The sequence below is a fragment of the Micropterus salmoides genome, unplaced genomic scaffold (assembly GCF_014851395.1).
Source record: "Micropterus salmoides isolate LMB-PRFRI ecotype aquatic unplaced genomic scaffold, ASM1485139v1 Ms_hic_scaffold_13, whole genome shotgun sequence".
Taxonomy (NCBI): domain Eukaryota; kingdom Metazoa; phylum Chordata; class Actinopteri; order Centrarchiformes; family Centrarchidae; genus Micropterus; species Micropterus salmoides.
Window position 1 is genome coordinate 1,995,462 of NW_024040374.1, and position 71,839 is coordinate 2,067,300.

General features: G+C 39.6%; 3 protein-coding genes across 4 annotated transcripts; 1 reads left to right on the top strand and 2 right to left on the bottom strand.

The window, feature by feature from the left end:
* Positions 1-3,614: 3,614 nt before the first annotated feature.
* gpx7 (glutathione peroxidase 7) lies at positions 3,615-8,175 on the bottom strand. The gene is made up of 3 exons (XM_038715030.1): positions 7,958-8,175; positions 4,646-4,907; positions 3,615-4,080 (listed from the first exon to the last, which is right to left on the bottom strand). Exons 1-3 carry the CDS (start codon positions 8,087-8,089, stop codon positions 3,917-3,919), a joined length of 558 nt encoding a protein of 185 aa, XP_038570958.1. The 5' UTR covers positions 8,090-8,175; the 3' UTR covers positions 3,615-3,916.
* A 2,974-nt stretch (positions 8,176-11,149) lies between these two features.
* tut4 (terminal uridylyl transferase 4) lies at positions 11,150-31,291 on the top strand. 2 transcript variants are annotated; one of them, XM_038715031.1, is made up of 30 exons: positions 11,150-11,283; positions 14,003-14,568; positions 14,645-14,796; positions 15,935-16,051; positions 16,161-16,338; positions 16,576-16,664; positions 16,786-16,837; positions 17,179-17,248; positions 17,763-17,889; positions 18,173-18,292; positions 19,658-19,852; positions 19,996-20,170; positions 20,259-20,806; positions 21,450-21,600; positions 22,374-22,460; positions 22,842-22,945; positions 23,058-23,115; positions 23,217-23,320; positions 23,405-23,494; positions 24,102-24,215; positions 24,335-24,412; positions 24,587-24,764; positions 24,867-24,914; positions 25,670-25,752; positions 25,849-25,964; positions 27,492-27,646; positions 27,828-27,925; positions 28,912-29,479; positions 30,502-30,672; positions 30,763-31,291. In XM_038715031.1, the coding sequence occupies exons 2-30, from the start codon at positions 14,082-14,084 to the stop codon at positions 30,849-30,851; spliced, it is 4,602 nt and encodes a 1,533-aa protein (XP_038570959.1). In that variant the 5' UTR covers positions 11,150-11,283; positions 14,003-14,081; the 3' UTR covers positions 30,852-31,291. The 2 variants fall into 2 exon arrangements, with proteins under 2 accessions (XP_038570959.1, XP_038570960.1); XM_038715032.1 differs by having other exon boundaries at positions 28,912-29,092.
* A 976-nt stretch (positions 31,292-32,267) lies between these two features.
* LOC119901378 (uncharacterized protein C1orf87) lies at positions 32,268-38,562 on the bottom strand. The gene is made up of 7 exons (XM_038717006.1): positions 38,452-38,562; positions 38,156-38,282; positions 36,259-36,406; positions 35,699-35,818; positions 34,853-35,098; positions 33,873-33,939; positions 32,268-33,793 (listed from the first exon to the last, which is right to left on the bottom strand). Exons 2-7 carry the CDS (start codon positions 38,239-38,241, stop codon positions 33,783-33,785), a joined length of 678 nt encoding a protein of 225 aa, XP_038572934.1. The 5' UTR covers positions 38,242-38,282; positions 38,452-38,562; the 3' UTR covers positions 32,268-33,782.
* Between the last annotated feature and the right edge of the window lie 33,277 nt (positions 38,563-71,839).

The window sequence follows — 71,839 nt, forward strand, 5'->3', positions numbered from 1 at the left end:
TTCCAAAGGAAATGCAAAATTTCCTTTCATCAGAGAACATAACTTTGGACCACTCAGCAGCAGTCCAGTCCTTTTTGTCTTTAGCCCGGGCGAGACGCTTCTGACGCTGTGTCTTGTTCAAGAGTGGCTTGACACAAGGAATGCAACAGCTGAAACCCATGTCTTGCATACGTCTGTGCGTGGTTGTTCTTGAAGCACTGACTCCAGCTGCAGTCCACTCTTTGTGAATCTCCCCCACATTTGTGAATGGGTTTTGTTTCACAATCCTCTCCAGGGTGCGGTTATCCCTATTACTTGTACACTTTTTTCTACCACATCTTTTCCTTCCCTTCGCCTCTCTATTAATGTGCTTGAACATAGAGCTCTGTGAACAGCCAGCCTCTTTAGCAATGACCTTTTGTGTCTTGCCCTCCTTGTGCAAGGTGTCAGTGGTCGTCTTTTGGACAGCTGTCAAGTCAGCAGTCTTCCCCATGATTGTGTAGCCAACAGAACTAGACTGAGAGACCATTTAAAGGCCTTTGCAGGTGTTTTGAGTTAATTAGCTGATTAGAGTGTGGCACCAGGTGTCTTCAATATTGAACCGTTTCACAATATTCTAATTTTCTGAGATACTGATTTGGGGGTTTTCATTAGTTGTCAGTTATAATCATCAAAATTAAAAGGAATGAACACTTGAAATAAATCAGTCTGTGTGGAATGAATGTATACATTATACAAGTTTCACTTTTTGAATGGAATTACTGAAATAAATCAACTTTTTGATGATATTCTAATTATATGACCAGCACCTGTATATACATGTACATTATTCTGGGTCTGTGCTGTTAACGTAACAGAAGAGAATATTGTGTACATATAAATATATAAACTGACAACATAAAAATATACAACAACAAAGATCAACAATCAACAGCAAGTATGTGCGACTTGCCAGGTTTGAGCCCAACACAGAATGAAACGGTATTTACATGTGCAGACATTTGTATTATTTGAGGGGGGAGCGTCAGTGGGGGACCCGGACCTTGTTAATGAGGCTAGTTGCAGACGGGAAGAAACTGTTTTTGTGGCGAGAGGTTTTGGCCCTGATGGACCGCAGCCTCCTGCCAGAGGGGAGAGTCTGAAACAATTTGTGTCCGGGGTGGGAGGGGTCAGCTACAATCTTTCCTGCTCGCCTCAGAGTCCTGGAGGCGTACAGGTCCAGAAGAGATGGAAGATTGCAGCCAATCACCTTCTCTGCAGAGCGAATGATGCGCTGCAGCCTGCCCTTGTCCCTGGCAGTTGCAGCAGCGTACCAGATGGTGATGGAGGAGGTGAGGATGGACTCAATGATGGCGGTGTAGAAGTGCACCATCATTGTCTTTGGCAGAAAAGCTACGTAAGCTAAAAAAAAACAAAAAACAAAAATGTGCATGCACCAATCAGTAACTTTATCAACTTCTTGACACAGTTTCTTTTTGGCCAAGTTTTCTTTTCTCTTCCTTTAAACATGACAAAAGAGGAGAAAAGACCAATGCCTGAATATGTGTTGCCTCAGCAGGGATGATCTTACATGAGAAAAATTTATTATTATATTATTATTATAATTGATTAACAAGAGACCCAGATCTAAAGGCAACACAGACAGCTGTACTGACTTCAATTATATTTATATATTTTGAAATGTCACACGCTGCCTGAATTTTGTTTTTCCTTTTACATAAATGAAAATATTTTATAAATTTATAAATTGGTGCAGAAATGTTCATCAGAATGCAGGAAATAAAGTGTTTAAAGATCAAAATTTCCTGGGGGAGACACTGAAGCATAAGGTTGTTCATTAGTTTGCTTGGCACCAGAACACCTTAAGCCAAAGATCAGTTATCGACTTTGTGGTCAAATCATCAGACCTGCGTATGTATGTATTGGACACTCTCGAGTAAAGACAAGAGCAGATCTGTTAACTGGTGAGTTGGATCAGATGGCAGGGGAGAGAAATAAGGGCTTGGCTCAGGCTGTGCTCAGCTTGGAGGTAGTGGTGGGGGAGTGGGGGCTGTGAATGCTGGGGAAGCCTTACTCATATCCCTGGAAGAGGTCCCTGAGGCAAGCAAGCTCTTCTGCAGCAAGGCAGCAGGTGTGGATGAGATTTGCCCTGAGATGCTAACAGCTTTGGACAATGTTTGGCTGTCTTGGCTGACACAAATCTTAGCGTCTCTAGCGTTGCATGGAGTTTGGGGAGCCAGTAGCTCCTTTAAACTTTGGTTTTTGATCTGTTTCTCTTGGCTATTGCCAGCTGTCTGCGTAAGATGAGAGGCGGCGGACTGTCCAGAACTCAGCTGCCAGGCTTTTAACCAGAACAAAGAAATATGACCACATTACTCCTATTTTAGCTTCATTACACTGGCTCCCAGTATGTTTTAGAATTGAGTTTAAAATTCTATTGATCACTTTTAAAGCTCTTCATGGCCTCTCGCCTTGTTATATTTCTGACCTTTTAGTCCCATACGCACCAGCACGTACCTTGAGATCCTCGGGCAGAGGTCTGTTGTCTGTTCCAGAGTCTCGACTGAAAACTAAAGGAGACAGAGCGTTTGCTGTCAGGGCCCCGAGGCTCTGGAACAGCCTGCCCGAGGAAATCAGGTCGGCTGAGTCAGTGAACTCTTTTAAGTCCCTTCTTAAAACAAACTTTTATAGGAGAGCTTTTCCCGATCTTATTTGACTTTATTTATCCCTTTTATTTTATTGTATTTTACTAATTTTATATTAAATTACTAATTTTATATTAAATTTTCATGCTCTTATCTTTTTTGTATTATTCTTTACACTTGTTAAAGCACTTTGTAACTTGTTTTTGAAAAGTGCTCTACAAATAAGGATTATTATTATTATTATTATATGTGTAGGTAAATATGTATATACTGTATGTATTTTATTTATTTAATATTACCATATTTTAATACACATTTAATTATCTGTTAAGTTCCTTATAACCAAAGTGACAGGTGGATCCATATTCTCAGCATTAAGTCAAACTAATTTTCAGTGGGTGCTGGATAAGGTTGCCACTGGTCTCCTATTCTGTTTGTGACATTTACAGTATATAGAGGATCTGAAGGCGCAGCTGAGTAAAATGTCATATAATTATTAATCTTTTTCACCAAATCTTGTACTTTCCTAGCTGCCCTGTATTAAATGTCCCTGTCACTTTTTTACATATATTTAGATGTTGCTATGAACAAAATATTCTTTCAGTGGCTGTATGTTATTATTATAGCCACAGTGCCTGCTGACAGTAACACTACTTGTCAGTGGGCAGGAACAAACCACTGTGCAGCAAATGAGGGGGAAGAACATAATCTTTCAAAACTTTGGACTCATCCACGAGAGCTGTTAACCGCTTGTGAACCAAATACATTGACTAGACACTGATGGATAACAGTGGTTATATTTAAATTTTTGGAACAAAATTACAAAAACTCCCATCTGCAATTTATATAGTAAAATATCGAAAATTGGCATCCGTGTGTCGATACAGTATTGCCATGGCAAATATCACGATCCTATGCTGTATCGATTTTTTTCCCCCCACCCCTATTACTGACAGCCTTGCAGTGTAAAATAGACTAAATAGCAATGTATTGCTCTCATTACAGTAATGGTTTATTCCACAAATCAAAAAGAATAAAAAACCAAACACATAATCAGCATGACTTTTCAAATGGCTTACACCTGATATAAAATCTGAAATTTAACTGTTTCATCAGTGCCTTCAGTTAGCATGTACAACACAGCTTTCATTATCTGACTTGAATTGAATGATTTTTTCTTACATGGTCAGTTGCACGAGCAAAACACACGTATTCAGTTTATCTCTTTGGTTCAGGTACCAATAAATGTAAATATACTACAGAAAACTGCGTAGTAAAGAGTCTTAGGAGGGTTAAAGCTCTTCTTTCTTCTTTAGGATTATCTGCCGCACCATTTCAGCTATTTTGGGTCGGATTTCTTTGACAGAAACTTTTGGTCCCCATGCGTCCACCACTTTGCCATTTACATCAATTAGATACTTCCAGAAATTCCAATCAGGCTCCTTTCCTGAAGACTCTGCAGAGAATGAGAAGAAAAAGAAGTTAAAGCCTACACAATTTAAAAGCACTAAATCAAACAACAGTGTACATTTGGCCTCTTACCTAGAAACACATTCTTTCTTCCTAATGCTTTTCTATTCCTTCTTTTTGTTTTAAGGGTTGTACAAAACTGATGGTACGCAAAGGTATTAATGCCTTTTGTTATATTGGAATATATATATATAAAGTGTACAGTTTTAGGAAGTTTCACTTGTGGCAAACCCAACTTCCCCCAACAGAGTGGACCAGTACAAATACACTCTTCCCCTGTCTTTAACACTATAATATGTCTGTATTAGATTTCAGTATCAAATATACCATATGTAAAGTTCATATTCTGCTATTACTATTCATATGTAACACTTACAACCCTCCTTATAATGTGATCCACCAGGTTGCATTGTGTTTATCTGAAACCCAGATGTCTCATTTGCTTAATAAATGTAACTTGTTTTGGATAAAAACATCTGCTAAATGAGTAAATGTATGTGATATAACAACAAACGCACACCAGTTCACCAACAACATTACATCTCACTCACCAACAAGGTACTTGTAGACATTGTTGGTTCCAGTTCCGACAACAGCGATTTTACTGAACAGAGGGAAGGAGACTTGGTATACTCTGCGCACAAAGCTGTCAATCTCCTTGTCGCTGCCGGGCTCCTGCTGCCCAAACTGGTTGCAGGGGAAGGCCAGCACATTGAAGTGATACGGCCCGAAGTCCCGCTGGAGCTGCTGCAGGTCTTTGTAGTGTTCATCAGTGAAGCCACATTCACTGGCTACATTCACCACCAGGGACACCTAAAGCCACAGGACAGCACTGAAAACACTGCAGTAACCGTCCTGGCAGTCACCAAACAACAACCAGCAGCAACTGGGGAACTGTAAACAGCTGTTCACATCCCTGAAAGAGAGCCGATATGCAGAACATGCTCTGTGCACATTATCTGTTAGTTGTGTTAGCCTTAATGTAAAAGAAAAGGGCAGAATATATTGACTATTTTTTATTATTATTTAATTATTAATTGATAATAATATAAAATTGTTAAACAGTTTGTTGATACATTTTCTGCTTTTCGACTAATTTCAGCACTAGATCACATCTAAACTGTAATTCAGACAGAACCAGTTTTCATGTCTGATCAGATCGATGCTTTTGTTGTGTTTGTTGTGAAGTGGTCATGGCTGGACCTGTACAGATCCACGGCATAAAAACAGTTGAGCATGTCAGTGCAGGTAAATACATGTTACAGCTTCATGCTTCAGCTCAGTAAGCAAGAGTTTCTGCAAAGAACAGACAAGCTCATCACTGCAAAAGAAAGCACATGCATGCTTTGATCCAGAACTGGGACTACAGACTGACAAGGACCTAAGAAGGATCTTAACGGGGACATTAGGGAGGATCTAATTTTTTATTTTTTATTTTTGTGTTAAGTTGTGTAAGAGGGCATCCTGTAAGCTCTGTTTAAGAGGACTAATTAAGGGAAAATACACTGGAATAAGAAAACAAAAAAACAAAACAAACAAACAAACAAAAAAAATATATGTATATATACAGTTCCCTCCAAAAGTATTGGAACAGTGAGGTAAATTCCTTTGTTTTTGTTGTTCACTGAAGACATTTGGGTTTAAGATCAAAATATGAGTCTGAGACAAGAGTTCAGAATTTCAGCTCTCATTTCCTGGTATTCACATCTAGATGTGTTAAACAACTCAGGACATACCACGTTTTGTTTGAACCCCCCCATTTTTCAAGTGAGCAAAACTATTGGAACATGTGACTGCCAGATGTTTCTTGTTGCCCAGGTGTTGCCTTTTAGGCTGATGCCTTTTAGGCTGATTGTCCAAACATTAAATAGCTCTGCATGACTAGTCTAAGTTTTCATCCTTGGTTCAAACCTATAAAGACTGCATTTCCTGTTAAGGAGGATAAACCAACATGAAGACCAGAGAGCTGTCTATGGGAGAAAAGCAAGCCATTGTCAAGCTAAGACAAAAAGGAAAATTGACCAGAGCCATTGGACAAACATTGGGCACAGCAAGCACAACAATTTGGAATGTCCTGAAAAGGAAAGAAACTACTGGTGTACTGAGCAACAGACGCCCAACAGGTCGGCCAAGGAAAACAACAGTAGCTGATGACAGAAATATGGTGAGAGCTGTGAAGAAAACCCCCAAAACATCAGTAAGTGACATCAGCAACGACCTCCACAGTGCAGGGTGAAGGTATCACAATCCACTGTTGGAAGAAGACTCAGAGAGCAGAAATATAGAGGCCACATCACAAGATGCAAACCACTCATCAGCAGGAAGAATCGCAAGGACGGACTGAAATTTTACAAAGAAGTACAGAGATGAGCCGCAAAAGTTCTGGTACCCAATCTTATGGACTGATGAGACCAAGATTAATCTCTAGCAAAGTGATTGAAAGGCCAAAGTGTGGAAAAAGAAAGGAACTGCTTATGATCCGAAGCTCATCTGTGAAGCCTGGTGGAGGTAATGTCACGGCCTGGGCTGCACGGCTGCTTCTGGAACAGGCTCATTAATATTTATTGATGATGTAACTGATGATGGTAGCAGCAGAATGAATTCAGAAGAGGACAGAAACATTTTTGGGGAGGAAGTTTATCATGCAGCAGGACAATGACCCCAAAGCACACTGCCAACAAAACAAAGGACTTCATCAGGGGGAAAAAGTGGAAGGTTTTAGACTGGCCAAGTCAATCAGCTGAACTTAACCCAATAGAGCTGCGTTTCACCTCCTTAAGAGGAGACTGAAGGGAGAAACACCCAGAAACAAACAAGAACTGAAAGAAGCTGCACTAAAAACCTGGAATAGCTTCACAAATGAAGAATGCAACAGTTTGGTGATGTCGATGGGTCGCAGGCTTCAGGCAGTTATTGCAAGCAATTATTATGCCACCAAATATTAAATGTTATTTACTTTAAGATTATTTGTTCCTTTACTTTTGCTCACCTAAGAATGCTGTGGTCTGATACAAAGGGTGGTATGTCCTGAGTTGTTTAACACATCTAGATGTGAATACCAGGAAATAAAAGCTGAAATTCTGAACTCTCGTCTCAGACTCATCTTTTGATCTTAAACCCAAATGTCTTCAGTGAACAACAAAAACAAAGGAATTTACCTCACTGTTCCAATACTTTTGGAGGGGACTGTAGATGCAATATGTTTTATTACATACTATATATATAACTTATTTTACTTAAACAAGGACACAAGTTTATTTTAAAAAACGCCAGGCAGGAAAAAGTATGCTTTATAATATAAAGTAAATTTCCTACCACAGGTCAAACAAATAGCCTGCTGTGCTGCCCTCAAAATTTCAATGTTTCTTTATTCTGCTCTACTTTTTCTCATTGTTGAACAGAACTTGAACTGGCAATAAAGAACAGCAATGATAAGCAGAAAACTAAGTGCAAATAAATCCATGCATGTTCTGTCTCTTTTACTAACTCAGACAAGCTAAATAAAATCTTCATAAATCACAGGTAGTTACTGTTTCATCTTTTGTAGGCAGATTTAGGCTAATCCGATCTAGTGATCCCCACCTTGTCTGAATGAAAACTCTTAGGAAGCTTCTGCAGGCCTCTTGCCACGTAGGCTAGCGGGGCTACATGATGGGACATCCTGAGCAGGCTGCAGTCAAAGTGATCTGCAGCTATGTGATTACATCTACAAGCCACATGTAAAGTGGGAGAAGTAAAGACACAAAACATGTCCATGCAACATTCATTCATGCGGCCGGCTGACATGCAGAGAGACTGCTTTGGGTAATACACTAACATCACTGATACTGCTGTAATACTCAGCTGTTCAGAACCAGACTTACCGAACCCCGGTACTTTTCCAGGGACACTAACTTCCCCCTGCTGTTCACTACTTTAAAAGAATAAAAGTCTTTCTGTTTGCTCTCAGTGAAGCTGAATAAAGCTAATAACACGGTGAGCGCTCCGGGAAACATCTTTACAGTCAATCTGCCAACTCAACAGCGGGGAAACTTTGTTAAAGTCCTGCAGATCTCCTCCGTCCCGGCAGTCAAGTTACGGACAGACAGGAAGGACAAGACTTCAGGGACCGGCCGTCACCTACAAAATAAAAGCCGTGTTGACGGTTGCATAGTTTGCAATGATGTCATAAATCTCGTCTTGATAAATCAAAACTTTAAAGGTAAAAACATTTTTAGAGAGTTTAGTTAGTCGATATTATGAGATAATAAATATACAATGTATTAGTCTAAAATGAACAAGTCAGAATTGTGAGATAGTGAATCCAAGTTATGACCTATAAATAAAAAGTAAAAATCTGATGAACTCTGATTAAACAACTCCAAAATTTGACAAATTAAGTAAAAAGATGTGTGAATATTCCTCATTTTTGATACAATATACAAATTTATTTTATTTTCTTTAACTTTGGTTTATTGTTGAAATACAATTATAAAACACAATATTTTATTTTAATTCAGTTATCTAAATGTAGCCTGCATTTTTTCCTGTGTCATTGTTACTTATATGTTTTGAATTTTTGTCCCCACACATTTATGTTTTGTTATATTTATTTTTTTTATTTTGAGATAGTACTCAGAATCTTTGATTTTTAACTTGGTATGTCATAATTGTTTATCATTTCAGCTTTTAATCAGCTATATTATTTTTGTTTTGTAGTAAATTTTGTTCGCTATTGTATTTTATTTGTTAAGGATAATGACAATTGATTTACTTTTGTAAAACAGAAGTAGAGTTAGCCTATAGATGGTAGCCTAAGGCTTTTCATTTGTTGGACAATGACTGCATTTTTGGTAGTTTGCTGGACTTGATGTGTGTTCTTCTGCAGATGTCTCAAGCTTTTATTCTGAAAGCATGTTGGATAAAGAAGAACTGGAACAAAAACTTTTCCACTTCTCACTCTCTGCTCATTAGGCAAATGAGTCATGGCCACCATGGCCTACTTTTTTCTAGAAGAAAACAAATGAACACACGCCAAAAATAAAGAACAAAACCTGAACTTTTTTTCCCCACAAACTGAGTCTCATTTGTGTGGGAATTTAGATTATGTCACATTCCCAACCAGAGAGTAATTGCACACCTGAGACAAGGTATATTTTGGTTATATCTTATGTTCTGCAATGTAGTTTTGGTTTGAGTGAATGGCCTACATACTGTATGCCAAAATAGTAAATAACCTCATGAAATGGCAGAGTGTCATTTATTTTTTATTGAAATGCAATACCCAGTATGCAAATATATTATTAAATAGAATAGGCCTATGTCAGGATATGTAACTGTGAATCATTTTCAACACTAGCTATATCTTGATGTAGGCTACACAGTAATTTGACTGATGCTTTTTGGACCAAGACATCAACATCAGAGGCAGACATGTCCAATTAAAAAACAAGTCTACATCTGTTAGTTTATACATTTCCAGTCGTCAAGTTTACTCTTGAGCAGCGTGCAACAGGTACAGGCAACATAGAGATGACGGCCCTGAATTAGCCTCACTAAAACATTGAGAATGACCTTGCTGTTCACAAACCTTGGAAGTAACCTTCACATTATTTATGAATAAAATAAGGATAAAAACATGTCAAGTGAGTCTGTAACGAAAAAAAAAGCAAGTCAGAAAGAAAGAAAGAAAGGAAAACATTATTTCCATTAAAGCCCACTGATCGGAACTGAAAGAAAGAAAGAAAGAAAGAAAGAAAGAAAGGGCAATATTCATGCATTAAAGCACACTGAACTGAAAGAAGGAAGGAAAAAGAAAGAAGGAAAGAAAGACGGAAAGAAAGAAAGAAAGAAAGAAAGGGCAATATTCATGCATTAAAGCACCCTGAACTGAACTGAAAGAAGGAAGGAAAAAGAAAGATGGAAAGAAAGAAAGAAGCAAGAAAGAAAGAAAGACAGAAAGAAAGGAAGAAAGAAAGAAAGAAAGGGCAATATTCATGCTATTAAAGCAAACTGAACTGAACAGAAAGAAGGAAGGAAGAAAGAAAGACAGAAAGAAAGGAAGAAAGAAAGAAAGAAAGGGCAATATTCATGCATTAAAGCACCCTGAACTGAACTGAAAGAAGGAAGGAAGAAAGAAAGAAAGGAAGGAAGAAAGAAAGAAAGAAAGGGCAATATTCATGCATTAAAGCACCCTAAACTGAACTGAAAGAAGGAAGAAGGAAGAAAAAGGGAAGCGAAAAATAAAGAAAGAAAATCAGAAAAAGGAAGGAAGAAAGAAAGAAAGAAAGGGCAATATTCATGCATTAAAGCACACTGAACTGAAAGAAGGAAGGAAAAAGAAGAAGGAAAGAAAGACGGAAAGAAAGAAAGAAAGAAAGAAAGGGCAATATTCATGCATTAAAGCACCCTGAACTGAACTGAAAGAAGGAAGGAAAAAGAAAGATGGAAAGAAAGAAAGAAGCAAGAAAGAAAGAAAGACAGAAAGAAAGGAAGAAAGAAAGAAAGAAAGGGCAATATTCATGCTATTAAAGCAAACTGAACTGAACAGACAGAAGGAAGGAAGAAAGAAAGACAGAAAGAAAGGAAGAAAGAAAGAAAGGAAGGGCAATATTCATGCATTAAAGCACCCTGAATTGAACTGAAAGAAGGAAGGAAGAAAGAAAGAAAGAAAGAAAGAAAGAAAGAAAGAAAGGGCAATATTCATGCATTAAAGCACCCTAAACTGAACTGAAAGAAGGAAGAAGGAAGAAAAAGGGAAGCGAAAAATAAAGAAAGAAAGAAAATCAGAAAGAAGGAAGGAAGACAGAAAGAAAGAAAGAAAGAAAGAAAGAAAGAAAGAAAGAAGAAAGAAAGAAAGAAAGAAAGAAAGAAAGAAAGAAAGGGCAATATTCATGCTATTAAAGCAAACTTAACTGAACTGAAGAAAGAAAGACAGAAAGAAAGAAAGAAAGACGAAAAAAGAAAGAAAGAAAGAAAGAAAGAGGTTCAGGAATTCTGTAGTCACAGTATCCGAGCGGTATTTGAACGCAGCGCGTTACACGCCCCTCTCCGTCGTCACTGGCACTCCCACAATGCAGCGGGGTGATGTATTAACATGGCGTCAATGGTTGCTGTTTTGACCAGGGCCGTGGGATTTGAAAAACATTATGTAGAACAGCACCATGGAGACCGCTAAACAATAATCCGAAATCAACTTTAGAGCTCGAAAGTAAGTCACTACGCGCTCTTCTGTGTTGTGATGGTCGGAGTGGTTTTGTTCTGGTTTTAATGACTTGCTGCTGTGAGGCAACTGAGTGCCAGTGTTATTTATCTCCCGTTAGCTAGCTCAGCCGGACGACCCGGGCACAGCAGCTAACTGGAGTTAGCTGACGGAGACAGGCAAAGAGTACCCAGGAAGTCAACGAGAACCCTTCCTACAACACAGGAAACGCTTTTTGGTTTTAACTGCGAGCATTTCTTTTAGTCGATCTGTTTCGGGAAGTTGAGCTAAGTTAAGCTCAGGTGTTGTGTCGAAGTCTGCTTCCCCGTCAGTTTCGTTTTCCTCCTAAGTGAAACAAACATCAGCCCTAAACTTAAGTCCCCGCCACTCATGTCTGCGAAACAAAACCATTACCAAGCATTACCCAAAATAAATTCCTAACATCGACCATGGAGGGTAGCGGGACGGGGAATAGAGTTCGAAGGGGAAACAGACTTCGACACAACACCGGGGCTTAACTCTGTCCACATGAGATGTGTTTGTGCTGAGGGGGGCACTTAACGCCGCTGCCCTTTTAACTAGTTAACACCTAGATTCACAGAAGCGCTTCTGTCCAGTAATGTACAGTGGGATAAACCTTAGGAAACATATGAAAATCACTGTATTAGGGCTACAATTAGCAAGTATTTATTTTAGCAAGCAATCTGTTGATTAAGTTAGTATTATTACCCATGAAATACTCACTCAGCTCAATCAAACTATATAGGAAAATACCTATCACACATTCTGAGAGGCCAATGCGTTGTCTTCATATTTATTATTTTGTCACACAAACAGTCTAAAACCCAAAGATATTCAGTTTACAATAATATACCTAAAAACTTAAATTAATAGCCCGGGCTTTTATTTTGTTAAGTCACTGAACTCACCCTGCCTTTATTTGGGAAAGGCCTTTAATTCCTTTTGCACAAAACTCTTGCTAAACAAAGATGGGAAATGGGCTACTATCAAATTGTTATTTTTTTTTATTAAACCAGAATGAAGAATACTTGTGTAAAAAGTTTGGCTCTTTTCATCTCTCTTGTTTAACATAGCGTTAAATCTGAATTGAAGTGTGATAAATCTAACTGATCTAATGATGTGTAGCGTGTCCTTGTTGACAAAAGTTATAAACTTTTATATTTTTATGTGTTATCTAAGCAACTTCGGACTAGCTCAAGCGGTCAGGGTTTAATAGCTTTTATAAAAACCAGACCAGGCGTCCGATTGAGACCTGCCTTTATTTGTCAAAATGTGTAGCCACACCTGTAGAGGCCTGGAAAAGAGACAGGTGTCTAATTGGGATTAGGCTTTTTAATTTTCTGCCATTAAGTAATTGATCCATTGCTTCAGCTGTACACTGTATTACAAACAATGCCAAGGAAGTGTCATAAAAGATACTAGATAAAATGTACATTGTTTCCCAGAAAAGTATATTAATTACAGTTCAAGCCGAACACTGGACCAAAGAAAAGGCCGTTCCTAAGTCCATGCACTGGCTTTCAGTTAGTTTTACGATAAATGTCCCTGCCAGAGCCTGTAAGTACAGACTCTGCTGCTCACTGTGCCAAAAAAGAAGTAATGCGACGCTGCTTTATGTAGTTGTGGACCCAAACTGTGGAGTTCTCGTATATAGGGACATGGACATCAATCAAGACTTTTTTAGCATCTGTTTAAAATCTCACTGTTACACTTTCTTTTTCTTAGAATCTCTGCTGCCATTATTTGATTACATACACTAGATCTGAAATGATTAGTAGACTAATCTGTTACGGGAAGGCAAATATGTTGATAATCAGTTAATTTTCCGTTTAAGTCATTTAGCAAACGTTTTGGACCAGTGACAAAACAAGCAGTTTGATGACATCACCTTGATATTTAGGAAGTGGTGATGGGCATATTTCACTATTTCCAGATGATTAATTTACCTTAATTTAAACCAATTAGGTGAAAACAATTGTTAGTTCCAACCCTAGATTAAGGGAACCATCTCCCACAGCTTCTCTCTGTGTATTCACACAAAGACATTTTGGACCGATTTTAGAAAACCTTTTAACACAGACACTTTAATTTGTTGAGGTGAAACATTTCCATCTTTTGTCCAAAAGAAAACTAATGAATTACCCTAAAAATCAAGGCACACAAATTTCTAAAAGTACAAAATTTATAAAGCCTTTATTATTGTGGTGTCATGATTAATGACAACAGCAACATTTCTTTTTTGTTTTGTCTTATTTGTAGCTCAGCAGGTGAGTTAAGAGAATGTTGTTTGTAATTCACTTGTTTATTTTACACTGAAAATATCACATTATATTATAAAATAGTCAGATTCCAAGCATTTTCTTTTTCATTTTAATAATACATTCAAAAGTTGCAGCAAATACTGTATGTATAATTTCTAGTAACAGCAGTTAGAACTTTTAGTTGTAACTTTTCCGATATTAACTTTTGAACATTTATTTGACCATAATAAAAACCTACAGTATGTATGAATTTTCTTTTTTGTTTAAATAATTATGTTTTCTCTTTGTTAGTAAATTAATTTCTGTAGTAAAAATATATATAAAAGTACTAACAAATTACAAACTTTTGGGTCAGTTAGCACATCGTGAATTGGCTATCGCAGTGCTTTTTGATAGTGTAGTCTTGCTAGTTTAACTGACATCTATGGATTTCTTTTTTCCCCCAGATTTTAGGTGGCCTCCATCCCTGGCTATCCTCAGTGTGGTTTTGACTCCACCAGGGATAAGAGCAGCAGGACAGGAGGGATGGATAAGTCCATAAGTCCAGTTAAATCAGTCAAACAGTCTCAGCCCAGGGGAGCCAAAGCCTTGTCTAACGAGAAGTCAAATAAAGAGACTCCTGCGCAGAGAGAGGGCACCAAGTCTGCACCCCGCAGACAAGAAAACCCCCCTGCTGCAAAGGATGAACATAATATAGGCAGCCTCGGAGGCCGCGGGGCAGGCAAGACTTTCACGGATATCCCCCAGGACAAGAGGAGAGGACGGCCCTCAAGGCTGACGAGACTGACTGGAAGAACGAGTTCTGGGGAGCGAGGGAAGGGGAAAGCGGCCAGCTCACAACAACAGCATCTGGTGGCACAGGCTCCTGACTCCAGGGCGTCTGTTTCTGCAGACAGCAGCCCCTCGGCAAGCAGAGAGACCAACTCTCCTGCAGTGCCCGGTACACATGAGAAAGGCCTCACTGCGCAGGCCAAGAGCTCCACTGTAGCTCCAGCAAAGGAAAAGTCTCATGGTGAGTTTAAGTCCTGTGTCATGTCATCTTCACCAAATTTACCTCTGGTAAACTGGTCTGTCTTTGTTATTTGTAGGGGTGAAAGCTGCTGCGCTGATGCATCAGTCTGTTGACGAGGGCCCAGAGGTGAGGCCCACTGTGGAGGAAGGACCCCTGACAGAGCAGCAGCTGGGCCTCCGACAGGCAGAGGAGCGCCTCTACAGAGACTACATCCACCGACTGTTAAAAGTAAGGGAACAATCCAGTCATGCCGGCTATACAGTAAATGTATGGGGTAGGGTTGGTCATTGTACCCAGTTTGAAAGCTGATTGTTGTCCAGTATGTATGAATGTAGTTTTACCTGAAGTGAACAACATTGCAAATTCATTGTTTCTGGATTTTTCAACGAGGGAGAAGGAGTAAGTGGGGAAAAAAACACATTGGCCACAATTATCCCCGGCAGTTAATTAGAGTTAATTATATCAATTGCAGATCAACACTATGGTCTTGCTTTCCAGTGGGATATATGGAGTTTACAATAAAGCTTAGCCGTGGCTGCAAACTTGTGCTTTGTTACTTTATTACAATTGCCAAAATAAACAATAAAACTGAGATCTAATGTGTTTTGGAAAGAAATGTTGCCCCACACAAGATCTGATAGAGACTAATGTTCTTGGTGTTACATTGAGATTAACAAGTTAAGTTTTTGCCTGTGGAATCATCACCAGTCTGTACCACGGATTTGTTTGTTTTTTATCTGTACCCTAGCATGAGCAAGTAGAGTTGATGGTTATGATAATGATCTGGTGGAGGACAAATCGACAAATCCCAAAATGAAAGAGAGAACTTGAGGACAACCAGTGGAACCTGAGACTAACAAATAATTGTACAGATTTTCAAATTATTATTATTATTTTGATCATTTGATATTTTAGTATTTGTTTTCTTTTTATGTTTGATACTGATTTCTTTTTTCTTTTTATTATTTTTTAATCAATTAATTCTTTTAAAAAATGTTTTTTTTGTCTATTAATATATATACACACACACGTTACTGTTTCATTTATTTATTTAATTTTTTATATATATTTTTATTTTTAACACACACACGCTTACTGTTTTATTTATTTATTTGATTTTAATTTTTAATATTTCTTTTTTTTTTCTTTCTTTCTTTCTTTCTTTTTAAACACAAACACACATACACTTTGATTACTTTACGCTTTAATTACTTGTTTAATGAAATGTATGGGGCTGATTGTTCTTATGTTGTGTATATATGATGCTTTGGCAATGTTGTTATTACATTCATGCCAATAAAGCTAATTTGAATTGAATTGAACTTGCACAAACTGAATGCTTGTGCCTCTCTCTTTGTTTTCACAGCAGTCGCCTGAGTACCCAAACTATCAATACTTATGCAAGCTCTGTTCTGTGCACATTGAGAACATCCAAGGAGCACACAAACACATCAAAGAGAAGAGACACAAGAAGAACATAATGGTATGGGCATCATAACTTTATGCTGTCACTCATCCCAGGACTTAATTCTCATCTGAATGGGCACAAAGTAAGGGTTTGAGAATGACGTACGTTCCATATTGTGGTTCAGGAAAAGCAGGAGGAGAATGAGCTGCGCGCCCTGCCTCCCGCCTCTGCAGCCCAGCTGAGGGCCGTGGACGAGGCCGTCCTAGAAACAGCCAGGGAGCAGGGGATCTCAGAGGAGGACTTTGACGTTCGGAAGGCCGTGGTCATCAGGATGGAGGAGATCATAAAGAGGCACCTCTCAGGTTGTATGCTGCGATGTCTCTCAGCCTGGTCTATATTTCCTTCAGTGAGTAGTGGAAAAAGCGGAAATGTCTTGAAAAACATTTGAATTTAAAGTCAGATTGAAATCAGACCTCGCTGATCCCCGTTGTCTGGTTTTCTTCTGTTTTTAGTAGAAGCACTTTGTCAAAGGTTTTCAGTCCTGCAAATTGTGAAATATTCTATATATGTTTTCCAATATCTCCTCTTTGGTTTTCCAGCTTGTTCTCTCCGTCTCTATGGTTCATGTTTTACCCGATTTGCCTTCAAGACGAGCGATATCAACATCGATGTCACTCACCCTTCCTCAGTAAGTCTGCTTTCATGTCATGTACTTTCTCTAATCACATAAAGAGGACATTGTAAACCAACAGTTACATTAGGTCTTGTAGTTGATTGTCTCACTTTCTCTCATTACTTTGTCTGTTCAGATGACACAACCCGAGGTGTTGATTCAAGTGCTGGAAATCCTAAAGAACAGTCGTAAGTTTTGCTCAGTGCATGGTACATTTTCCTTGTTTCGTTGTTAAGTTTCATAAACCCATTGTTCTGGTTCGTCTGGAATTATTGACGTCGCCTTGTCGGTTCATATGTGGTATAACATTTGCTAATTAGATACAGCAGTTCATTTTTTAAAGGACATTACTTGGAAATTCCTATATGCTTTGGTGTTGAATTTTGATAAAATGTTTCCTCGTAGGGACCTAATCCAAGTGGTTTGGATGAGTAATGCTACTGTGTTTAATTCAGCTCCTGTAATGAGTTTGTGTTTGTGCAACTCTGTTAAAGGTCATGTACTGGGTTTTTCTGTCTCTCTTCTCTAGCTGAATTTTCTGAGGTTGAGTCAGATTTTCACGCCAAAGTTCCTGCCGTGTTCTGTCGGGATGTTAGCAGGTGAGTCTAGATATAATTACATCAATGCCAAATATGTGTCAGTTTACTCTCATTGATGTTTAAATTATTTGTCATACATGTCTAGGGAGGGAGTTTAGGGTTATTTTTATTATTGTATGTATGTATCATATTTTTTTTAGATATTTGTTTGTGACTTTACATTTATTAGAAGGATATATTTTTATGACCTTTTTAGATGATCTCAGACAGCACAGAGTCAGCTGGGTTAGATCTAATGTTAGTGTCGTGTATAACGGCACATTGTTAGTACACATATCAACTCCTACTTGCCATGACTTTTGAAGAACACATAAAGCCTTGGGTGTTGCATAATTGTGTGTATCTGTGTATATATTTAAAAAATAAAATAAATAAATGTGTATATTTTTTTAAACATATCCCATATTTTATCCTTCAATGAGCCCTTGTAGCAATACAACAGGTAGACTAAGGTTCTGTTCAATGTCAATTTAAGAATTTGATCCAGCTTTCCCCCCCCTCCGTTTCTGTGCAGCGGCCTGTTGTGTAAAGTGAGTGCGGGTAATGACGTCGCTTGTCTCACCACCAATCACCTGGCAGCCCTGGCTAAACTGGAGCCCAGATTGGTTCCCCTGGTGCTGGCCTTCCGCTACTGGGCAAGGGTAAGGCTGCCACTGATACTGAGTCATTGACGTAAAGGAGCTTCTGATCGGATTCAGTGTCTTTTTAATTCTTTTTATGTTCCTTTTGCATTTCAACAAAAGTAAATGATATAAATATAAAACACTAGATGCAACATTACATTACCTCCATGTTGACAATCGGTTACTGCACAAACAAGCTCTATCACCTATATGTCCAAATGCCAAACATATTAAATAAAATATACTGTATACTAATAAATGAAATGAAAGCAAGTTCTTCCTTGTACGTTCGTGTCCGCAGCTGTGTCACATTGATTGCCAGGCTGAAGGTGGCATCCCCTCGTACTCCTTCGCCCTCATGGTCATCTTCTTCCTGCAGCAGAGGAAAGAGCCCATCCTCCCCGTCTATCTGGGCCGCTGGGTAGGTGAAGTGTTTCAGGTCTTGAAGTCACTTGAAGAACAGAGACCTGCTTTTAACTCATGTATTTGATGATAACAATTCATTACTACATATATACCTATACGCTGGAACTTTTGTCAGGAGGTTGTAAGATCCTCTTGCTTTCAGACAAATACACTCCAGCGCCCTGGCAAACAGATTCTAAGGGAGAAAATATATAATAATAATAGGTAAAATTACTGGAGTCTGGTGGCTTTGAACAGAGCTGCCCATTTCATGTAATGTACAGGATGACCCACATTGTGTGTGATGTTTTGTAAAAAAGACTCCCACACAGCTCCGGTCTGTGTTGTGAAACGCAAGATGTATTCTTATTGTGAGCAGGCACATTAACTCAAGAAAAATCCACAACAGAAAAACCATCCTTCCACTGCTGTTTTTGATGAGCTCATTAGTTTTTTTTTGAGCACTATGCTGCATAAATTTGCATAATACTGAAGAAAACCGATTTGAAGTAGCTGCTGCAAATAATAAATATCTTGAAAATGTTAAAATGTATGTTTATTGTTACATGAAGGTATAAAATGACCTATTTAACTAAGATTGTGTTTATCATTACTGGCATCACTGTTAGAAAATGTTTTTAAATAGAGTAGAGGGTAACACTAGGACAAACTCCTCCGCAGTGTTTAGGTAAGTGTAGGTGGGAACATTTTTCTCCTCCTTGCCGTGAACATTCCTTTCTTCAGACGTGCACACATTTTGTGCTCAGAGACATGACATGACATATAAATGGAAGATGCTGTGTGGTCACAGGGTGAAGACTAGGAACAATATAATTAAAAGGAACAAAGTAGAGTTACTTCACACCAGCCTGGAAAACAGTTGCTGTCCTCTCAGCTTGAACGTTTCAACACGGTAAATCCTGGCATGGTGGCACTGCACAGCATCTGCAGAGAATATTTCTTCACACTGAGGCTGTATCTTAATTCAGGGTATGAAGTCCACATTTCTAGGAGGCTATTTTGAGAAGGCAGACTTAAAGGCTTTACCCAAATTTGGCGAACACAGTTAGGTTGTTTTTTGCAGCCCTGATTATCCCACAAACCACTGTGCACTGGCAAATTGTTCGAGTGGCCCTTTATAGTGTGTGTGTGTGTTTTAAAGCCATTACTGTGTGTGTGTGTGTGTGTGTGTGTGTGCGTGTGTGTGGAAGACCAATGGGTGAACTGTAGCAAGCCCCCAAGTCATCACCACCAGAGTGAAAATCCTGTCTCCTGTGATGTAGCTGCAGAGTTTTAACTGGCTTTTTAAAGATAATGATCAGATATCTTCGCTTAATACTACTTGTCGTCCCTCAAGTTTGATTTTATTTTTGTCTTTCAGATTGACGGCTATGATGTGAAACGTGTGGACGAGTATCATCTAACTGGAATCACGTTGGACATGTTTGTCCGATGGGAGCGCAGACCTCCGAGCTCCACGGAGGGACGAGGTGAGAACCGAAACGAGGCCAGAGGGGAAGGCAGAGCCAAACCAGAGCAGAGAAAACCTGATGATACCCATTATTTAGAAGGCATGGTGAGTCACACTGCAACACACAATAACAGCGTAAGATAACAATTTAGATTGCTCGTGATTCAGATTTCAGATCCTTCTTTTATGTTGATATTCCTGCTTTGTCACCCTGCTTTTAACTGTCCTTCTGTTGCTTTCCCTTAAAGTCCCGCCTGACCTTAGACCTCGGTAAAGGTGTGACGCTGGGCCAGTTGTGGTTAGAGCTCTTACGTTTCTACACGCTGGAGTTTGCTCTTGAAGAATACATCATCAGCATCCGCTTAAAGGAGCTCCTTACTAGGGAAGTGAAGAACTGGCCTCGTCGCAGGCTCGCTATTGAAGGTGAGAGACCACTCTGTTGGAAAACTCATCTTACGGGTCTGGAGAAATATCAGAAATTTACTGTGTGTCTTTTTTTCTTTTTTTTAAGATCCTTTTGCTCTGAAGAGGAATGTTGCACGAAGCTTGAACAGCCAAATGGTGTTTGAGTACATCCAGGAGCGCTTCCGTACGGCTTACAAATACTTTGCCTGCCCTCAGAGAAGGGGCTCTGGGAGCCGCCGTAGAAGCAAGAAGGCGGGCAAGCAAGGTGCAAAACTGGAAGGAGTTGAGAAGACCGAAGCTGCATTCGTGAACAAGGAAGAAGACAACGAGAAAGGTGAAAAGAGCCAGAGCGCTCAGAGGGGGCACCAGGGGTTGAAGCATGACGAGGAGGCTGACAGTGACGATGGAGACGGTTCAGATCCGTCCAGAAAGAAAGATGAGAACACTTTAGATGCCAGCGTGATGGACAAAGTTCTCAATGAGGGGACCAAACCTTCCTTCTCCCCCAATGGCCTGCTGGACAGTGACAAGGAGGGGGAGGAAGAGGAGGAGGAGGAGGAGGAGGAGGAAAGCAGTGTTTCAGACACGGATGGGCCTGTTCCATCAGAGGATCTGCACTATGTGTTTGATAAGATGATTTTCACTGGTGGGAAGGTAATTATGATTAACACCCTTAGTATTTGTGTTTTTTTATAGTCAGTAACATAGAATAACAGTTAATTTAATCAAGATATTTGAATTTAATACTTTTCACTTTGACAATAGTAAGATATCTTATGTATTGGATTGTTATAAATACTAAATCATGTCATACTATTCCCTATACCTCTAAATCTAAGTGTTTGTGATAGAGCTAATTTGAAAAATTTCAAAATAAATTGTAGATTTTAAGATTTTCCACTTTTATAACTGCAGTCTAGAAGAAGAATCGTCTCACCCGTCAGCAATGATGGGTTCATGTCACTTAGGTGAGATGTTTAAATTTAGGGAGGGTGTTTATTGCTTTATGGACACATGATTTCGTAGTCCATACAGTGGTTTTTAGAGAGCATAACGCAACATGGGACATTTCCCCACAGATATGTTTTGTCACAGTGATGTTCTGCAACATTGATGTTCTGCAACATTGCACAATGGTTACAACATTTTGTAGTTGTTTTTTTTGTTTTTTTTAAAAAAGTATTTCTGATTCTGATTTCGGACTATTTATGCCGTCACGTTGCGCTTACTTTGCCTTGAATAAAGGCTGTCATGTCTAATTGATCATTTGATTTTTTTGTCTCTGATTTTGTTCCAGCCTCCAACTGTAGTGTGCAGCATCTGCAAGCGAGATGGTCACCTGAAGGACGAGTGTCCTGAAGACTTTAAGAAGATTGAGCTGAAGCCTCTGCCTCCTATGAACGACCGCTTCAGAGATATCCTCGATGGGCTCTGCAAATTGTGCTACTGTACGTTATCAATACTGCACCACTTACTTCCAGTGTCTTCTGCAGAGTAATTGCTTAAAGTTACGTTCTCTTTAGGAAGAATCAGAGTGAAACTTTTTTTGCCGGCCACAGCAGTTGGCAATGGCTCATATCCATTATGAAGTTGAGACATTTACTCATTTAGTAAACGCTTTTATCCAGAGCGACTTCAAATTGCTATATATGTCACACGGGGGTTAAGTGTCTTGCTCAGGGACACATTGGTGGATGTCTCACAGTGGGAATTGAACCCGGGTCTCCCACACCAAAGGCAAGTATCTTATCTATGTGCCACCCCATGATAACTGATCTTAATCTGTTTTGCGTATCACAAATATTAAATAGTTGTACACAATGCTTTCTTTGTGTACTTTGATACCCACTAAAACAGTAACTAGTACTAGGAAATCTGCTCTATGACAGTGAATCTGTATTAAAAACTCAATATTATATGATTGTTGTTGTTGTTGTTGTTAAACTAAAAAATTTACTTCACAAGAGAAGAGCTAAAAAGTGAATGTCTTGTTTTGTCAGTTTTCCAGACCCTTAAAATTTTCCAATTAATGTAATTGAGATCAACAAAAAACAACAAAGGGCAAAGCAAAAAGCAAAAATCTCACATTTCTGAACCTGGAACCATCAAATGTTAAAAATGAAAAAGTACTCTCTTTTTATTTATTTCCTGTTTGACCAAAAGATTAATTAGCTAATCATTGCAGCTCTGTGTGATTGAATTTCTGTTCTGCTGTTTGTAGATGAATTGTCACCTACACATGCTGAGCAGCAGAAGAGGGAGCAGATCCTCGCCAGCCTGGAGAGGTTTATAAGGAAGGAGTATAATGGTGAGTATTGAGCATCAACAGAAACATAGCCTCCCGGTTTTCTCCCTTTTAATTGTTTTACTGTTTACTGTCAATGTAAACTTCATACTCCTCTGTACATTTCAAAGTTAAAAGCCTTCCAGTAGTTTGCCATTTATTGTGAAACATCTTCTGGAATTGTTGAGTTTCATGAACAGCAGCACTGTGAGAGTTTAGTAAAGTAGAATCAATCAGAATGAATAAATCAGACAGAGAGAACTGTATTTCTGGTAAAGAGAAACTCAGCAACAGTATTTTCTTGTTTCTATATTTTACCCAGACTGACATTTCTGGTAATGACACAGAATGCGAGTTTTACATTTGGATAGAAATAAGAGTTTCTTTGTGTGTGTGAATCCACAGACAAAGCTCAGCTCTGCTTGTTTGGCTCCTCCAAGAATGGCTTCGGCTTCCGTGACAGTGACCTTGACATCTGCATGACTCTGGAGGGTCATGAGACTGCAGAGGTAGGTGGACTAAACACACAAACACACTGCCCTTTAATGCAAGTCACGTTTCTTCAGCAGAATTAGAGATTTTTTTTCACTGTTGCATTTAAAATTCGATCTGTCTGAACAGAAGCTGAACTGCAAGGAGATCATCGAAGGCCTTGCAAAAGTGCTTAAGAAGCATACAGGTGAATGAAGGTTTTTCTCATTATCTCTTTATAACTGACTTTAATATGTGCAAAGGACTGAATGGGACTAGTTGTGATCTCCCATTTTCCCAACATCACAGGTCTGAGGAACATCTTGCCCATCACAACAGCTAAAGTGCCTATTGTGAAGTTTGAACACAGACAGAGTGGTTTGGAGGGCGATATTAGCCTTTATAACACCCTGGTGAGTGAACAAGGACCTCACTCCAGACCCTGCCATCACTGTAGACATGCCGTATGAACTATTTTGGATTTGTTGTCTGTGTAGGCTCAACACAACACCAGGATGCTGGCCACGTATGCAGCCCTGGATCCTCGTGTGCAATTCCTGGGGTACACGATGAAGGTCTTTGCAAAGGTATGTGAAGGTTGATAAACGGATGCAGTAATCCTTATTTATTAGCTTTTCCATCCATCCATCGTCAACCGCTTATCCTGCGTACAGGGTCGCAGGGATTTATTTGCTTTTGAACAATTCAATTTGCAGTTTGAAGGGTTTGTTAGAAACCTGTCTGTCGGAATTTAATCGACATTCCCAAGCTCTTCCCGGAAATATCCAATAATTTCGCCATCCTCACATAATATTTAGATATCTGGATGGGGTTGCAACGGCTTATTTGCTTAAAGAGTAACTAAGCACCCCCTGAAAATCTGGGTCTTTGCTGACCTCCAGTGGTTTAACTTCTCACCTTGCCGCAGTGCTTGGTCAGGTGGATTCCAGGACACGGTGACATCTGTCACTTTTGGGTGTCGTTGCAGGAGCAACAAAGCTGAAACAGGCATTAAACTTTCAACCAGCGCCTGGTTTCAGCCTGGTGTTACTCTTTAAAAATGTCTTTTGAAAACAGCTGCAGATTTTCCTGATGAAAAAATTGATGATATGCTGATATTTAATATACTAAACACTGAGAGGCACTGAAGTGTTGCTGTGTCATCTCTTAACTAACCTGCCTCTGTGCCCACAGCGCTGCGACATTGGGGATGCATCCAGAGGAAGCCTCTCATCTTATGCTTACATCCTGATGGTGCTTTACTTCCTGCAGCAGAGGCAGCCGCCAGTCATTCCCGTCCTGCAGGAGGTACCAGTCACTGATTAATGAGCATATCCTTTAAACTCAGAAGAAATAAGCTGTATCTGAAACATAAGATGGTGTTTAGCTTTGAATAAAATAAAACCTCTGTCTGATGTCTTTTTTAGATCTTTGATGGGAGGACTGTTCCCCAGCGGATGGTAGATGGCTGGAATGCTTTCTTTTGTGATGACCTTGAGGATCTGGTGAGATTACTGAAATAAAAACTCAAACTTACACTCCTCTCCTACTTTAATTTGGGAGTATTATATGAGTTGACGTTATCTGAATGTAGTTCAAATCCGCCGTTGCTCCTGTCACATATCTTCTGCTATTTCAGAATGAAACACGTGCTAAGTGTGTTTCTTCTGCCTACGTAGCGTCGGGTTCTCTCAGAGCTGCAGCCGAACACAGAGTCAGTGGGAGAGCTGTGGTTGGGACTCCTGCGCTTTTACACTGAGGAATTTGACTTCAAAGAGCACGTCATCAGCATCCGCCAAAAGAAACGCCTCACCACCTTTGAGAAACAGTGGACCAGTAAATGCATTGCTATTGAAGGTGCTTACACGGACCTGCGTATCCCTCTGACTTCACCTACCTGATCAAGGTTGCAGCCAGGTTTATTTTTCCTTTTACTCACTCATCTGTGTTTCTCTTCAGATCCCTTTGATTTGAATCATAATCTCGGTGCTGGAGTTTCACGCAAAAGTAAGTGTTTTAATTCAGCGTACTTAATTGTAACTGACAATAAGTTTTTTGTTTTATTTTTCTGAGTCATTCATAGATTTCTCTTATAAAGTTCTCTAAAAGTGTTTTGTTATTAAATAAAATAACATAAAAAGGTTTTGATTGAGTTTTTGCAGGTCACTAAAAAGTCTGAAATCTGGTAATCCAAGTTACTACTTCATCTAATATGGTAGTACATATTCTGCAAGATCTTGCTCGAGAAAAGTGCATTTAGTGCTTTGTTGAAGCCTGTTGAAATGATTGAATTTGTAGCCCGCTGCACCTTGTGAAAGACTTCTGGGTATAGAGGCAAACGTCACCCAATATTGTTCTGTATCTGGAGCATCACTAAAGTCCGGCCCCAATGTGGCCCACTAACAATGGTAACTCCTCCAACTTTGGGAAGAGACCTCTGGACAGCATTTGGATCTACTCGAACAGCTCTGGAGACGGCTGTTAAACATAAGTCATATTAAAGCAATGAAAACATAATAGACATGAAGTAAAATTGCATTTATAATGGCCTTAAAAGTTCTTACTCTTGTTGAAACCTGAAGAAACCCTGGGGTCAGAGGTGTTTTCATCCTTATCTCTGAACTGTTTTGCTCTTTCAGTTCAGGGTTTTAACCAGTTTATGTTTGATATTATAAATAATAAATAAAGAAGCACGCTGTGTGTAGTAAGAAAAGATTCTGTGCACTGACAATATGAAAATGTTCCTCCTTTGCTTCCTCTAGTGACAAACTTCATCATGAAGGCTTTTATAAACGGGAGAAAGTTGTTTGGAACTCCATTCTACCCCATCCCCGGCACTGAAGTGGTACGTCCCTCATGACTCGATGCTGTCTGCTCTGTGTCCTGAGGAAAGTTTTTTTTTGTCTAAAATATCTGCTGTTTCTGTTGTTTTCTGCTGCAGGACTACTTCTTTGACTCGAAGGTGTTGACAGATGGCGAGTTGGCGCCCAACGACAGGTGCTGCAGGATCTGCGGGAAGATTGGACATTACATGAAGGACTGTCCAAAGAGACGCAGGTTGTGCCAACTTTGTTAATGGACATATTTCTCTCACCCTGGTAGAATTCCAAGAAAAACTTAAAGAAACTACTGAGAAGTAAAAAATATGTAATACAATTATGTACCTGCTACTTTGTGTTTTCTCGCTATTTAAAATATATCTTTATATACATTTTAGGAATATTTCTTAAAGCAGCATAGTTCACAGTAGTGCTGTTTACATATCAAACATTAAGGAGCAGAACAGTCAGAATCAGCTTTACTGCCAACTAGGTTTATACATACAGGAAATTTATTTAAAAAATATATAATAAAATAAAAGATGGAGAAAGTACAAAAAATACAAAAGGTTAGGGGGCATGAGAGTCAGTGTAAGTGGGGCTTCCAGGCTGTGTTGATGAGGCCAGCTGCAGACGGAAAGAAACTGTTCTTGTGGCGTGTAGTTTTGGTCCTGATGGAGCCTCCTGCTTAGGGTGTGGCCAAAAATGTTATCACGATAAAAACATTTCATACCATTCGATATCGATAATTATCACAATAAATGTCAAATCATTATTTCTTTCGAGTTTAAAGGCTGATTTTTGTTCCTGAGTGAAAATTGAAGAAAGCAGATGGTTAATTATGTGGTTAAACTTTCCTTTATGCTCAGAATGTGACAAACACTTGATGCCAAACAGTTGGTCACTTCACAAGTCTGAGTTTTCAACAATTAAAACTATTATCTTTTTCAACAAATATGATTAGTTAATCTTTTTTTAGGCCTCTTTTTTCAACCAAATAAATATTTTGATAGAAAAATTAGGTGCTGATTTGTTTGTGATTCAAATGAATTAAAGCAAATATTTATTGGCGATATATTGAACATTTATTATTATTGTTATTGAGGAAAATTATATTGCGATAATTATCATTATTGTTTTATTGCCCAGCCCTAATAAGTTTCACTTTCTATGTATTTCAAGTATACTGCATCATTATGGTTGTGCAGTTATGTTTATAGGTCTGGTTATCAGTAAAGTTTTTGTCCTTTTCAATTATAACCAGGCTTTTATACTTGGGCATTGTAGAAATGTGTAAATGATTATGTTCATGCATTTTCCCACAGTGACATCTTCATACATGAGCTAAAATTAACCTGGTGATTTTTATTTTCAGCTGTCAGCATTATTACTTCCATCAAACAGCTACACAACCACACATAAAAAATTTATCAGCAACACTGTGAGAAGGAAACGAGAGGTATACAGGAAGAGAAACAGGCAAACATATAAATCCCCTCACAGCTGTCAAAGTAGGAAGCAGGAAACAGATGACAGTCAGAGAGATAAAAGTGCAATTGAGAAGGAAATGCTTCAGAAACGAGTAGGTTGAACATATATGAATCTTTATCATTGTGAATAAAATTATAGCTTTTTTTTGTTTTTTATGGTCGAAGGTGTTTTTTAATTGGAGCAAAACAAGTCAAATCAGTCAAGAAGTCTGTTTGATAGACCCAATGCCTTTTATTCATCCCTTCTCGTTTTGCCCTGAACTTTTCTCTGTCAGGATTAAGAAGAAGGAAAACGACAAAGACGAGGACATAAAAGAGGAGGAGCGGGAGCCGAAGGACAGACGTTGTTTCCAGTGCGGGGACATGGGTCACGTACGGCGGGACTGTCCCGAGTATCGTCACCTCAAACAGAGGACCACCGGAGCGCCAGGTATCCACAAAATAACCTCAAGAGTGAAGAAAACTGCACAAAATAGTTGTTATTTCTGTTAGTTACTCATTTAGAAGGGCTTCGCACGCTAAAGTCAACTGTCTTGAAACACAAAATAAGACTAATATTCCATTAGGGGGTGAAAATAAAACTGCTTATATGGCTTCTTATTCTTCCCCAGCTCCTCACATGGTACGAACTGTAGTGAGCTCCCAGTCCATTCCCATTCCCCAGGCAGCAGCAGACTGTCCTGGAAGGACCAGACAGCCCTCTGAATGTGTGAGTACAATGTTTAGACATTACACTGGGGTTGGTTCACAACAACAACAGGGTGCAGGATGAGAGAAGTGTGGCGGAAGTTAGCAGACAGAGAACGATGGACTTCACATGACTTGGTTTAATCTTTATGAAAAGCTGTTTTGATTCTTTTGATCGGTGGACCCTTACAGACTAAAGGAATATAAATAATCAAGGAACAGACACATTGAATTGTGGAGAATCTAACCGGTCTGTGTAGCATGTTCATACTGACATATTGATCATACGTTTAAACATTAATATTTGTATTAACAATCTAAGCAGCTTAGAAGCAAGCGGGCGACCTGGCAGGGCTTAATAGGTTTTACACATCCATAGAACTTCTATAAAAATCTGACCAAAACCAGGCCAGGGACTCGGCTATTAATTGAAGTTTTACGGTATTGCAATACTTTCCCACATACACACAGAAAGTGAATCTAATTTTATTCGTTGGGCCTTTAGAAGTGAAAAATAACCGCAAGGTGGGTTGAAATATCCGACTGGACTCTTCAAGTATCTTCAACAAAGTCCAGTTGCCCTTGATTCAACTCTCCTTGGATAACTATGACCTGGATGACTGAGAATCTTCACAGACAACATAGAAAATTATTTTAGCGTTTTACCCGGCAAAAAGATCTCAGAGCTCAAACGTTAGTGATAATGTGAGTACAAGTGATTGACAGTGTGTAGAGTTTTATTGGTTTCTTTAGTCAAGACTTTACAAGTAAATACTACGAGCCTGTCAATAGACGCACGTTTATGATAATTAATAGTCCCTGTCAAAATTGTTCACAATGAAATCTTGATATGTGGGCAAATCAAAACTGGTTTGGATCAACTGGCCCTTTTTAAACCTCTTGTTGAAGCTGTAAACACAATTGGGAAATCAAAATCTAGTTATTTGTATGTTTGAATATATAAATTAAAGTGTTTATTACTAATATTTTCTTTCTTCTTCTCAATAGTCGGATAGTCGGCAGACTCCGCCCTACTCCCCGCAGCCTACAGCTGTCCCTCAGAGTTCCACTCAGTCCGCCAGTTCCCCTCAGCCCTCCCACAGTAAGACCAGTTCTGCTGGTCCCCCGAAGCAGTCTGCTCACCCCCAGGTCCCCCTGTCTCTCTTCAGTTTCCCTACCTCCCATCCAGGCCAGTACCACCCAGGTGCTCTCACCGCTCTGGGGCTTCTTCCCTCCCACCAGCACCAGTCACACCATTCCCAAGGGCAGCCTCATCACCCAGTCCACATCCCTTCCACCTCCTGGCCCATCCACGGACCAGTCCTCACCACATCCTCTGCCAACGCCCCTTCTCCACCCGGCCTAAAATTTGCCTTGCGTTCGCCATCTGGGAACGGGAGTCCCACAGGCTCAGGGGGCAACCCCAGCCCCATGAACCTGAATGACCCCAGCATCATCTTTGCCCAGCCGGCAGGGAGACAGCTGGGCATGGGCGGGCCAGGACGGGAAGGACACTGGCAAAACCACGTGGCACAACCTGGGTCACTTATGGGCAATGGCACTGTAGTCAAGTCAGGTATTCACTGGGTGAACTTCGGTGGCACCATCTGTGTGTTTTTCTGTTGCTGTGTTTTCTTGTTGCTGTATCTTTTCAAATACAGGTATCGATTTAATTTAATTAGGAAAATAGTGTCTATAGCGTTAACAGTAGTTAATAGCCCTTTTCCAACAAGGATTAGTAGTTTAGAGAGATGTTTCTTTTCCCCTAACACACTTAGGTATTATTACACACCATCTCTCGCAGTCATCCACAATTCATGTTTGTTTTCAGATTCAGTCAACTTTGACTTTCAAGTTTTAAGCCAACGTGGACCAGAAAAAGTCTGCAATCCCATGACAGCAAATTACATCTGCTGAGGAAGACGGTGTGATTCTATCAAAAGCTTCAGAAGATATTGTTTTGTCAGCTGTAGTTACATTAGTTCCTTTAGTTTGCACTTATAAGACAAAGATTGCAAAAGACTGATAAGAAGCAGGAATGTCCCCTGCTGATGTATAAGGCCCGGCCTGTTGTATTTATACATTTTGAAGAGATTATTACAGATATTATTTCCCACAGTTCTGATTTAAAAGTGACAACATTAAAGGACCAGTTTGTATGATTTAGGGGGATCTATTGGAAGAAATGGTATATAGTATTCATAATGACCAATATGTCTTCATTAGTGTTTAAATACCTGAACCTAAGAGTCAGAGTAACACTGGCTCTAGAGAGGGCCTTGAGTGTTTTGATATTACTTGAGGGCCAGCAGAGGTTCTTATACATGCTTGGGAAGGAAGGGGTGATGGGGGAAGGGTATTCAGTTTGTTGCAGCCTGCAGCCTTGACACTGGATGCCACTAAATCCTACACACTGGTTCTTTTAATGCATTTGAGTTAAGGGTTAAATGAGGATGAGGTGCGGTTGTTTCTGATCAGTTTAGATAGTCTTACCATCACTGTTGAAGTGGGAACTGTTTGGTTAACACTATATATTGCTGAACATTTATATTTTGAATCTGTTAAATGTTGTTAATGATTGTGTTTTGATCTCTACAGAGTCCGGCCACCCAGCCCAGTTTGTAGGTGTGACCCAAGGCTCTCGGTTATGGGAGCACAATAAAGCGGCTCAGTATGCCCTGTCTCCATCCTGGCCCTACAGGATGCCCCAGAACTTCATCCAGCAGGGCAATGGAGGCTACCAGCCGGGCAAGCCCTTCGTGGCCCAAGGTCGGATAGGATAATGTTTTTTATCCCGGCTAAGTAAAATAATTACAAGTCTCCATTTGTACAGATTTTAACACTCTCTTCTTTCATCAGGGTCTGTGGTGCATCCGAATCCGAACTTCTCACTTGTCCCACATGTCCGACATCAAGTAAATCTGAATTTCATCCAACAGAAGAAGTGAACTCGCATCTCTTTTAATTAGATTTATGGTCAGTAAAATAACAAATCAATCATTATGTACTCTTTGCATCGTTTGATCACAAGAATTTTTAAAATGAATTTTATCATTTTTGTACAGTTTTTATGTTTTACTTTTTTGTCTCATTACATTGATTTGTGATACAAATGTCAAATATTTTAATACCCCCATTTTTGAGGGGGTCCAAAAAAGTGTTTTTATTTTATGTGTAAAGTAAGGAGGAAAAAAATGTAAACCTTTATTTTTATTAGCTGTATTCATACTTTGCTTGCCACAAGATGAAGGCTTTGAATAGACGTTTGTTTTAAAAACAATCTAACATGTCACCCTAAGTATGTAGTGCCAAAAGCAGGGGATAGCAAGAAAAAAGGGAAAAAATTTTAAATATAAAAAAAACCTACCAAAAAAAAATAAAGAAAAAAGAAAACAACTGATGTTGTGTTGTGTGTGTTAATCTCATCAGCATGTTTGGATGCATATGACTGAATGAATGATCCTGGATAGTGTGTTTTTTATTTATTTTTTTCACAGTAATCATGCCTTCTAGCCCACAAATCTGATTGAATTGCCATTTTTTTTCATAGCCAGACATCGTCTGCATGGCCCGTGTACTTTGCGGCCAACAGATTTTTGTTTTGAAACAAAAAAAACAAAAACTTTCCCATTAGTATATAATGTTATAGTTTTGTTTAATGTCAAAATGAAAAACATTTTTTTTCGTTTCCCTATTTACTAAAGAGAAAGTTTTAGTTTTTTTCGTTTCAAACGAAAATCCGTTGGCCGCAAAGTACACCGACCCTGCATGTTAGCTTGTGTCTTTCGGGGGAGTTTTTTTTTGTTGCTGCTGTAGTGGTAGCTAGATGCATGGCTGCCATGAATCCGGCTTACTGCCAATTTGTCGTAGTGGCTACTCAAAGTACTGCAACAAAGAAACCCCTGTAGACCTCCATTATAAAAGTGCGGTCATATTCTGCTTATTTTCAGATCAAAATCTTATTTAAGGGTTGTACCAGAACAGGTTTACATGGCTTCATTTTCAAAAAAAACATATTTTTTATACTTTATACTGCGCATTGCTGCAGCTCCTCTTTCTGTGTGTTGAACCCTGTGTGTTGTTGGAGTGATGCATCTCACTTCTACAAGATCTTTGTTGGGAGTTGCACATGCACAGTTCCTAGTTAAGGACTACTAGCCAATCAGAAGCAGAGTAGGGTGGGCCCTGAAAAGCTGGGAAACACTGCTTTGGTTCAGCTGTATATGTTCCCCTTACCAGCTTGGCACCATGGACTGGATCAAGAGTTTCAGAGTGGTGAGTTATTAATCTGTAACAAAAAGTATCTTTCATCCACAAAGTTTTAACTGAGCTCTGTCTCTACATCACACGATGGGAAATCCCTTTGGGCTGGACTTTGGGCTTTTTCACTTTGCAAACCGATTACATGCACAGAAAAAGATATACAACTCATTAAAGGAGAAGGGAAAAGCCAAAAACCATAATATGACCTCTGCGTTGCGCCTGCAACTCCAATTAAGGTCTGTTGGAGGCGCATTAATATGTTATTTACTTTCAAACCATGAAGGTTATATTTGGAAAACCTTTCCTTCTTTGCATAATGTCATCCCAGTGTAATCCCAAGTTTTATTCAGATGAATGCGAGCTATCTTGGGAGTCAGATAATATATCGATGACTAGGAGCTGTTAACTTTGCATTTTTTTGTATTGAAGACGTGGCAATTTGAGAGTTTCTTTCTGCAACTTTACCGTTTTTAGCAAGCTAAGTTAGGTCGGAAGATGTGTCCACCACTCTGAGCCTGTCCTCTACAGAAAAACGACCATGTAGGTTGTTTTAACCACACAAAATTAGGACTTATGTTGACGTTTATTGTGGCAGTGACCTCTAGTGACTATACAACGTAAACACATGACAGAGTTGGTCACGTATTATAAATAGCCAGAAAGTTGTGTTTCAGTGGTGATGGGTAGTAAGTTAGCTGCTTTTCACCCAGGAGACCACTGTTCAGTTCCTGTCTAACACAAGATTGATTTTTTTTTTTAAATGAAGTTACGTTAGCTTCATAGCACTAGTGATTTCCAAAACATAGGCCCGGCCGTTTTGGGAGGCATGGACAAACGCCACCGGTAGGGGCGCTATTTTAGGATACGCTCATTTGAGTCGTATTTTGAGGGTGGTTAATCCGACTTATGTTGTTGTTTAGGTTGGAGCACCTGTTGCCCATTCTATGGCCTGCAAAGGTTTGATTAGTAAATTGTCAGTTAGTACACCACACCTATTTCATTAGCTGAACAAATCAGAAATGTAATGGTCTGGAATTAGGCTACCACAGTCTCCTTTCCCACTTCTATTTACCACATTTGCTCCCCCTGACTACTTCGGTCTGTACAGTACATCTGGTGTGTTCAACGGTTGCAAAGGTGTGTTGCAGTTAACATTTCATCCTCAATTTATGTGCAGACATGACAAGTGTGAATAAAGACTCTTAACTGGTTACATGGTTGATGAACAGATTGACTGTATAGTTGATCACGTATTTTATGTCCAATATCATTTGACACCAACTACTGTTGCGGTTTCTCTCCAAATGGTGATTCATAAGAGGCGGCTGTAGCTCAGGTGGAGTGGGTTGGCCATTAATTGAGGAGTGATGGTTTGATCCCCGAGTCCTAAACATCAAATCGCTCCTGATATGATGAGCAGGCCAGCACAGGGAAAAGAGAATAGCATCTTCTCACTTTTACACAATCATTTATATCACAACAACATTATAATGAATAGTCTTTTGCACTGTGGCCAGATGAGTCTGGTGCTGGTTTCTTGCTGCATTATGCTTCATCGATTCTCAGTGTTCAGATCTATGATGTGATAGTCGTGAATAAGCTTTGTGGTAGTTCAGCTACACTGAAGCTGCAGAGAGGAAAGGAGAACAAGTGGGTTATAGTTCATTTGCATAAAGTTTGACATGTTAGTTTTTTTTTTACCTCACCGTCACTGTGGAGTTCCTCAGGGAATGCAGAACTTCTTATAAATTGTAGGAGCTTTCTGTAGTGAATCTGTAACAACACAAAGGGAATTCCTGAAATCGATGCCATATGCAACTAGTCAAAACTGAAATGTGAGGCATCACTTGGTTATATTGTTTTTTGTTATTTGGGGAGTTTCTTGCAAATCCCTCGCAAGGGTCAAGGTAAGGAAATGATTTAAAACTTTGAAAACAGCTACTCTGGAAATGAATAAAGTACAACCTTTGGTGGGTTTATTTTAAGAAAAAGACTACACCTCTACAGTCACTCCAAAAACTGCACAAGATGTTAACATGTAAGTTAACTACAAGGCTGTTAACATGCTGCCATTTATTGCAATTTTACATCCATCAATTAATGCAAACCTCCGCTGATGTAGACCCTTGAGATGCAGTTGAAAGCTCCTGGAAAAACTAGTAAGTGGAGCTGACATTGTTTTTAACATTTTAATGTCAAACATACATTTTCGTAATGTAAATGTTAACATTTAGGATCAAATCATCCACATCATTGATTTTACATGGTTTGTACAACCTGTTTGTTACTTTACACCAGCTTTAAAAGGTTTTTTTCCTGCCTTATAGGTTGCAAAAACCATCTGTAGATATTTACAACATTCTTCTCATGAAATTTCCCAGGATCCATCAAATTGTCGTCCAGTATTTATCACATTCCTGGTTTCATCATGAACTGCAGTGTTCAGTGTTGTAGAAATTTTGGCCTTTTGTAGTAGCGCTGGATATGCATTTCACAGCAATCTATCCAAGTAGTTGTTAGATATTTCACTCTTAATCAACATGCTGAATCGCCACATTTAGTGGCCTTCCCACTTTTGGAGGTCCACCCCTAGTGTGTCTTAAAATTCGATTATCAAACTTGAAACTAAACAAAAAGAAATGGTGTCAACAGTTTTGCACACCTGTAACTGTTATTGCTACCTTACCTGGACTGGATCATTGTTTTCAGAAAACATTCGGAGAAGCAGAGAAAACGTCGGTAATTTCAGTGGAACTTCATTTTTCAGAAACAGGTGAGTGATCTCAGATCGATTCAGTGTCCCACTGAAGGCGAGATCAAGAGCTGTCACTTCATCCTCTGTCGATCTCAGAGAGGAGAGCTGCCAATCAGACAGCTCCTCCCTGACAGCCAAGGAGAGCTCGGCCTTATCTCTGTCCTCAGACACACCTTTCTGGAGGAAAAACAGTCAGTTTATCTTCAGTGATGATGGTAACTGTCCAGTTTAACAGCAGTGCTGCGCTATGAATCTGGGATGTAGATCATAGAGCTGGATGACAGGACAGAAGACCCAAAGAAGTATAAGGTAATTTTTGCCATTTTGCTTTGGATTCATTAGGAAACAGGAAACTTTGTTTTTTCCTTAAAAGCATCTTAAAGTTTGGGATGGGATGTGCTTGGAATCGGAAACTATATATATATATATGTCTGCTAGTAATGTTTCTGGCATTAGTTTAACACGACTTCTTGGTGTCAATGGCTTTTTTCCCTGCTTTATCATTTCAGTGCTGCTAAATAGTGTGCTTTTTTTGGACAAATAATTATAATTTCTTCTTCATTATACACTCAATTTTTGATATTCCCAGTAGAAAATTGAGAGAACAGCTCTACTTCTCCTTGGTGAACGACCTTCAAAAGGTTCGAATCTGGATATATATTGGTAGATTTTGTCCACTTAATTATGCTCAACGTGTTATAAGCTCATCCATTTTATTACAATTTATTGTAATAAAATGTTAAAATCTGTATATTTTGTTATATTTTGCAGAAGAACCTCTTCTGTCTTCTGCAGTCCTTCAGCTGCTCTGGGTTCAGAGTTGTGGTGAGTCTTTGGGTGAATGTAGGACCTGGACCGGTCACCAGAGGGCGCTGTCACACACATCCTGTCAGGGACCTGTGGAGAAACACAAATATCAGTGAAGTAAAGCCTCCATTCCCAGCACACTTTGTCCGCTGTGTTTACACTCTCCTAGAAATTACTGAAAAACAGCACAGGTAAGATAAATTTAATTTACTCCATAAATATGATGAAGTACTTTTTCTTTCATTTGAGCTTTTGTTGGCTGAATGTTCTTTTCTTTCCTGTCGTCTCTTCTTCACTCTCTCCTATATCTAAAGGCACAAGATACAACTACAGAACTATAATGAAAGCTTTAGTTGAAAATAAGCAGCAGCAGGATAAACAGTTTAGAAAATGTAGACTTGGACTTTTACGTGACCATGACTACTTTTTACTGCTACATATAAGTCAATACAGGATTTGAGTATTCCTTTGAGGTATTATTAATTGTAATTGTTTATTACGTTTTTGGATCTTATTTAGGCTTCTTTCACCTGGTTGATCGAAGCCCAAAGTGTAGAGTCCACTCTGTTCTGGATCCGTCTGTGAGACCTGGACATCATCACATCTTGTCTTTTATCATCAGATACAGCTTCAACTGGAGGACTCTTTGCCTCTTTTTTTGAAGAGTCTGCTGCGTCTCTTTGGGAGAAGCATGTAAAGGTAAAACACAAACTAAGCAAGCCAAATTAACTCCATTTGTAGGGCCCATAATCATAGTTAAATCTTAAAAATGACAGTATGAACAAAAATAAACAACAAAACTCCCACATAAACCTTAGTAGGATGTTATCTATCATAGTTAAGACAAAGGGATTGATTGAAAACGCAGGAAGATAAAAAAACAAAAGCAGTAGTTTATGTTTGCATTGAAGTTCATCCTTGGCTGACAACGTTTGGATCATGTAGAGATTATGAGCTTCCTTTTTGCACTATAAATTACTCTCAATTCCTCATACAGTATCTTGAATCCTGCACATCATAGTAAGAAGCAGAAGAATAGGAGGAAGAAGAAGAAATATAATGTGTAGCCCTTTATAAAACACTTACAAACCCTAGGGACCCTAAGTGCCTCAGAGAGCAAAAATGAAGACAATAATATGGACATTTAAGGGACAATAATAAGTATCCATCAGTTAAATGGGCTGTATGTAGTCTTATAATAAAAAGAATCACTTTTTGCCTATTTGTGAATGGGTAACAACCTCACAGAAATATGAATTATTCCCCGGCTTTCTCAGTTACCCCTGACAGCCTGTATGCTGCTTCCTATGTGTAAAGAAATCTATTAGCTTAGCTTGCCGGCTAACGTTGACCAGATGCTAATGTTATCTGGTGCAAAATACTACAGTTGGCTTTCCACATTACTTCAGCAGCTAATGCAACCCATATTACTATCCTGTGTACCACTGGTATTATGTCAAAGTGTTGATTTTAGCCTGCACGAAATGATGTAACTGTACAAAGCAAATGTTGAACGATTTGTTCTACTAGCCTATAGTGATGCAAGGCAGGAGCAGCCAGCTAGATTTTCATGGACGCTTTGTAACATTCAATTTAGATTAATTGTGGTTTTACTGATGTTCAGGTATAGATAGCTTCTTCACCGGTGTCAGTGGCTGTAATTTACGTGACCCACATAATATCCAATAATGCAACATAACAACAGGCACGCATAGACATCAAATATATTCCTGTTTGCACACAACTTCCCTGTCAAACAGGAATATATTAATTGAAGAAACAATCAAAATATCAGGTCGGGAGATGAGACTTTGTCGTTTCGATGTCCTCCCTCTCTCTGCCTGTTTTAATAAGGAATGAATAATAAAAAAGAAGAAGAATAAGATAATAATAAAGAGTGTATCTGAATCTTTTGTTGTTGTAAAAAAAATTAAATAAATATTAGTGAGAAGTGTCCTTTTTTGTACTTGAGCCCCTGCCCCCCCAAATGTCTGGTACATCCCTGCATGACAGTACAGAACAACAACACACAGAGGAAGACCCATATAGTACTGTAACGTTACTTACCACGGTCTAACTGTGATACTAAAGTGCATGGATTAGTTCATCGTCAAGCTGATAAAATATTACTGTAACGTTGAGGTGGGAGTTTACCTGAGTTTCTAGCATGTGTGACGCCGTCTCTGGTGCGTCGGCCTCTGTTTTTACTAACAGCAAGTGCTCGATCATTAGTTTGAGCACATGCACGAGCACACGCTTGGAAAGGTAGTGGTTGCAATCTGAAACCTCACTGCTAGAGGCCACTGAAAACTACACATGGCCCCCTTAAATGTCTTAATTGGGTAACTTTGATCTGAGTCCTGTGAGCTTGTGAGAGTATCGTTATCCAGCTGCTAAATAAACAGCCACATTTGTTTTTATACTCACCCTTGTGGATCCTCAATAAACTGCTTGACTTGTTTGCTACCTATGATCTTGACAACAAGTCTGGGGATTGTATTTGCTCTAGACATGTTTTTCTGAGCCACGATGCAGGTGATGTGATCGGGATTCCCTGGAGAAAGAGACAAAGAGCAGGAGAGTTATCAGTCACACAGCTGATTGAGGGCTGCATGGCTCAAACCTTTACTAAAGCAGTGGCCTTGTTTTCCCACATGAAGGCATTACAATAAAGCGCAGCACTTCCTCAAGGCGTTCTGCCTGTATAATGATCCTTTACTTACATGTACAATCACTCCATTTCCATATTCCAGTTTTTACTCATTTCTCGCTTACTTTTCCACGACTAAGTCAATCTTGTTTCTTGCACTGCGCGTCTGAAAAGCAGTTTCCTGAGGTGTCAGGCTTGCTGTTTGTTCTCTCTGCACCATGGTTACCTCTCTGTTTCCACCCCTAAGCTGCAATGACCGACACCCTACAGCGCTCGGCAGACGACTAGGAGTCACTTCAATGCACAAACACACTCTTGTGATTTATAAGTGTGTATTTTACATTTTGTGTCTGCTGGCATTATTAAACTTGTGGAAAGGTAGAGGAGAGAATTGACCAGCAGGTAATGCTGCAACCAAATGCCAGATGAAGAAATATGACATTCATTTTATGACCATTTACTGTTTAATTTCCTTTCCATCTCTATTGTGTGCACATGTTTGTGTCTAATGTGTATCAGGCTGCAGTGATATATATATATATATATAGTGGTAGGAGTTCTGCATGTATTGCATGTAAAATGTGTTTATTTATGAAGTTTTACCAGGATAATGTAGGCCTACCAAAGTATCAAAGGTAAAGTACTGATTGTAAAGAGTGGTCCCTTTCGGTGCTAAATAATCACTTTAATGCATTAATGTGTCCCTGGACTAAAATTGTTAAAAGCTTTTTACATAAATGTCTGAAAGTCAAACATTAAGCTAAACCAGGTTTTATTTACAGAAACTTTGAATAGTATAGCCTTCATTTTAAGGAAACAGCCAGCAAGCTAACATGCACACAGTGACAATTTTAGCATGTTTTGCAGGTATAATGTTAACGTGTTCACCATCCTAGTTTAGTATTTTAACATGCTAACATTTGCTAATTAGCACTAAACACGAAGTCCAGCTGAGGCTGATGGGATAAACCAAATTATTGGACAAATTAAAACCTAACCTGCTGGATGCGCTATAGGAAATACCAGAGGATCACCAAAGTTGTATGAAATTAGTCTCTACAGACCAAAGATATCTGTAGCAACTTTTAATCCATCCAGTAATTGTTGATTTATTTCAGTCAGTGGTAGACTAACAGACCAATCCATATTTCATGCTGCTTAGCATGGCTAAAAATGTAACATATTTCATGAGCTGTAAAATCTGAATCTTCACACTCACTCATAACATTAGCCGTCGAATAAATGTCTGTGAGGGTCCCCTCAGTTCTTGGTATTTCTAACAAACTGGACTCACATTTTTATCCGTGTAATGAATGTAAGTCCAAATTTCATGTTTGATCCTCACCAACTCCTGAGAAAAGAAATAATAATAAAAAAACAAATATATATACAGTACTTAATTACTTGTACAGTACTTAAGTAATGTACATACTGTTCCTTTCCTCCTCTGTCCAGCTGGCCAACAATTGACAAGAGAATTAACTGGTTGAAGTTTACTTTCATTTTGCAAAACCATTAATTGGAAAGATTTTTCTAATTAAATTTCCAGAAGCGATAAGGAAACCTCTTTGATAAGAGGCCTAAGAAGAGATAGAGGGCCTAATTACATTAATTACTCTATACCTGCAGGAGAAATCTGAGTCAGTAAGTTCTGCAGCCCTCTAATCTTTTCATAGAATAAAGCAGGAGGTGGACCACTGTACGGGTTTAGCCTGAGCCTGGCACGCTGCCAGGTACAGCTCACGTATGCTGGCCTCCCCCTCGTTTGATTTGAAGGAATTAAGCTATTAAACGCTCTTAATAACTGTGGAAATGGCTGCTCATTCTTCATGGCATTGTCAGTCCCTCCACGTCACAGACCTCTTTAAATGTCCTGCTGCGGCTGAAGTGTGAAAGTCAAACACAAAGTCCAGATCTTAATGATTAAACGAGCAGCAACAAAGCAGCTGTAGGGTGTTTGCAGCTGTGAGGAGAGAGGCGTCGACACCAAACCGAGAGCCTGTTTACGGACAGAAGAATCCTCAAAGGCCCATCTGGTGGGTCTGTGAAATAATGTGCACTGTGTCTGTGCTCACATGCTGTTCAGTCATTTTAACAGCAGCCCGGGGAAGTAAGAGCACAAAGAATTACAATGAACTGTTTTTGTTTTTTTTACAGGCCAGTTCTTTATTTCATTAATATTTAAAATGCACTTTGCTGTAAATATAAAACAGTACAGTGGTATTTCAAAACACCTGACACACTGTACAACATCGAAACTAAATTCATCTGCTACTTTGTTGTGTAAGTGGATTTAAAATTTGTATGGTATGATATGAGGGACATTTCACATCTGGAACGCCCCCTTAAGTTGGATTTAGGACTCAGAAAGTCGGGAGAACCTCGTCAACCCTGACCTCAAAATCAAGATGGGTTCTCTGAGTATCAACAGAGTGAAAACTGCAGTACTATACTGTTTATCGCACTTCTGTCTTATTTGTGTGTCATTACATCAGTCGTACACAGATACCTGTATTTGCATGTGCAAAATACCACGTAATGTGTTGTTATTAAACGGTAGTGCTAACAATGGCTAGAGGCGTCAAACTTGGTTTTCCAATTTAAATCTATTGTAGTACCGGAACGTGGTCAACTCGGGTGTAATGTCATTCCCCGCTCTGACTTCCGAGGTCAATGGAAGGCAGCATCTTTCCTCGCCTCTAGGCCGTGTTCAGACCGACTTAAGACCTGCTTGTATAAATGGAGCCAGTTCATTCTTTTTAATCGAGGGAGGTCGTTGACACAGCACGGGGCTCCGGGAAAACAGCACATGGTCGTCTGGCCAAAAGCTGCACCGGCAAGGCTCCACTTGGCTTTATGGAGTTTTATAAGTAGTTTCACCTCATTGTTTAGCTGCCGGCCTACAACTTTTACTTTAACTTTGGTTAAAGGAGAGCTACTATGCATTTCCATGTTTTACGTCTTATCTGTAATGTTACAATGTTGAATCTTCCCGTTAAACATGGCCAAAGCTTCAAATAATGAGGTTAAAGTATTTAAAAGAAATCCCTGTGAGCCAAAACCTCAGATTACCTCCTGTTCTGAACACTCTGGGTCCTTCTCAAGTTTCTTAATTCCATCCACGTTTCCCTCGCTGGCGTCTTAGTCCCGCCCACCGGGGATGCGTGGAGAGACGCAAGGAAACCTATGGTTCTAGAGACACGAGATGTCCTTTCCTCCAAAGCGTCACGTGAAGCGACGTCCATTTCTTATGACAGCGGCAGCTCTAACAGCTGTAGAGACACACGTGCACTGTGCTCACAGTGATCAGTGCAGAGTAGCATGATTCTCTCTGTAGCCTGTTTAACAATCACTTGTACTGGAATACATAGGTTACTGTAAGTCCTGCAGGGACCTACAGGATCTTTTCTACCGGCACAATGCTTATATTATCAGAATTTAGATTTGCTGATTCTGAATGTGAATTCGTTATTGACCCAGAATATGATCATGGTGTCTTGGGATTTTATTAGCCCAAATGTTTCAGGGAAATTGAAATTATGTAACTCATATCAAAGTCGACGCTCTACTGCATACAGTTTATTTATGCAAGTCATCACCGATCGATCACTGCGTTCCATCATATCAATCCAACGATTTTTTTTAGCGCAGCAGCGCTTTCATTTACTTTCAACAGCTGATTGTAGTCATTTGCCGCTGGCTGCTTCCATCAGATGCAGTTAGTGAGATCGGCTGGATGTGCACCTTTATTTTCCTTTGCTTGCTTCATTAGTGACTTTAGTACAGTTTAGTAACTTGTCCGACTCCTTAGGCTACGTGTTTACTATGTTTTATTGTCGTCTATTTGGGCTAAACACAGGAATGACCAGCCTCTCTTGTTCTTTGTACCTTGCTGTGTTTTGTCCCTTTATTCCAGGTAATTGGTGGGTGGAGTTGATACCTGGTGTGAAATGCAACACACCTGAGCAGGGGGTGCTCAGGTGGCTATAAAGGAGCCTGCTTGATGATTTGACTCCCTCTTCTCCTGGCCTGCCGACTGATTCTGTTTTGTTTGGTTCTTTCTGTTCTACACCCACACATACACTGCATACATACTGATCTGACACCTACAATTGTAAATTTTGCTTAATTTACTTATTAAAATATCTATTATTATTTTCAGACGAATACGACAAATAAGAGATGCACCCTCTGCTTTGAACTGCTTTTTCTACCAACGGCTCCATTGTACGACATACGGAGTCAGACGGATATGGTATTCCATATTTGGTCATTTGTCCGTTCCGCCCAGCAACAACAACAGCCTGGTGACATGCTTCAGGTCTTGGCCAATCAGAAGACAGTGGGCTTTGAGTGGGGGGGGCCTCAAAGAGACAGGAGCATCTACAGCTTGTTTCAAGCCAAGTCCACACATACACTGGTATTTTTAAGTTTAAGTTTGGTGGAGTTTCTTAAAATCTTCACCCTGGTAGAAGTTTTCAAAAATGTTCGGTTTCAGTGACCTGATACTGCGTTTCCGTGTGTATGAACGGTCAAACCGCGTAGAAAAAGTCACAGTTTTGAAAATACCCGTGTTCGTGTAGATGGGGCCTCAGACAGAGGCTGACATGAAGGGCCAGTATAAGATAGAAAAAGATTTTTTTGAACTTTGAATCATGCAAAGCTGCCATAAAAGGAGTCACAGAACAGCAATATAGGACTGGAAGGTCTCCTTTAACTCTCACCGATCTCATACACTCTAAAAACTAATTCAGGGGACCTTTAGTCATTACTTAAATATATATATTGTTGTTAAATAAAAAATCAAGTGCTTAGATACTGTTAGACTAAATTGTTATTTTATTGAGCTTGGATTATGCCTATTGATTCAATATACTATCATGACTTGTCAGAGTTTAACATCAGTTTCAGTTAATCAAAAAATACACAGTTTCCCTCTCTTGCATGTTCAAGGCCAGACTAGTGACCACAGGGCCTCAGCTGAAACCGCTCCGGTTATCATGTAGGCTAGCTATGTTTATAAATTACAAGTCGCTACGTTAGCCAGTTAGCTGGCTATGATTCAGATGAGAAGAGATACTAAAGATAACTCGCTAACACACAACATAACTCTTGCGAGGATCAACTTAATTATTAAGTTCATGTTACTTAGAAATGTGTTTTTATTGCTTTGAATTAATGTAATTCTGCCAGCAGTCTTAACTTAAAAAATCTAGTGGGAAACGTTAACATTTTTTTTTTTTGTTGACCCAATGTTTTATTTTTCAGAGTGTAGCGTAGTGTAGCAGCCAAACCCACTTTACAGTATCTCAAACAGCAGACACAGTTGATTACATCATGCATTTACCCAAAGCAACTTACAATTGCTACATATGTTAGAGGACATGTGTGGAATCGAACCTCGGTCTCTCACTATAGGCATGTGTCTTATCCACTGCTCCATTGCCAACCCAGATAGATACCAAAAACAGAGCTAAAAGTACTTAACATGGTTGAAGTGTCCATAAATGTGACTCTAAATTAATGAAAATATTGCTCCATAACTGCCGAATGTGTAAATGATCAACTGTTGGCTAACAACAACATTAAAAAGTATTCACAACTTGTTTCTGCTGCCCCCAAGTGGACAAAAAAAAATCAGTTACTGCAGGTTTAAATGCATTCATCTGTTTGAAACTGGTCTACCTGGATTGTATTTCATAGTCTCACTGGTACCTCAAAAAACACGCACACCAACGCAGCCCCTGTGCTGGTTTAACATTAGGAAAGGTGGCGAGTAGCATCTAAAGTTTGCTGAGCCAACAAGTTTAGTCTGGCGAGGCTACTAACCTAAATTGTGGACTACAGAAATACCAAGGTTAAACTTTTCACACTTAATTTTTCTACTTGAAAGTTTGTGCACAGAAAACATTAGCATCAGTATTTAGACCCAGTGGTGATATTAAGATCATTAACCAGGGCTACTTGAAGTAAAAACCCGCAAGTGTCTCCAGTGAAACTAGTTAATGGTAAACTGCTGCAGCCATTTAGAAAACAGCAATTTCTGTGCAAGTGGGATGAGTTTGGTAAGTTCTGATGAGCAGGATGGTAAAATTCGTTGTGTCACCTCTCTGTGTCTCACAGCTCCGACTGTCAGCCTCATTTATGCACTTGGCTGAGACGATCCTTTTGCACACAGTCCTTAATTTATTAGCAGCCCAATTAAAGAGCAGCGATGTGGGCCGAGGGTGGAAGAGAAAGTGACAGAATCACGGCGCTCTCATCTCCTCATGAGTAATTCTTTTACTGAGGTTCTAAATCGGGTTTGCCTCTGACTGATAATGGATGTCCCGGCTATCTAAACATGCACTCAAAAGCCAGCTCAATCCCTCAGCTGAGATAAAGCAGACAAATTACACAAGGAGCAAAGTACAAGGAATAAAAAAAACAGAACAGCTCCTGAAGGGTTTTATCAGAAGTTTTGGAGTGTTTGTGTTTGTAGATGTGCTTGTAAGTTGCTGCACCTCCATGTTTGTCTGCGAAGAAGTGAATGTGAGTTGAGGAGACAGAAGGACAAAATTGGAGATAAAATTCCAAATGATAAATTGATCGTTTAATGGGTTATCTCTGTCTCGTTAACCTTCGCCTGCGTGCAAATGATATGTTGGATTAAACAATGGGGTCTGTACATGGCAGGCACTACATCTCCTGACTGGCTGTGTGGAGAGACACATTGATCAAAGCGTCACATCCAGGATCTCCAACACTCCTGCTGAGCTCCGAGCCATCCATCACCAGTCCCTCCTCTGGCTCAGATGGCAGTGCCATTTAACATTTTTATAAACGCCTTCTGCTCGACATACCTGTACAGGAAATATGTCACGTTATAATGTCCTTCAGCAGTCTAATGGTCACATGTTTGGGATGCCAAAAGAAAAGAAATTGTGAAAGTCTGTAGCCATGTTTGCAGACTTTTAATTTCTTTTTACTTTGCCTTTCTAATTTGGAAAAAAAATGGACTATTGGAAAAAAATTAATAGACGACTTTGCTGATAGATTAGATAGATTATTACCACTAGTGCGGGATCATTGCCTGAGGGCAGCACCAGGTTTAATTCTGGACATTTACTGAGCTCTAAATCAGTGGTTCTTAAAAGAAAAAAAACCCTTAAAAATAACTACATGGACTATAGTTGTGAATGGAATCACTTTTGGTGGTAAATATTTTGCACTGTTTAATCCAGTAGGTGGCGGTAATGCCAACCGCTAATGCCAAAGAAGAATAAGGCCCCGATCAGACAGAAAGCACTTTGCATGTTTGAAAACGCGAGGCGCATAGCAATGCCTTTTTTTGGTTGAATTTGGAAAAGAGCAAAGGCAACCACCGGTCCTGTCAGTCTAATCAAAGATTATAGCGCCAGCGATCTGTAATGTTTGGTTTGCTGCTAAGTAACAACATCATATTAGCAGAGACTTGATCACAACTCATAGGTCTGTGTGTTTTGTTGCTAAAAACATCTGCCAAACGGAGAGCGCCTGGTCTGGCACTGTTTGAGTGTGAGAGGTGTAGCATACAAACACGCAGGACACAGGGAAAGGGAGATCTGTGAGGGCACATGAGACCCTCAGAAAGAGGAGACACTGCTGGTAGCACCGGTTGGTCCAGGGGCTTTGTCTTAATGATGGTCGGTTTAAGGCTTGTTTTAGGATGAGTCGGGGACAGACTGTTACAGTCTCCGGACAATCCAAGCAACTGTAAACTTCCGTCAGCACAACTGAGGACCCGTCTCTCCATTCGCGAAATATTTTCAACCTTAAAAAGTGGTCGGACTGTCCGAAAGGTTAAGAAACCCTGCTGTAAATCATCAGACTTGGTGCGACATTCATCAGTAGAACCTGAACTTTGTCAGGCTCAGTTGACCTTAGAACTAAATGCAAACACCTTAGCATGTTAACATACATGTTAAGTATTTAATGTTAACTCGCTGACGTTGAGTATTTTAACTTATTAGCTTGCTAACATGCCGACATTCGCTTGTTGCTGCTGCCTTCAAATGGAACTTGAGAAGTAATTTTGAACATGGATAATTAAGTATGATTTGTTTACCATGCAATGAGTCAACAAGTCGTGAAAACACTTCTGTAACACAACAGGAAAAAAAATGGACATTGCCCTGTTCAAATTTTTTTTAAAGCATAATAACTGTGTGTTATGTTTAGTATGAAATAGTTCAAAAGTTAACTTGAGCATTGACGTCATGTTAGATCAGTGGTTCTAAAACTTTTTCTGTCGAGCAAAAAACAAGCCCAGATGCAAAATGTAAGTTCAACTTTGCCCAAACTGCCTGAGTTATGAGACACAAGAGAAACAGGACTCTCGTGCTGCACTGATTGTTAAACCTGACAGCGAGATAGGTGTCATCATATTTCTGATTTGACAAACAGGTTTGCTTGATTCCTTTTCCTGATTATTTTTCATTCCCTGTAGAAGCAGTGTAGGGATTTCTGGCACAACTTCACCTGCCTCCAAGGTGCACGGAGAAGGTCAAAATTCCAGCAACACTTCTAGTATACTGAACAGCTTTACTGCAGACCTACGTGTTTTGGTTTGTGACCTTGCGAAGGGTTACCTAATCTTTCATTCCCTATAAGTCAGTCCAGGTCCTGGTCTTGTACTGTTCTTTGTATGTAGGTATCTGAATACATCTTTCAAGCCTGAAATCATGACATGCACATCAGAGCAGTTTTGTTTGGTTGGCCCATAATGGCAAGCAGAGGCTACTTTGGTCTTTAGCTTCAGAGCTTCAGAGTGTTGGACAACTGGTTGTGTTGACCTGCTGGAGGCGCTAGATACAAGGTGAGGGTATTACCAAAGTCATAAGATTTATTCTTGTGGAGGACATTATGTTATGTCTTTACCAAAGTCAACAGCAATCCATCTAATATTTGTCAAGATATTTGACTCAAGTCCAGAGGTTTTCAAAGTGGGAGGTGAGCCCTCAAAACTTGGGACATCTGTGGCATTGTGCTGTCTGATGGAACAGCACATTGGAGTGGCCTTTTATTGTGGCCAGCCTAAGGCACACCTGTGCAATCCCCATGCCACAGCGTGAGGTGGATGGATTATCTCGGCAAAGGAGAAGTGCTCACTAACACAGATTTTGACAGATTTGTGAACAATATTTGAGAGAAATGGGCCTTTTGTGTACGTAGAGAAAGTCTTAGATCAGGAGTTCTGCTCATGATGAATGGGGGCAAAAGTGTTGCGTTTTAATTTTGTTCAGTGTAATTATCAAAAGAAGATCACACTGAATAGCCAAAATGTGTCTGATTTGGTAAGAGAGATAGTTCAGATATACAGTAGTTTGGGGCAATTTGACTGTTTTTCCCACTTTGCCAGAGTCAGAAACTAATAAATGCCGTAGGACAGACCTTTTTTATGTATTTGGTTTAGTCTGAAGTTATGTCAAACCACAGTATTATGCTGTCTTGGCTCAATTGTAGAGTTTAAAAGAATTTCCTTCAGATCTTGAACAAAAGAACAAAAAGGCCTCTGATCATGGCCACAATGCATGTATGAAACTGACACAAAGTTTCATTACTATCAAAGGTTTTATGAATCAAAACATTGATGGCAGGCTGGGATCAACATCATTATTCAGAGTTTGTGTACCTTTCACTGATCTGGACAGAAATCATCTGATAGAGCAGGAACTGAGCCTGAGGTGGAAATGTATCCTTCAAATATTCATAAAATGATATGTTTTGGTCAAATTTAACATTTATTAATATCGGGAGCTAGATTGTGAGTTAAATGAAGTGACCCCATGTTCAGGCAAATAAACAGAAAAAAAACAATGAAATGTAATAAATCAAAGGCATGTATCAGTACCGGATTATAAATCTAATTTTTTGTTGGCAGGCTGCAGAGTGGCTATGCCTCTCTATTAAGAAAGTGTCAAACGTGATAGGAGGGCTCCGCTCGCACTTCGGGGAGCTCGAGCAGCAGCAGCTACACTCCACGCGCACTGTTCCCCGTGTTAAAATGCAAATTGCTTTTTCCTGACCCCTCTGCAGTGGACAGGGAGGGCCTGTAGCTTTCAAAGTGACCTGCTTTTTGCTTCAAAAGGCTGCACACTATGATGCAGCAGGCGCTGACAGGGCGAGACAGCTTAGTAGATAATATCATCCATGGCAACAGAGCAGCCGGCAAACCAGACATAAACACCTAAATACACCTCCACACAGGATATCTTTAACCCTGTGCAGTCTGAGGTTACTTTTGCAATTTTTCCTTACATTCTCATGGAAGCAGAATCATATTATTTACACCTTTTTAAGGTGAACATGTGTTTACGGGTGGAAACAGAATTCATTCAGTAACTTTAAGGGATAAAAGTACTGAATCTGATCGTTAAAAGACTAAAGTTAAGCCATAAATGTTACTGTACTTTCACTCCTCACTGAAATTCATGATCAGAGGTTTTAATATCAAATACACGTTTCTCATTTCCTGATGTTTTGACTTGTCAATCACAGGTGTAACTGATTTCATTTAAGTTCCCCTCCACGTGTGATTCCTATTTAGTTTAATATGGGTTGTAATGTTTAGCCCCCGGGTTGAAGGAGGAAACATGGTCTCAGGAGTTTTTCACCTGGTGCTTCAATTTATTTCCTCACCAGTCACGTGGAAAGTGCAGTAGTGCAAGGGTGAATTATTGCAAAAATAAGCGCAAACTATTCAAATTATCATCACAAACTGAAATGAAACACCACAGAAAACTATATTAGGCCCTGACTATTAGGCCCCTAGCACATGGACCCTTACAGGCAAAAGCTATTCTGCCAGTGGAGCCTCTGCCTCCTTCGCTTATACCGGAAGCCCCTCCTACAAGACGAAAAACCAAAGTTAATTGAAAATCAGTCAAACACCATTATGCTAACTCAACATTCTCAAACTTTTCTGGCCACATCAGTACACAATTTAACAACTTTTAACAACTTTAAAACTGGAAATTAAATGTTACATGCTGAACAAGCTTCTCAAAACAGAAACTTTAGGTACTCCAGTACACCCCTCTGTACTGGCTCACACTTAGACCATTCCAGGTCTTCCCCCCTATAAATTACTCCAGACTCTGTCACTTCGACCCAGATCCCTGATTGAAAATGAGAGCAGGTGAATGAAGCATGAAAACCTAAAATAAATGACTTGAACTTAACTGTGTATGTCAGGGCTGTTCAATTACAAATTCAATTGGGCTGGATTTCAAATCCAGGACACGGAGAACAGCCGAACATTTTTTCACGAGTTGGGATGGGTTTGACACACTTTGACACATATTGGTACTTCTTATTGGTTTAGTTATTTAACGATGCACTGATCAGTCCTATTTATTACTACATAATTGCATATATTATTTGAAAAAGAATTTAATATTTTTTATTAACTAAATGTCGTTTCTATAGCAGCAACCGGATTTACAACAACAGTCACTATTATCTAACTGGAAACAAATCTAAAATGTCAGTAAAATGAATCATATTCTTGACATACTGAGTGAAAGTGATACTGAGTGTGTGTGTGAGGCTGCAGGTCGGGCAGTTATGTTGAGCCTTGATTGGCTGTGATTGCTACAGTGCATGTGAATCTCAATAAAGATAAGAAGGAAACAATACAGCTCACTCTTTAGCTACTTCCATACACTATATATGTTATCACATATATTAGGTGCTGGGCCACATGGAAGTTACTTGTGTTGTATTTAGCTAATAATGATTTCTACTCTTTCAACGAGTACTTAAATGAAGTGAAATTAAATTACATGAAAAGACAAGCTATGTGTCCATTGGTGCTAGCCCACATGATAATGGTAATGCTAATGCTAACAGTAATGCTTAGATCCATTTAATGGATAACAGGCCTATGCTGATGCTAATGCTAAGGTTATTTTAGTATGCTAATACCAATACTACCAGTGGCTTAAATGAAAGCATGGGCTAGCCCCATGACATGGGCTTCCCACATAAAAAGTAAAAAAACTATTTTTTGAAATGCACAGCTTCACCTTCTCCCTCAGTGAGAAATTATCCATAAACGCCCTGCCTACCACCACTGCTTGCGCTTTGTTGACCAGTGATAGAGCGGTGGCATCAAGATGGCTAGCGTTAGAGAAAACTTCATGTTTGCGGACTCAGATGAGGAGTCTGTTTACCAAAATCAGCGATTAGCAGAGATATCAGAATGGTAAGTGTAGTCAGCATCTTTTGATTTGTTTATGTTGTTTGTTGACAGCTTGTAACTTGCAGAGGCTGACGCAACATTAGAGGTTGTGAAACATACAGTAATACCTGCTGTGATATTACAGTGTGTACACATTGTCATTACGTAAAGAAGTTCCTTACACTGTTTGCTGTCAAAACTTTCACTACCCTGGTGCAAACTCTCACTCTCTGTATTGACATACCAGTCCGTACTCGAGGTTTCATGTTTCTTTGCCAGTGGCATTTGCTGGACTGTGATTGGCTTTTGAATTTGTTATGTGCCAAATCTAGCTTGCCCGGGGTACGTTTGAAACTCAGATATTAGGGAAGTGTACAGAAATCTCCCCCTTCAGTAGAAGAATGTAAAAACGTCTCTCTAGTGACACACTTTGTACTTATACAAGTCAGTAAAGTCAAGGTCTGACATTTCAGGGGACATAAACATAAAAAAGGGCTTACTGGGGCAAATAAAAGGAGCCACTGGTCTGTGTCAGTGTTTTTGATTCTACCACTAGGAGTTGACAAAGTCAGAAATGTTGAAATTCTACATGTAGGGGCTTCAAATATGTGATTAAGCCATCTAAATATATCACAAATTATAAATATTTTAACTAAATAGAGACAAACAGCTCTGTTTGAATAATGTTGAAAGGGTTAGAAATTGCAACTGTGGCAAGCTAACTCTGCGAGCAGTGAATCATTCATGAAAATGTACACAGTCTGTAAAAGGTTCCCTATGTTCATATTCACACATATTTTTAAGATTGCTATGATGAGCTGCCTCTCCTCCCTCAGTCCATAGAATAGGGTGACCAGACGTTCTCGTTTTCCAGAGACAGTCCCCGGTTTTGGTCACCTGTCCCCGGAAAAGTGCCTGTTTTTAATTGTGTGTTAATCATAGACTGGATAAGGTGTTAACAGACCTGAAATCAGATTTTAGAAAGACTGGAAACTAGAGCCTACGGGTGTGGTGCCAAAAAGGGATTTCCGTCCATGTGAGCACGCACAGCATGTGACGCAAGTCTCTTTACGACTACAGCTGCAGCGTGCAAATAAACATCACTTTATACCCGTGGTAATAGCAAAGTTATGTCTTAAACGTTTCTTTTAACGGAATAATCACAATGGTGGCCAAATAAGTTTTTGCAGTTGATTGCGTGATCAGGCATGACATTTACGTGATTATAAGCAATAATAGAAGCCTGTTGTTGCAGATGGATTATGTGTGTGGTAGGGATATGTCTAATATCCTTGTTTATATTTGGTAAACAGACAGTAGCCTATAATTAACTTACTGCAGAGATATATATAAAATAAAAACAGTATACCAACAATCCAGTCCTTTTTACCTGTTGAAATACCTTTAAATGGCCAATACAACCCATAACATGCAGCATTTCACTTGCCAGAAAGTGACTACATCTTCTACTTATTGACTGAAAGGTAGTTTCTGCCTCAAAATGACTTGATTTCATTCAGAAGAGTTATATTTGGCAGATTATAAAACCCCCCCCCACCCCCCTCCCCCTTTTGAATTTCATATATAACATTTCATTTTTTAATGACACCAAATTAAAAATGTCCCCGGTTTTCATTTCAGAAATGTGGTCACCTTATCATAGACATGCAGGTTTTGGATAACTGGCGACTCCTTTTGGACACCTTTTGCTACGTTTGCATCTCCCTTCCAGACTAAAATTGCGAAAACGGAGACCTAAAAGTTTGGAAACACTGCCGACCCCGTCTTGCGTTTTAAAACTCCTGAGGGTGTTTAGAAGAAGACGAGGACTTTGGAAACAATGATGCAGACGCTCACGCTTGCCTCTCTGCTTGGGTCTTATAAGTCATGCAAAGAAGAAGAAGAAACACAATGCTGCTGACAGAGTTTTTGAGTTGGTATTTTTATTAAAATATTCAGTAATGTGCAAATAGCGCAGGCCTATCTGCCTACACTTGTACTGTGCATGTCGCCGTTTACATTGCAACGACTCCCAGCCTGTTTCCCGCCGCCACAGTCCCGTGTTAACATTCAGTAACAGTCCCAGCTCGTTATTGGTGCATGCCCAGTGTACCTGAACGGCCAATAGATGTGCGTTTTCAGTCCTTTTAATGTGAAATCAACTCTGATACGCAGCTAAAACGTATTTGTTTTAATTTTCTGTTTGTAAACTAAAACAGAGTAGTGCTGATGGGGCCTAAATTACCTGTAGGTGTGAATAGTCTCAATGCGTCAGCCCTGAGATTGACTGGCGACCTGTCCAGGGTGTACCCCGCTTCTTGCCAGTGCCCCACCCCACTTTCAGACAAGCAGCTATAGCTAATGGATGTTCAAAGGTTTGCTTTAATTATTATCTTTTATCTTTGCGCAATCTTTATCTCTTTTATAGTGTTTTCAAAGGCCTGGTAACCGGGTGGACATTCTAGGAGCCCTCCACAAACAGAAGATGAAAGCAGCTAATTAAATCTTATTGTATAAAGGAGTAGTAGTCTTGTTGACCTGCTGAGAGACCCTGTAGTGCTCTGCTGGCTACAGAACAGTAATTTATTAGCAATAAAAACATTTTTTCAAAATGATAAATACTTGCAAAATCCAATTAATAGCAGACAAAAATACATTGAAATACATTCTTTAATGTAGGGTGACCATACGTCCTCGTTTTCCCGGACATGTCCTCTTTTTGGGACCTAAGAAATGCGTCCGGCCAGGATCTCTAAATCCCCCAAAATGTCCAGGATGTGTGTGTTTTTGCAGTGCTCTGACCAGTACCAGCACTATTACATTTTTCTCTTTAGTGTACCAGCACTTTTTGCTGAGATGAAGATCAGATGGAAGATCAGCTGCTTTTTTTTAACCTATGCGTATAAAGTTGCTCTACAATGTCACTGTTTTCTGTGTCTCCCCACCCCTCCACTGTCCTCTTTTTTTGCAAACCAAAATATGGTCACCCTATTTTAATGTACACAGGGGTAGGAATGGTTTTGGTAAATAGTTACTTTCTTGCAGAGTTAGATGTTTAGATTGATACCACTCTCATGTCTGTATGGTAAATATGAAGCTATAGCGAGCAGCTGGTTAGCTTGTTGTTTTTACGCTTATTTTTAACCTGTTTTTTTCTTTTCTTTGTACTGAGATGTAGGCCTAATGTTTTAATTAGTGAGCTTTAGAGGTGCTGGTTGGTGTTTTTTTTTAACCTTTTAACAGAGCCAAGCCAGTTTCCAGTCTTTATTCTAAGTTAGCCCGCTGTTGCTTCATATTAATAATAAATTAAACTTGTACAGCGCTTTTCTAAATAAATAAACCGTAAATTAAATTATTAAAACTGTTCTGTTCCCATGTTAATATAAAGTAAAAATGTGGTTACCAGGCATCATAGTGCTGTAATAGCATGCAGGATCAACCTGCAGACTAATCTCTCTGCATTAATAAAGTCACCTTCCTCAGATGAATGCAGCGCAGCTTGCACAATGAAATATTAAACTAACACAACATGTTAGTGGGGTGAGCCCAGAGGAGGGCTGCTTTTCACAGCAGATTGACGTAAATCTGGTCTGAATTTCTGGAGCTGACACTCGTCTACAGCAGAGGGCCTTTCTGGGCTTCTTCGGCTGCCTCTTATCTGTCTGCCGGAGGACAGCGAGGAGACAGACACATATAATAAATGTAGGAGCTCTGAGAGTGTGTGTGTGTGTGTGTGTGTGTGTGTGTGTCCACAGAGACTATTTCTATACAACTGCACAACAAAGTCATCCTCTGTTGCAAAGAAGAGTTGTTAAAGAGGAATGATGACAGGAAAACCAGAATACAGTGAAATTCAAAAAGGTGATCCAGAGATACATTTTGCCACACTCCTCTGTTAGGATACTGTTTTTTTTCACAAAAAAGACTTTTTCCCAAGTTTATTGTCCAGTAAAGCATCAGATTTTCTCCAGAATATTGCTTTGGGATTTACTTACACATGCTTCACCTTGACTATAACTACCCAAAAAGTAACCAACAGAAAGAAATTAGATGTTAATAGCCCTTCATATTTTGTGCACTTTTATTGTTAATGTCAGGTTAAAATGTAACTTCTGTATTTTCCAACCTGGGCCCCATGTTTTTGGGTATATGTGACTAATTAAATATAAATTGGCCCAGTAGTGAGTGAGTGCACTGCAGTGAAACAGGGCTGCAACGTAATCCTTGCGTCCCATCCAAAGTATGTCCACTAAAGTGCTTGTTTCTGCCAGTGACAGGCTTAAATTATTTCTCATGTAAATAATCCCTACTCTTAGATAGATAGACTTATTTTAAAGAGTTAGATTATTTTTGTTTAACCAGAAACAGTCAGACTTTGGTGTTTTTAACCCTTTCTGGTGGCTTTGAACAGAGCGGTATAGCAACTGTTTCTGGTTAAACAAAAAGGATCTTTCTGTTTAAAAAATGGTCTATTACTGTAGGGATTATTTCCACAATGGAGTCAGACACTCTGAGCCTGTCAGTGGCAAAAGTGAATAAAACTTGGCTTCTTCACTGTGGTGGATAACACATTGTTTGACCTTGAAGTAAAAGAACATATCTTCAACTTCACACCCAGGTTGTAAAAAATAATAATTTTTGTTTAGTTGTGCAACAACAATTCACCATTTTGGATTTTGATTAATCTCCAAATCAATCAATTAGCTCCTTCTGGCCATTCAGCTCAGAGGAGAAAAGGCTGCAGAGGAGATTATTTATCTGCTGTCAGGCGACAGGACAACAAACGGCGGCCATGAGTACTCTGAGCATCCGGCAGAGCCTGCCTGTTTGTTAGAGCCCCAACTCGGGGGGAAAAGGTTAATAAGGACACCTCCGCTTTACTGGAGAGACAGCGCCTTCACTTTGCCGGCGAGGGGAGCCTTGAACAGGTCTCTGCCACATGCAGCGCAGGAATATTTTAGAATATTAATTGCACACTTAGTATGCCGTTGTCATATGGCTTTTATTAGTATTCCATCAACTCAATGAGGCGTGAAAGGGCCAGATGCTGTGTCCTCATCTATCCCACATATATTCTTGTCTGTTGTCAGTAATCAGTGCAGCTAGTGTCAGTCTGCTCATCACTTCATTGATCTGATGTCATGTATTTATTAATTGGACCAGTGAGTTTAAAAATGGATTAATAACACTCAGGGTGGACTTACATTATCAAAATGGGGGGTGATTCATGTGTAGAGTAAAGACCCTATACTTCTCATTATTGTCAACACACACACACACACATTAGTATTACTGTACTTGTGAGGACGCTGTTGATTGATGAATTATCTAGAGGATCTCCCGTCATCTATTCTGCGCCTAACCACAAATCTTACTGGGTTTTTCTTTCATAAAGCACAATTTATAGTTTCTATATCCATGTGGCTGCGAGGGTCTTTATTATGTAATTTCTACCTCTGCCTGCAGCCCAAAATGTATGGCCGCTGCGGACGCACAATTTAGTAGAAACAGAACTGTGTGTGTGTGCGTCCGATCGCCATGTCAATGTGGGACTGTAACGCCTTTTTTGTGACTGTTTCCCCGCAACATGATGGAAACCAAAGAAATCCACATGTGCACTCAAGCTGGTGTTACTATACATGTGAGAAAATTGATCTTATAAATGCTGCTACCAAACCCTTACCATAAACTGGTGAAAATGAAATGCTATGAACATCCGTGCATTATATAAATAAAGACATGAAAGGGCATATAAACTCAGCTCTTAATTTATGTATTATTTGAATGAGGATATGTCTAACAATAATCACTACTTGCACGTGCCCAAACCTGATCCTAGCTTCAGTTGAGTAAGTCTAACCCTAAAATCGAGTAACCCCAATTAAGATTCAACCATATCAGCTATTAATCCTTGGATGAACGTCCTCAAAAGTAACAGTGTAAACAAGCCTGTGTCCCCATAACACAAACACTGAATATTAAAATATCAATGGATTCAAGTGAGATTTTTGCAATGATGAGCTAACGATTAAGATACTGATTTCTTGTATTTCTAAATTAAGATTTTAAGTCATTTGTTGATCTTTACCTGATCATCTTCTTTATAAAACTTCCTCCTTTAGATTGCTGCTGTAGAATAAGTGAATGAACTCATGACATTTATTCCTTTGCTCTTTACATCCCGTCTGAGTCACTGCCCTTACTTTTTAATTAAGTTAGAAGAGTCTCTGGGTTTGCTTCCATTTTAGCCCTTTTTTATGAGACCACTAAAGTCCCAAAAGATGGTATTTTTTAATTTTGTGAAACAAGATCGTGTTTTGTGGCAAGACGTTATTATCTTGTAGGAACAAGGCTCATATTGTTCGAGCAAGTTATCTGTCGTACAAGATATGTATGTTCTGCCAGCACTATCGCTCATTAACCTCTTCTCTGAATTCAGATTTTATTCTCATGGGAATTAAAACACTTGTTGGGGATTTCTGCTCATGTTTAGCTGCAGGTTTACTGACGTTGGTTTATAGGTAATTTCTTACGTGGTGACTTGTGTGTAGATGCTTGTTTGTGCTTTGACATCTTGTTTAATGACGGTTTCCAAACCAATTTCCTGAAGTTGACACACTGATGTTCTCTGGCTGTGTAATCATGTAAAAGAGGCATTTATTTACAACGTTTTGTTCACTTCTGCACCTCTGCACTTGGTGATTTACCACAGTGGAAGTGACTTTTATGACTGTGTTGGAGGTGAGAGTCAATGAAGCACATGAGTGGAGGTCTTCCTTAACATTATAACTCTCTTTTACTGCACTCCAGAGCTGTGAGCTGCTGGCTGAGAGCCAGGCGAGAGGTGCAGAGCCTGCATTTCTCCTTCAACACTGTCATTATCTAAAGACTGCTCACCTTGGAAGAACTGATAGCCATCAGGAGCACTTTTTTATCTGGTGCTTCCCCACTGCTATCCACACTCACATTTCTCTAAACACAGATAAATAAAAGAAAATGGCCTTCCATGATCATTATGCTTACTTCCCTTCACAATCGGAAGACGTCCAGCAGCTCAGAACTGGCAGAACAGCGGGACCTGGTACACCGGAGATATCTGGTCAGAAATGGCCAAAAACTATACCTCCGACACAGAAATCAGGCCATGTGGATCAACGATGCACAGAAATACAGGAACTGGGGATGAGATAGTTTGCCGAAGGGCTGGAGAGCGGTACAAGAATGACAATGACCCCAAACATACAGCGAACTATCTTCAGTGTAAAGAAGAACCAGGAGTCCTGGAAGTGATGGTGTGGCCCCCATTTTTTTGTGCAAGTGTACCTAGAAGAATTATTTCAAGGCAAAAGTGGTGACACCAAATATTGATTTGATTTAGATTACTCACTTCTGTTTACTTACCCTACTTTAAACTTTTGCAGAGTACTGTAAAGTCATAGGTTGCTGCACCACTTTTCATTGGGATTTTTTTTTAAAGAATCAGAATTCTACACTCAGCGGCTTTAAAAAGAAACAAAATCAACAAATCTGAGACAGAGCATGTCCCAGACTGTCTTTACTTAAAGCTGGAGTGCGGGACTTTTACATATAAGTGAACGTCCTTGCCAAACGAGTTCACACAATGGTGATTAAAGCTGCAGTTGGCTACAATTGAACATACGCTGGTTTCCTTGCGAAACCTGATCCCGCATAGAGCTCACTCTCCACAGTGGGAGTATCACCAAGGCCACGGCCGCTTTCCCTTCAACTCGTCTTGTCTCGTCTTTGTGGCCTAGGGCAGAGCACCTCGGGCTTCAGAGTCAGCTGCAACAACATCTAAGAGATGTGAGGCTAGTACACTACTGCCCCCAATCTAAAGTTATTATGCCACTGGTTGATACGAGGTGGCATCACAGTGGACACAATGAGCCCAAAGCTCGGGACGTGTTCACACACGTTTTGTACTTTACGCTGTTGTTGGCAAAGCCACGGTTCTTTCATTGCTGGTGTTGTTTTTTTAGCCATTGTGTTTGCAAAACCACACCAGTGTTTTAGCTAAGTATCAAAATTGATGTCCGTCTATGTTAAAATGACTCAAAATGTGAGTGACCACCAAAAAGTGACCATTTATGTACACTATGCATGCGCGTGCCGGTGTAAACAGGAAGCAGATTGTCTACTCCTCAGTTGCAGAAGATTTGGTGAAAGGAGAAAGTAATACTACAGACGAGTAACCACACCAGAGATTTTCTGCGTGGACCAACGACGAGGTGGAACTGTTACTGATAGTAGTGGAAACAGACTGGGAGACGTAGCAAAGTAAATTCGGTGATAAGCACAGTACAAGTCTATAAGTGTTATTTGCACTGTGCAAAATATTTTAATAAAATACTCAAACAAAAACACTGTCAGTAGATTTGTGTTTTTGCTTTGCATGACTTATAAGATGTGAGTGTCTGCATCAGTCTTGCTTTGCATGACTTATAAGACCCGATCAGGAAGCCAAATGTGAGTGTCTGCGTCATCTTTTTTAAAGAGGATTCTTGAGCACTAGGAGGAGCCAGAGGAACCTAATTTTGTTTTCACGTTTCATCTGTCTCATGCACAAGCAAATATGACAAGTTATTTTTTAGGTTGCAGGTTAAAATGAACATTTTAAAAATTTGTTTTAAAATTTTTACTTCTTACACTTCCATACTGGACAAACATGCAGTGACGGTGAGAGTTCCTCAGCTCATTAGAGTTTAGATTGGAATCTATGGCGGTGTTTGTTGTGGCGGCTTCACTTTGCCCCCTGTAGGATTGGAGAGGAGAAATATTGAAACCACAACCTTTGGACAAGCGGATATTTAATGCCTTGTCAGAGTGAGATAGGGCTCCCCGGGCCTGCCAAACCATGACGGCCGAGTCCATCACTCTCATTATCCTCCGTCTTACTCACAGCTGACTCCCCTCTAAAACAAAAGGAGATATGGAAAACAGATAGCTGGTAGAAATTTCAGAAGACTTAGCCCTTCTTTTTCTCAGGGTAGATTCAATCTGAACGTGATGTACTTATTTTTTAGGTCATATAATGTCAAAGGAAGGGTTCAAGTCGACATGGGTCAACTCAGGAGGAATAAAGCAGAATTTGAAAATGTTTAAACTTCAGTGAAATATTTGTGCTGATCAAGAAATCTGCAGAGGTAAAAGAGAAAACGCAGGAAAAAACAGAACTGGAGTTCGTAAAGGGTCTTGAAATACTTGGCTTAAAAAAAAATTATTAGCCGCCACCGCCATTTTCAGCGTTTACAACTTACTAAACATCATCTTGTGGCATCATTTAACTCATCTAACAGAGATGATTAACACCTCATTTTGGCACATCGCTCTGCATTACCACACTGATAAGACAGACACTGCCCAGACCCAACACCGAATACATCAAATTAAGATAATAATTGTTGTTGGGTGGATCATTGTCATTTATGGCTCAGGCTCCAACACAGCGGGAGAGATCCAATTTTCGTTATATTCCTGGTTGTGAGGTCAGTGACATTTTCAAGCAGGCTGCCAGCTATTTCCATCAGTGTCACTGTAACGACATTAAACCGATGTGATTGCTGTGAGTAAATCCACATTACTGAACATAATTTTTTACCGTCCTGACATCCTGTTCTGTGGGGAGTTGCCGTTTCAGTCCCTCCCATCGTTATCCTGCATCAGTTTGCAGAGACGGGACAGTAAATGGCTGGAGACGAATCGTGGCTCTGAGGAGCTCACTGTTCACCTCGAGGGAACCCGGTCTGAATGACACGCCATGATGATGACGACCACAGGAAGGTTAGATGTTCATCCACATAAATCTAAACTACTGCAAGATTAAACTGCCACCAGGGTTATATAACAGCTACACAAACAACAACAACAACAACAACAGTCCTTATCCTGCAGACAATGATGAATGGCGTCATTATGGAGAATGAGTTGGAGTCACATTATGAACAAAAAAAAATCCTTATCTTATGATTAATTGAAAATGTATCGTCTGCTTCCTCCTTCAGCTAACCTCGCTCCTCAAGATGATCTAAGCAAAGTTATTATCCCGTCTCTACACGTCTACTTTACAGTTTATTTCATAAGTGCAATATATATATATAGCAAAATATGCTGTCAGTTAATATCTTTCATAATGAACTATATGAGTGTGTTGTGATTTGCCGTCCCAATGTTTAATGCATTTACTGAAGGAAATGTGCACCATTTGGTAGAGGAAGCATAGTGGTTGCTGAAACTAGTCTGCGAGTCTACAACCATGCTTGTGGCTCAGTAAACGTTGAGTTTTTCATCTTTTTTTCTTAAATACTCCAACATTAGTACTAAATTGTTGGAGTATACCTTTGAACTATTTACCACAGTGGTGAGATCGGGGGAATCTCCCTCTCTGACTGAACAGGGCGGCCCTGTCTGTGCAAGCCCTGGCTCCTCCAGCTCACCATTTGTGATAATTGAATTTTCAGAGAGCAGATTTTGTCTTTCTGACACGCCGAGGGGGAAGCTGTGAAAAGACCATTTTCCCCGCGAGGACTTCTGAGGAGGGAAAGCAGCAGAAACAAATGTGTTTCATCAGGGAAACGACAGCCTGGAAAGACTATTCAAAACAATTCCATTTGCCAGAGGTTTCCATTATCACGTTTGAGATGGAGGACCCTGGGAGGGGGAGGGTACATCACAAAATAAATCACTTCTAAAGCAAAATTGCGTGAAGCCATAAAGATGTTTTGAGCAAAAGTAGGTTTTTTAAAGGACAGACTTTTTTCTTGGTCACAAGTGTTTGGTTTCATATAATACACTGATTCTAAACTCTCTCTGAATTCTCTCTTTTATTATATATGTTTCTTCAGTTGACATTTCCAAATATTGCATTGCAAATATATACTCAGTCCAAATTTGATTTCATACCTGTTGACACAAAGTAGAAACTTGCAAAGTCTCTTTTAACACCGAGAACAATCACTGTCACTGGTTTGGGTTGGTTTGTGTTTGTTTCTGTTTTCATTCCCTGCCGTTGTGTTTGCTTTTCTCTGTAGTATGTGTTACTTTGGTCATTTATTTATTAGTCAAGTTTACTTATGAGTTCATTAGTGTTTTCTAGTCTTGTCTTACTGTCTCTATGTTCTGTAGGGTTTTTGTCAGCTAGTTACTTTTGATGCGTTATGTTTCATTTTGTGAGATAGTTCCTTGTGTGTTTCAATTGGCTTTACTTCCTGTTTTAGTTTGTAGTTAGTCTGCCCTAGTGTCTCTTGTCTTGTTTTACTTCCTGCCTGTCCTTGATTGTCCTAGTGGTTTCCCCTGTGTGTAATTAGTGTCTCACTCACCTGTGTATTTAAGTGGTTGTCTGTCTGTCACTTGGTGCCAGTTCATTGTGGGTGTATCTGTGGATGTTGTTTGGGATTTCCCAGTGTTTCTCGGGCCCTTGTGGATTTAGTTGCTTTCGTTGGTTTTTTGTGGACTGCTCACACCTAACCACCTGTAAGTTTCACCTTTTTCTGAATAAACCTCAACAACTCAACATTACCTGCTCCGTGTCTGCATTTGGGTCCTAAACTCTGTTCACCAGCGTTCAGCCGGCAGCAGAACGTAACAATCACACTGATTTTAAAAAAACGTCACTAACGTGTCATTAATTTGATGTCAGGGAAACCCCCCAACATGTTTCGGATGCAGCAGCAGGAGAAAGATCCACTGTTTAATGATTCATGACGGTGGCAACTAAAGAACCGGAGTGACTTTGCTGAACGGGCTGAGACAGGTACCCTTGGTCTCCACTGGAAGGAGAGAGCACGAGGGGAATGCATTAATGCGGTATTGATCACAGTGGCGTTACTATCAGCTGAGAGGAACAGAAAGGTCGCAGTCACTCACTCTGACTTTACCTTGTGTGTCCCCCTCTTTGACACTGAGAGAAAAATATCCACATGTCAAGCCGTCAGACAATGTTTCACCACCCCTGTTATATTTCCATCGTAATCACTTTCCCTTATAAGCTGTTTTTTTTTTTCTGGTCCTGGCTTTGCCACCAAGTTCTTTTTCCCAATAAGACTTACAGCCCAAACCATTGAAAGGATTTTGTACAGCTTGCATTTAAATCATCACTATTTTTATTGCAGACCTCTACAGTTTATTTATTTATTTTTTAAAGCACATTACAGATGTAATGGGTTTAGTTATGGCATTTTAACCAAATTTTTTGTAGGTTAAATAAAACTAATCAGTTTGTTTAAAATTTTTATTTTCACATTTGCTCTCTGCATCAGCCGATACCAGCTCCTGCACCTTAACTTCTTCTTCATCTTCCAAAGGAGATGATGATGATGATAATTAATTTAATTTCTAAAGCACTTTTCAAGTTACTCAAAGACACTTAAGAACCAGCCCATTATACCCATTTAAAACAGATGAAGCAATAACCAAGCATATAAAATCAAGCGAAACAATAAAACCAGCAAATAAAATGTAATATTATCAGAAGGCTAATCTAAGGAGGTGTGCATTCAAGTCACTTATGAAATCCTATAAGTGATTTTAAAAGCTCCTAGGTCAGCACAGTCACAGATGTGGCTGCATTGAAGTATATTTAGGGCTTTAAGAGATAAAGCATATAGGATGCTGTTGCAGTATAGTCGATTCTGGATGCAATGAATGCATGGATCAGAGTTTCGGCAGCAGAGAAAGAGAGTGATGGGCGGAGACGAGCAATGTTTATGAGGTGGAAGAAGGCAGTTCTGGTGATTTGGCTGATGTGTTTTTCCAAACTGAGGTTGCTGTCGATAATGACTGAGGTTGCGGATGGAGACAGGGTGGAGTTGTTGACGGAGAGACTGAAGTTGTGGGTGTTATTTGTGAGGAATTTCAGGCCGATGATAATCATGTCAGATTTATTGTAATTGGGTTGGAGGAAGTTGGTTTGCATCCAGGTTTGTATTGATTTGGTTTGGTAGAAAATGTAGATCAGGACGTCATCGGCGTAGCTGTGTCCGTACAGTAAGGTGCATCTGGGGTGTGCTGCGATTGTCAAATGACACAGAATGTACGTCAAGTGTTATTTTCCTTTTTTTGCATAGTTCTCTTTTCACTCCTTTCTCCATAAGCAGTTTTCTGTTGATGCAATTTTTTTGGGTGTCCATATTCATAAGGTCTCGCAACATTTCTGACAAGAAAATCCGATATCATAGCTGTTGGGAAGATGCTACAACCAGCATGCCCATCCATACCATAATTAAACTTGATTTGCTATAACCACAATCTTTCCTAACTTTAAATATACGATAGTAGCAATGCACAATTAAGGTGTGGTATGCGATTTATTCAGTGTGAGTATTATAGGTTTTGCTCTAATTGTTCAATCTAAATGTTAATGTGTGTTGATATGGTTGGATATAGACAGAATGCTCCCCTTATGCTGTTGGCTTTGTCTTGACTGAAATAACTTTTGATTATTGGTCCATAGAGTCTTGTGTTTATTTCACTTCCTACTGTCAAGCTGGAAAGAGGCGCATCATGTCTGCTCCTGTGAGCTATATGAAACTATAATCACTCGTCCACTGGAGGGAAAAGCAAACTGTTGGTGCTTCAGATCAGTTATTAACAGAAATAGTTTGGATCATTAGGCATGCTGAGGGGGACTCCCTGTGCCAGATGTGCCGTGCCTCTGGTTCAGCTGTGGGACAGACACATCCGAACATTAACTCATATACTGACAGCATCGTTTCATTGCTCATCACTGAGAGTAATTAGCTCTGCTGTCCTGGGAAACCCTCTGGGAACATACCCTCTGGGAACATACTTCGGAATAAGGGTGAATCCCCATTAATGTTCAGGTAAAAACCTGTTTCCTCCTGGTGGTAAAGATAGCACGAGAAAATGTTTCCTACACTATTTATTGCCAGTGGTGTAAAAAAATAATGGATAATGGTTCCCTGCTATGGAATTTAATGAATATGAATATTTGTGCGTTCAGATTTTTGGGGCTTCTCTATTAACTGTGTTAACTTACAGTCCTAGTAGTGACTGAGCTAGTGTTGTTTGCTGTTAGCAAAGTAACTCTTCACCTTTATAACTGTTTTACTGTGTCTCAATTTTTGCCTTTACACTTACTGTTTTGAATGCATAAGTGTGTTCACACTGACAAGTATGGAAAAATGCAATGCACTGTACGCAGATGGTCATAATGGTCAAAACGTTGAGTCTGGATCGCTGGACACTTCTCACCCTCAACGTCATTTTGGTTACATAGCATAAGAGGAGGGACCACCTACCTATTTTCAAACTTGTGATCATGACGGGTCAGGTTGCGATTTTGAAAGTAAAAGTATGTTTATTTTTATTCAAGTTTTAATAAAAAAAATTCAAACGTCACGTGAGCAAACAAACAGGTTACAATTGTGGTCAAATTTTTGCAACAATGATCTGCTGGGTAACAATTCACCATCAAAAAGAAGAAGTAGTCAAATGTTGTGATCACCATTTCTGGTAAGTGCACAACGGCCGTGTTCAATTTGAGACAACACTACCTTGTCGAGATTCACGCACTATGCAAGTCTACACAGTGTACCGCATGTTAGTGTACGTATTGGTGGGTGGTGGTGATGGTGCAGTGGATAAGACACATGCCTTTGGTGTGAGAGACCCAGAATCAATTCTCCACTGTGACCCATCCACCAATGTGTCCCTGAGCAAAACACTTAACCCCTAGTTGATCCAGAGGAGTGCAACCGCTGACATACAGAATATGGCAATTGTAAGTTGGTTTTGATAAAAGCGTCAACTAAACAAATAAACGTAATGTGTACTAACGGAAGTACCTGAATTGAGGCAAAGCTTTAGTGACTGACTAGCCATGGCAGTTGTAACAGGTTACCAGAACCACCAATTTTGCAAATAAACTGCGAAGTGCGATTCAACATTTAAACTATTTTTTGGGGGGGGGCGGAGGTGTGAAGTGAAGCAACTTCATGTATAAGAGAAAAATGCATAATCAATAATAATCAGTATGTATGTACTAGTGTACTAGTTTCAAATTTGAAATAAACGGATACATTCTCACATTTTATATTTTTTCAACCATGTTCAGGCTCAGAACATTTAAGCATGCAAAATATGAAAGGCTCAGTTATGGCCATTCTGTACTTTTCATCTGATCCCACAGTGTGCAGCCGCTGCAGCTGGCATGAGGTCGAAGGTGTTCACAGCGATACAAAAGTTCAAAAGTGAACAGGGAGTTAGTCTTTGCCAAATGTCAGCTGGTTCTCCACATAAAAAGACCACCTGGCCCAAGTAAAAGCAGGACAGGGTTCCAAGATTGTGCACTGACAAACACTGAAATACCTCAACTGAAAATGCTGCTTTCAGACTTCAAGCTGAAGGACAACAAAAGGCAGTGTGACCTGCGTCTGACAGATAAAAACAATCCACTAAACAGAGTGTTCATTCACTTCCTAAATTCATGCTCACTTTTCTTTTTCCATTTGAAATATTATGATCATAATACAAACAGTGATTTCCATTTTTGAAATTAATCTCCTATTGAAAAGGGAATCTCTGCGATGTCATTAATGCATTGGAAATAATTGCTGCCCTTCATATGAGAGGATAATGATCATGGGATTTAAATCCAGATTTTGTGTCATCTGTAGCTGTTCAGACCTGACATGTGCTGTCACAAAGACACAAATAGGTGCTTCCATTATGGACACGCACTGAACTCATCAGTTATATTTTCATTGATAACATATTTAATTTGAATTTCCGCCAAAATATCAGATCTTGCAATATAATATCCGCTCTGTGTGGCTTTAGCATTATTAAACATGGTGTGGTTTATTACAGGAAAAAGTCCTCAATGACTTGAGACTAAACGTGTTTATTAATATTGATCTGTAATTTCAATCTTTCCCTAAGTTTATCCAAAGTGCTTTTGTTGTTGAGGATAGTTAAATGTAGTGACTCATCCACTCAAAAAACATTGCCTCTAGACATAATCCAGCCAAACAATTATGTTTGCTTTCACAATGTCATAGTGAAAACAATTTAGTAATATGTAAACAGAATTTCTAGGACAGGATTGATGGTTTAGGGCCGCACAAAGGCAAACATGCACAGGGGTTGTTGATAGACATTGGAGTGGCTATTTGTTTTATACTTATACTTACTTATAATTTTTATGTTTGTGGTTGTTTTTGTCCTCTTTGTTTTTGGAGTTGTATGATGTGTTGTTTAGAAATGTTGAATTTTAGAAAAAAAGATTTAAGCCTCTGGTTTTACCTTTCTGTGTCGGTCCGCAGAGACATTTATGCGTAGCTCTGCAGAGGTATAATTTCACTCTAATAAGGAAAAATTTTTAGTTTGCATTTTTAATATGTTTCTGCAGAAAGTTCACTGACAATACATTAAATTTTTTCTTCCTACAGTGTCTGCTCATTGAAGTTACTGTTTTTATGGTTATGTTTAGACAACTCATGACATCTGGTTAAGGTTCAGGAAAGATTGATCTTAAATGGTTGGAATGATTTTAGATGTGTTTAAAATCATTCCTGTGTTGCCTGCCTGTCGCTGGAGTCGGTGCGGTGAATAGAATTATTCTTGATGCTTCTCTTTCACTTGCTTGTTTAAATTAATTGTTATTATTCCAGCTCTCATGGCTGTGCTGTGTTAATTTATTTTGCTTGACTGTTTCTTGTTTCCATTTCTCGCTCAGTTTTCTTCCCATGTCAGCTGTTCATTGCTGCTGTTCGGCTGGTTGTCTCTTTGTTGTTGTTTTTTTGTTTGTGCCCCAAGCCCACCTCCCTGTTCTCTTGCAGGTTTTGTTGCTTTCTGCAATTGGTGTTTCCCTCTGCTATTTCCTGTTGTCCCCACCCCCCCATCCCCATTCTCTTGCAGATGTTGACCTTTCTCTGTTTGTACAGTGTTTGGGCCCCCCACTTGACACTTGTCTTTTCAGCTCTTTAGCATTCCAATTAACCAAACAAAGTGATTTATTTATTTTTTTTGCAATCCCTTCAGCAGTATTTGAAGCATTTCTATGAAAAATTGGTACATAAGAATAGAATTTGTGGTAAATACATTAGTTTTTTTTATATTTGTTGGTCAAATGGCATCTGCTCTGTGGGGATTATAAACACCATCCAGGTTTGACTTGATCTGTAGTTGTTCTGGGACATCCTCATATATAGCTTAAGGTGCTATTAAGTTTAAAGATGAGGATAATTAAGTAGACTTGGGAAAAGTACAGAGTAGTTTCTTTGTTTTGTTTGTACCAGTAGACGTGCAGACAGGCAGCCAGTGGGGACATGAACTGTGATGCTGATCTACAAACAACAAAACCTACGTGAAACCCAACAGATAAAAATTCATAAAAATGTCATCCGGGGTGTTCTGCTTTATTTCCCTGTTATTTATGTGTGCTTGTACATTTCACTGGTCAAATTACAGAGCAGGCTTCAATGTAAACATGAGTAAGGAGACAAATTTCCCTTTGACCTACAATTTGAAGAGGATGCCATGTATTTGATGGAGAGCCTCAAAATATATATCAAGGGAATTTCATTTCATTGGTGGAAAATAAATATATTCCAGTGTCCTATTTACCTGCAGAATATCCAGGGATGATTGCGGGAGTAGATGAAGGTTGACCTGTTCCTGACACTGGTTACACAGATATCCTCAAGATGACTTAGGAAGCTATAAGGCTGGTTTTTAAAATTAAAAACTCAAGTTTCAATGGTTCAAAGCCTGGTGAGGTTAAACAACTGTATTTAGATAATATTCTTATATATACTGTTAAGTGTCTGTGTTATTTGTTGTCTACTGAAGCTGCTCCTCCACCGACAGATTCATTTCCCATGCTCATTCTGCTGTTTGTGTTTGCAACCGTCTCTGTATGTAGAATAATTGTCTTTGTGTTTCTAAACAGCAACAAGCAGCAACATTTATATTGTATCTTTACAGCAACAATATGTATGTTGGTTTTTTTCTGCATTTGGCTCCCCTACTGTGTCAATGTAATTCACTGCTGTTGTAAATAAGGAAAGTTGTATGTGTGCATTTGTTATGATTGCATTGCTTATGATCAAAGTTGCCAACTTTGCTAACACACCCATACATCTTACTACTCCAACAGAAAGAAAGCCAGCTCTGCATCTAGTTGCAGCCTTTTATTTCTCAAAGCTATCATCCGGGAGTGTCTTTTTCTTTTAGCTCCGTCAACGTCCTCTTGTGTCTTTTTACCTCTGCCAGTAGTTAACCATATGTCCATACAGGCTGCTGAGTCCAGTTATGTTGTGTGTAATCTGGTAAATTTGATATCATCAATTTGAGATTTATAGCGGGCGTTTAAACCTCCTAAAAAATTTTTGTTCGAGTCGACAACTTTGGTAACACAGGCAATATCAACATCAAGCAAGTCATCTAATAGGTGCGTTTGAGATGACTGCGACTGACTTTTGTCAACTTCATAGTCTAATGTGAGCTGCAGACGACTGCAGGGGCAGGGATTAAAACGGCGCCGTCACGTCGGACACGTTCTACCTGCGTGAGCTTACTGTGAGCTGAGATCAATGACTGATCTTGCGGCATTTGCAAAGAAAAAGGCAAAAGGTGGTTCCAACGTTGTGCCGCTGGAGGAAAGCAACTGTGCTCCCACGAGGTTTTAAAGTCAAGTGACATGGTGACGTTTTGCTTCTTATAGCTTGCTTGCTGAAAACTTTTGTTGGTGTGTGACTTAAAGCATTACGCTGTTCTAGATAGTCCAAGTGATCTAGACCAGAGGTAATGACAGGGACACCATTAACTCTATTCCAAGTCACTGTATCATGAAAATGATTTTGAAGCTGTTATTTTAAGATAAAAAAACTCCATAATGTTGCTTTTACTCACAGTAGTGATGGTGCAGTGGATAAGACGGATGCCTTTGTTGTAGTAGAGACCCGGGTTCAATTCTCCAATGTGTCCCTGAGCAAGACACTTAACCCCTAGTTGCTCGAGCGGCGTGCGACCTCTGACATATTTAGCAATTGTAAGTCGCTTTAGATAAAAGCTACAATGAATAACTGTGGTTTTGTGAAATGTTCAGATGTAAGTTAAATGAAAAACCTGTTTTTGATTAAACCAGTGCCACGTGCTGAAATAGTAAATTAAAACTGTATTAGAGCAGATCCACTGAGATATATGTAAATTTCATTAAAAATGTCACAGAAAAGGGCAAAGGGTTGAGGATAACTATCATGGAGAGTGTGTACAGAAAGTGAATCCACTGACATGAGAGAGGGCTAGTGTGACCTTGATGGTTTTAGGGAAAGAAAATGACTTATCATCCGCGCTGGCTGTGAGGGTGAAGGGCGACGAGTGACACAAGAGAGCTTAATTCAGCCTGCAGGATGGAGGGAGGGGACGGAGGATACAGAAAAAGGATGAGCGAGGAGGTGGAATTGAGCATTTGTCTGGCTTGGGTCATATCTGATTAAAGTATATGAGTCCAGTATGAGGGGTAATTTTCATCAGGCAGCCAGATAAGCCAGAGCTTCACAGACAGAGATTCTTTGTTATTCAGCAGGACTTGATCACAGGCGTGTGTCACAATCCCTGCTGATTAACATGGGAATAGAGCGGATGCTCTGTTCCAATTTCTCTTTCTATACCCCCCATTTCTCTTTTTTTTCTGTTTCAGTCTCCCTGGTGCCTCTTTTTATCATACAGAGATTTTTTGAATATTGTTCTCTCAAACTAAGAATAATTCCCTTAAATTGATTTGTGTGCTTGATGTAGCTATTTTCACATTTATTCACTGATTTCAATAAGGCTGTTCCAGTGTCGCGCTCTGAGACAGCTGTTACCCCAGCTGGAGAAACAATTCGGAAGAAGAAGAATAGAGGAAATGTACACACCTGCTTATGTTGTTGTATGTAAATGGACAGAGAAAATTTAGTCACAATTAGCGATATAGATGATGATTTTCTGAGTGGGCTTTTGTGTGTGTACACATGAAGGAGTACACGAATGACGGGGTAGGCATTCCTGCTCATGGTTTCAATGATCAACAATTGATGATGGTAACGGCTAAAACATAGCAATGTGCCAACACAGACAAGGCAGACCTCAAACTTAAAAACAATAAAACAACTACAAGAACTTTAATTTTGGGTTGATTCTGGCAGCCGCTGTGAACAAAACTGGTTTCCACCATCTGGTCTCAGATCTGATCAGATTTTGATCTGGCTAGCATGTGCATTTGTTTTTTGCAGCGAGTAAAAGAAAGACACAATTTATTTTTTTAACAATAGCTGTTTGCAGAATGCGTAGCGTTGAGGAAATATATGTATTTGTGGCTACATAGGATTAATAACTATAATAGACGATGGTGAAACAAAGTGAAAGTTGTCTCAAACACCTAGGTCACATGTAAGCCTACAACTAACAGATTTGGTTACTTCTGAAATCTGGAATTATCAACATTTCCTAGTGATGCTATGTCTTGGCTTCATTTCAGCCTCTGTCTGAAACAAGCTGTAGATGCTCCTGTCTCTGCCCCCAGATACGTGTATGAGACGCATCCAGGCCGCGTGTGTATGTGACGCCTCGGGTTGACCGGAAGCGCTACTAGCTAGCTAGCTAACAATGTTTTTGTTTAAGGAGTTGACAAAAAATACGACAACCAGTGCGAACAGCGGCCAATACATTTAGGCCTTCCCTTATGACCGCCTCTCTCTCTTATCCAAACTAACTGTGATATCCTGTGATATCCCTAGTTACTACCAGCACCCTCATCATGTGTAAGCAACCAAAAAAGAGATGTTGTTTCTGTGCCGTATATGGTGAGAATGCACAACAGTCAGAGGGGCCTCCAACTAAATTTTTATTAGGGCCCCTGAAGGTCTAGGGCCGGCTCTCCCACAAAATGTAACAACAAAAGTGAAATTCTCTAAAGAAACATCTCCTGCTTCCTTTTAACTGGCTAACAGGAAGTTAGCGAAACTTTGCCCGGGAAATTAAAACATAGGTTCTTCCAGTTTGTCTGTTTTTCTTGGCAATCTGACCCGGTGACATGAATAACTTTGTAGAAATAGCCAATCTTCTCGCTGATTGACTCGTTTGCATATGTAGGTCATATAGAGTTATTTCATAACCGGTTTAAAAATCCTTGTAGTTGCTTAAATGTACTCAACACAAGTTTCAAAATATTCAGGAAATCAACTTTGCTAAATCTTTTATGAAGAAGTAACCTCATAAAGTTGTTTTTTCCACAGTG

Coding starts and splice junctions, on each gene's coding strand:
- gpx7 (XM_038715030.1), bottom strand. CDS start 8,089: ATGTTTCCCGGAGCGCTCACCGTGTTATTAGCTTTATTCAGCTTCACT. Junction 4,908..7,957: donor TGGAAAAGTACCGGGGTTCG/GTAAGTCTGGTT, acceptor CTGTGGCTTTAG/GTGTCCCTGGTGGTGAATGT. Junction 4,081..4,645: donor TGTCTACAAGTACCTTGTTG/GTGAGTGAGATG, acceptor CATTCTCTGCAG/AGTCTTCAGGAAAGGAGCCT.
- tut4 (XM_038715031.1), top strand. CDS start 14,082: ATGGATAAGTCCATAAGTCCAGTTAAATCAGTCAAACAGTCTCAGCCC. Junction 20,807..21,449: donor TGATTTTCACTGGTGGGAAG/GTAATTATGATT, acceptor ATTTTGTTCCAG/CCTCCAACTGTAGTGTGCAG. Junction 29,480..30,501: donor TGGCACTGTAGTCAAGTCAG/GTATTCACTGGG, acceptor TGATCTCTACAG/AGTCCGGCCACCCAGCCCAG.
- LOC119901378 (XM_038717006.1), bottom strand. CDS start 38,241: ATGTCTAGAGCAAATACAATCCCCAGACTTGTTGTCAAGATCATAGGT. Junction 36,407..38,155: donor TTTATTGAGGATCCACAAGG/GTGAGTATAAAA, acceptor CTTCTCCCAAAG/AGACGCAGCAGACTCTTCAA. Junction 35,099..35,698: donor GACTGCAGAAGACAGAAGAG/GTTCTTCTGCAA, acceptor TTTTTCCTCCAG/AAAGGTGTGTCTGAGGACAG.